The 72,089-nt window shown below is 44.4% G+C and overlaps 1 protein-coding gene and 1 long non-coding RNA gene across 2 annotated transcripts; one reads left to right on the forward strand and one right to left on the reverse strand.

Annotated features, from left to right (window-relative positions):
- The first annotated feature begins 7,252 nt into the window (after positions 1-7,252).
- Positions 7,253-10,996, forward strand: LOC310764850. Its single transcript, XR_014549275.1, has 2 exons — positions 7,253-7,838; positions 10,785-10,996. It is a non-coding gene; the product is annotated as an uncharacterized lncRNA (long non-coding RNA).
- Positions 10,997-18,816: 7,820 nt separating this feature from the next.
- LOC310764641 (thyrotropin-releasing hormone receptor-like) lies at positions 18,817-48,296 on the reverse strand. Its single transcript, XM_083618988.1, has 3 exons — positions 48,078-48,296; positions 44,482-45,382; positions 18,817-21,100 (listed from the first exon to the last, which is right to left on the reverse strand). The coding sequence occupies exons 2-3, from the start codon at positions 45,289-45,291 to the stop codon at positions 20,720-20,722; spliced, it is 1,191 nt and encodes a 396-aa protein (XP_083475114.1). The 5' UTR covers positions 45,292-45,382; positions 48,078-48,296; the 3' UTR covers positions 18,817-20,719.
- Positions 48,297-72,089: the final 23,793 nt, after the last annotated feature.

Below are 72,089 nucleotides of genomic sequence, written 5' to 3' on the forward strand. Positions count from 1 at the left end.
TGATTGGTGGTGGTAGCTAACCTGGGTGGGATCTGCTGTGCTATGGGGTTCCTGTTATGTACTGAAGTTCTCACCCTGGGCCAGCAGGGGGATACTGTAGATACCGTATTTTTCGCTCGATAACACGCACCTGACCATAACACGCACATCGTTTTTAGAGGAGGAAAACAAGGGAAAAAACATTCTGAATGAAACAGTGGATGTATCATTTTTGTGCTTCATGCTGTGGCCACAGACATGTGATCTGATGGTGAATTTGGGGTGACCCAATACAAAAATCCTGAGAATCCCTGTGGATCCATGCTTTGTAACCACGTTTTTGCACCATTGCAGCCCCAGGCAACAGTGGGTGTGTGATTTTGGGGGGGGCAGGCTGTAGCCATGGACATGCTATGTGCTCTGATGGTGAATTTGGGGTGACCCAATGCAAAGATCCTGAGGATCCATGTTTTGTAACCACGTTTTTGCACCATTGCAGCCCCAGGCAACAGTGGGTGCGTGATTTGGGGGGGGGGCAGGCTGTAGCCATGGACATGCTATGTGATCTGATGGTGAATTTGGGGTGACCCAATGCAAAGATCCTGAGGATCCATGTGGATCCATGCTTTTTAACCACATTTTAAGTGGGGAAGGAAGGAAAAATACAGAATGGACAAGGAGCACGAGAGGGGTGTGCAGAGAAGCAGCTGGCTAAGAATGCAGGAGAGGGGTATAACGGGAGGGAGGAAAGGAAGGCAAAAGTTTTCCCTCACCTACCCACCCAAGCCAGCCAGCGCTCTCTCTCTCTCTCTCTCTCTCTCTCTCTCTCTCTCTCTCTCTCTCTCCCTCCCTCTCCCTCCTGCATGTTTTCAGCAGCACCGGAGCACAGAGACTACACTCTGCTTGCCTGGAGGGGAGGGGCTTTCCCTGCTCTTTGTTCCGTTTGAGCAAACACAGCAAGGAAACAGAGGAGGGTGGGCAGTAAGACCCTGAGGCAGAATGCAGGAAAGCAGCCACTTCCTCTTTTCAGGTTTCCCTTCTCCGAGACGCGCGATTTGATTTTTGCCTGATTTTTTTTGCCATTTGGCTCCAGGGACCACACATTCGCTCAATAACACGCACAGACATTTCCCCTTCCTTTTTAGGAGAAAAAATCTGCGTGTTATAGAGGGAAAAATACGGTAGTTCAGGTCCACATATGCAAATAAGGGTTTGAAAGTGACGTTCAGTGATTTCGCTTGGTGTTTCAGCTCAGTGATTGAGCTCCGCTCAGAGGGTGGCTGCATCTGGCTGTGCTCTGTTGTCCATCCATCCCATCCTTGTCACCAGTGTTAAGTTGTGGGTGAACACATCAGACGACACAGCAATTCTTTGAACAGTTCTTGTTTATTCACAGGCCAGAACAGAACTGAACTGAAGGGTTCAGCCAGCCTGCTTATATAGAGCTCCACTAGAACGCAACAGTAACCATTTTCTGTAACTATCCAATCACTGAATGTCACTTTCGATCCCTTATTTGCATATGTGGACCTGAACTATCTACAGTATCCCCCTGCTGGCCCAAGGTGAGAACTTCAGTACATAACACCTCCTGATTAGAAATGCCCTTAGCACAGCCAGTCCCTGCCCCTGATCAGCAAGGACAGCAGGCCATGATGGGACTTGTGCCTTCAGCAAGCTTGTTCCACAGCTGCCAAAACAACCCTAGAAAGAAGCAACACTTTTTATGGTTTAGCAGAATCACATATTGCACATAAACAGAAGCATTTTAACAAAAAAGTAGCTTGTTCGGTATTTCCACAGAAGATGAACCCAAACCATTAGATGAATTGCTCTATCAAGAGCCATTACATTCTCATAAATGAGTTCCCAGCGCTCGAGAGTCTAAAGTCCCTGAATATAATGGCTGCTGTGACTAATCCAGAGCAGCAATCTCTCTGTATGAGAGCTTGTATTGACTGGATCTATTAAGACAAAGAACAGCAATCACTGGTAGAAACTGTTCACCAGCCTGGTCATTCAAAATCTTCAAGCAGGGAAGCATTCCTACTTGGTATCGTAGGTACTGATATTAATAGACAAGATAAAAAATTGTTTTTATATGCGACAACTGCAGCAAGAGTATTATTGGCACAGAAATGGAAGCAAGAAGAATTACTGACAAAAGAGGGATGGCAGATGAAATTAATGGACTATGCAGAATTGGACAAGATGACTGGAAGAATTCGAAACCAGCGGGGCCAGAAATTCTTGAAAGATTGGAGTAAGTATGCGAGTTATTTGAAAGACAATGGTACTCAACTTACTACGCTTGTAGGACTACAAGAAGTTGTGCAAGGAGAATGATATGAAATATTACAGTAAGACTTGTGAGAAGGGATTATAAATTATTGACTATTAAAAGTAATAGGGCAATAAATGTAAGATTAAAAGGTTTGAAAATCATTAGACGTGGTTGAGGGAAGTCTTAGGCTAAAATAGCCAGTCTGTGTGTGTGTGTGTGTGTGTGTGTGTGTGTGTGTGTGTGAGAGAGAGAGAGAGAGAGAGAGAGAGAGAGAGAGAATGAAGGAAGGGACACAGGGAAGCAGCAATAACCAAATCTATAGTTGTAATAACAACAACAACAGCAAAATTACAATAAAAACATAATGGAGGGGCAATTTAAAATACAGGTTAAAATACAACTATGTCCCATTGGCTACTTACCTCCTTTGGATCAACTCTGTCCAAGCTGCAGCTGTAAAACTGGCTCCCATTTTCTGATCAACAGGCAGCTTCAATATCTATTAATCTACACATGAGTCCAGAGTCAAGCTGATACAGGGAAGGAGCGCAGCTTTGTGGTGGAGAGCATCCTATGCACACAGAAGGTCCCAGAATCAGCCCCTGGAATCACCAGGTAGGCCGGAGAAAGATTCCTTCCCCAAGCCCAGGAGAGCGCCTGTTTGTCAGTGCACACTGGAACATAGGAAACTTCCTTTTACTTAGTCATTTCATTGGTGTATCGAGTTCAGCATTGCCTAAAATGACTGGCAGTATCTGGGATATCAATTGGGATCTCTTGCAGCCCTACCTGGAGACGCTGGGCACTGAATCTGGGATCTTCTACATGAAAAGAAGGTGCTTCGCCATTGAGCCACATCTCTTCCCAAGTGTAGACAATACTGAGGTTGAGGAGCCAACTGGATTTTGTATATGGCAGCGGCTGCATTTGGAACTGCCTGCTCTAGATAAGGCTTCACAATACTGTCACTGTCCTTTCATAAGTAGATAGAAAGAGTCAGGCCCCATCTGCACTCTACATTTAAAGAAGCACACTTTCCTCAAGGCATAGCTGTCTACGTTTCCCTTTTTTAAAGGGAAATTCCCTTATTCCGAAAAGGATTCCTCGCAAGAAAAGGGAAAAGTTGACAGCTATGCCTCAAGGAATCCTGGGAACTATCGTTTGTTAAGTGTCACATTAAGAGTTGACCAACTATAGTTTGTTAACTGTTGTTAGGAGAACCTTATTTCCCTTCAAAGAGCTACAATTACTATGGTTTTCTGTAAGAGGGATTGAATGTTAAACTACTCCGTAAATTGTAGCTCTATGAGGGGAAACAGCACTTAGCATTCTTAACAAACTACAGTTCCCAGGATGCTTTGGAAGAAACCAGATGTTATGCAGCCCAGTCAGGCCCCAGGAGGGAGTTAATCAGCCTATTAGGCCAGTAGGATCCTAGAATGCAACAACTGATTGGCCAGCAGGTGCAGCCCAATCGGACTCCAGGAGGGAAGCAGAATCAGCCAATCAGATGGGACCCATTGTGTAAATAATGTATATAAAGCCAGAGGTTTTGGGGAAAATTCATTCACTGTTTCACAAGCTGCAATAAAGAGCATGAAATCACCACGCGATTCTATTTCACTATGACTGTGTAAAGTGTCATGGTGCTGCTTTAAATATATCTCACAGGTGGGGTCGTAGTCTGAGAGCAGCAGGTCTGAGTACAGATGGTAGTTTTTAAGGGCTTTTGTCTATACCACAGTTGTATTAACTCCTTTAATAATTATGTCCTCTTCGTTAAATGTTCGGAAGAAGTCAGAAGCCCAAGGCAGTATAAGTTCCTCAACTACGTTTATTCAACATTGTCAATGACAATGGCTCACTCATAGGAAAACAAAACCTGAACTCACAGGACTACTCAATAAAAGCCCCAACATGAACTGACCGTTGACAGTTGACAGTTGGAAGTGCATGCGCTTACTTACCACTAGAACGTTCGTCTACCAACGCTTATACGATTGGTTAAAACACGCCTTGTAACATAAAAAGTGTTAAACCCAATACATAATACTAGGCAATCCTGGAAACTAGTTCTAGAAGTGTGGGTCTCTAACTGATCTTTTTGTGGGGAGGTTAGACAATGAATTTGCTGGTATATGATTGAATCCTACCTGAAAATATAAACATCTTAATCTGAGTCAGTTTGTTCAGTGTTAAATCCTGACAGGTAATCTTTGAAAAGTGTTTCATTCTCTTCAGAGGAACTGGGATTCCAGATGCTGTGTGCATCCTGTATTTAATTGAAGCATAAAGTTTTAAACTTGTGCAGAACCATCAGCTCCTCCTGGTGAGAATGGTCTGCAGTTCAGCAGGGCACTGAAGATCCCTGAGAAGAGATTAATGAAAATATACAGAGATCCTGATTACACAACACAATTATGCAAAGCCAGCATTAATTAATGAAGTGCTTGGGGAAGTGTCAAACTTTTGTTTGTCATTTCTGGAAGGAAACTTTGAACAGCCTTTTTCTTCAGTATTGATCCCATTCATTAACTCATTATTACTAGGAATCCAGAAAATGTTGAACCCAGTTTGTTGCATTCAGGGCCTGTCTAGGATGTTTCACTACCCGAGATGGAAGTCAATATATCCTGCCCCCATTTCACGTGCTTTTATACAACTGTTTGACTGGTTTCATGTTGAATTTTTGTTTTAATGATATTAGGCTGTTTATAAATTATTTTTATTAATATGCATTGACTGATCATAGACACCTTACTAGACCCAACAGAAATATTTCAACTAAACCAGAACTTTTCAAACCCTAGGGAGCCTATGAAGTTTATTTTGGATGGGGGTTGGGGATTCTCAGTGACAAAATCCCGTTTCTTTAATTGAACATGGAACCAGTCAAACAGTGGTATAAAAGCACGTTAAACTAATAACTGGCTTCCCCCTCAACTGCCATGTCTTTTGTGACATCAGAGGCATTCTGTTGCTAATGGCAACAACTGGGGAGGCATCAGCAGAACCTCCCTAGGCCTCACAACTGTGGAGGCACCTCAACAGTAATTTGTTTATTATTAAAAATATTTACAGCTCCCTCTTCATATATACTCATGCAGTGTGTGTGTGTGTAAGAGAGAGAGAGAGAGAGAGACCATAAATTCAAATATTTCCGCTGTCTTTGAAGAAAAAGAATCACAACTACAGGTAGATGCATTTAGAAAAACATGCATTTCCACTAATTTCAGCTTGGCAACTTGAGTTTCATCTATTCATGAATGTCCACCAGTTCCCTATCACATACCACATTTACACATACCATTTGCCTTACCTGCATTTGAAGCCTCCCTTTCATACACGCAAGCATATGCCAACCAATATGCGTGAGGAATGCCGATGGACATATTCACTCATCTTTCACTCTCCGTTCATTTACATCAGTGCCCCAGATTTAACCCACAAATATCCACCAGTTTCTGTCCACCAGCTTCCAGATGCGAATGTCAACCAGCTTACATCCACAAACACCAACCTGCTTCAGGCTCAGGGCATCCACTGGTTCCCAATGTGATCTCCACCAGCTTCCACCCGCCAACACCTGCCAGCTTTTGCTAGGTCCATCACTAGACATCAGCCAGCTTGCAACTGTGAATCGCAGCTGCCTTCAAGCTGTGATCCCGCTCAGGAAGTAGACTTGCTTTATGGTTACCCCATAGCACCCCACAGCCAGGTGACTGCCTGCATCCACCTGCCACTTCTCCTCCAAGTGGAAGAAGACTGGGCAGTGCTGAATGTCAGAGCTATTGCCCACTGTGTTCTGTTGGGGGAGAGGAACAGGCCCACTTTTATATCCACTCAGCTGCCATTTACTTTTGTGACATCACAGGTAGTCCGTAGCCAACGGCAACAGCTAGGCATCATCATCATCTCCTTGGGCCTCACAATTGTGGGAGCATCTCAGCAGTAATTGATATGTGTGCTTGTTTATTTATTTAAAACATTTAAAGACCTACATGGACTGATACCAGGGAGGGCACACCATAAAAATGTTATAGGGGACCTTTTTCAGCCAAAGGTTTGCATTCCCCTTCAGAGAAACACCCCCTCCCCCCCAAGATTGCATGCCAGTAGTGGTGGGATCACAGGTGGAAGGGACCAGCCAATGTGTCTCTTATCTTGTGCAGTAGGCTCCATTTCAACTATGCGGAAGTCAAAGGTTTCTACGCATCCCCCCCAGCTCATCTTTCAACCCCCTTAAACAAGAAGCATTATGAAAGTTCAAGGAAACATTCCAAACCAGCAAAAGCACTTGAGGGTGTGGAGTACAGCTGGTGAGGGGTTTGGCTTGGAGAGAGGGCTGCACTTGACTCATGGGCTGGAAGTTACTTACCCCATCACAAAACCCAGGGCTTATATCCAACATTAGTTCTATTCAAAGCATTCTTCTTTCTTCTTTGGTGATCACTCATAGCCGAGTAAGATTGTCTTCCATAAACACAGTTTTAACAGTGAGTGCGTAAGTGACTGTGGAGGCCAATTCTGAATCCACATGTCCTTCCACAGTGGGGGCATAGGTTTCCGTGTGGGAGTTGATCACGGTGAGGGTTTGCCAAGCATGCCTTCCTCTTAGCACGTTTCTCCCTTTTACCTTTTCTATTCAAAGTAGGCCTATTAAATCAATAGTCCTTGTACTTGAATCCATATATTTTGATGGGTCTGCTCAGAGTATTTGGACATCATTCTAATTATTACAAACACCAGCATACAAAGACAAGAAGAAAACTAAACAGAGGAGGAGGCTAAAATGCTAGTTTCACATTAAAAACAAACTAAAAAGCCTGAGGGCACTTCTGAATAGGATTGTCAAGTCAGGAGCATCCCAGACTCTGAGGATTTAGGCCACAAACCTCAGTGATGTAATGGGGCAGGTCCCTGTGATGTCACAGGGACAGGCTCTGATGATGTCATTAAGCATGACACATTAAGCATTAACCACAGCATAGCACCTGAAAATGAAGAGCAGACTTTTTCAACCTCTGCCTGTTGTGAATTGTTGTTGTGAGGGAAACATGAGATACTTCAGGTCTCATCTAATGGATCTCAAATGATCCCAGGGAGGGGGACCTCCAGTAATTAACCAGAAGGTCTGTGTGGATTTGGAATTTCTGGATCCATGAAGGGTTGTTGAACTTTACTTAGGCACCCTGAGCTTTCGGGCAGGCAAACCTGGGTATCAGCAGATGCACCTGGCATTGTGGGTGCAAAGCAAAGCAGGACTGGCATCAAATCACACAAGTGACTGGGCATGAAAACACATTCGATTCCTGCAAATGGAGCAAATTGGGAGCATTTACTTACAGAACGGAGGGCAGGGGGGGGAAACACAGCGGGCATTGCTTCAAAACTGCTTTGGCAGGGAAGACTGGGTCAAGGAGACAGATGACACCATGGATTTTCTTAATGTAGGGTAATTACTCACCAAGGAAGGCATAGGATGACAGCTACTTTACCCTTGAGATGCCAACCATCCAACCATCATAGCATGCTAATCACTGGTCTTCTGGGGGACAGTACCAGGCGTCTGCAAGTAAGCCTATAACTATGCTTGCTTTGCAGTAAATCCAGTTTAAATCAATTGTGTTTACTCAGGAGTAAACATGGTTAGGTCGGAGCTGAAAGTGCACAGTGTAAATATGTATAACTGTTTCTTAAAGCAGATGTATTATATGTGGGTGGTTCCTAAGAACAATAAGTGAAAAATTGAAGGTGGAATTTACTTGCAATTCCTTAAGTACCATTTCAAGTGATTGCCAGGAATTCTAGCTGTTTGCCTCTTTAAAAAGTGGTTTTGTGTAATACGTGAAGTGGAGATGTTCAGATCTCGCATGTAGTGAGATGCATGAGCAACATGTGCCTCCAGAACTCATCTGTTTCACTACAAGAGTGCAAGGAAGAAGTCTGTGCCTCTCAGAGTTCCCCTTTTGCTTGTAAGACATGAGAGAGAGAGCAGAGGTTTATTCGGTTTCATTCATGAACTTTCCAAGTGGCTCAGCACAAGTCCCTCTCTCCCTCTCTCAAGTCCCCATCCTTTAAGCAAGATTAAGTGTGGTGACCTTTCTCACAGAGCAGTTTGGAGAATGGATGGAAGGGAATGGCCACAGTGTTGGTAACTGACTAAAATTAATAAGTGGCCTTTGTACCCTCTGGAGGGCAAAAAGCAACACGAGGAAGCTGAACTTTCATGAGGTGGCGATGGGGTGAAGGAGTATATATGTAGATAATATGCAACACAGACTGCTTGGGCATCTCTTGTGAGTCCAAGTGTGGCGATCCCGGACGTTTGACGGTCTATTGACCCTGTGCCACCACTGTAATTGCTTTCTTCGCTGCCACCAACCTGTTTCTCACGGGTACACCTAACAGTTCCTCTCACTCTCTTACCACACAACTCGACCAGTGGCGTAGCGTGGGGGGTGCAGGGGGGGCCGGCCGCACCGGGCGCAACATCTGGGGGGGCGCGCGCTCGCACTCGCAGCTCTCTGCCCCTACCTGGCTCACTCACTCTCTCTCACTGCAGGGGGCACAAATTACTTGCCTTGCCCCGGGTGCTGACAACCCACGCTACGCCACTGAACTCGACCAACCCACAGATTTATCCTCCCTCTTCCTTCTCCAACTCCCCACTCTCAACTGACTTCCACACAACTCCAACTCTCACTCTAACTCCTCCCCTCTGTTTCCACGGGCCAATCACTTCACACTCATTTAACCCTTTCCTTATGACCCACCTAGAAGCAAACACCACACCAAGCATCTGCTTTCTCATGTTAGCTGTGCAAAGTTTGAAGAGCAGGCATGTTGGAGAGTTCCCACAGTTGGAGCAGACTTTGGCTCTCCACATCTCTGTATCTTGCCAGCATTCTAGTGCATATTTTATTCCTAATACACACTTTTTAATGCAATTTTACCTAATATAAATATTTTTGCAAGTATTTCCCCCCTAATATAATGCATTTTATCTGTTATCTCCACTAATACATTTATTTATGAGCACTTTCCCATAGAATATACCTTTCTTTTTTGTACACATTACTTGGAGAACTTCACTGCAAAATTTGGAGAAGTGAATATTTTGAAAGATGGCCATGCTTCAAGTTTGCACACGGTCTTAAGAAGCATTAGGTAGGCAAATTCGCCTTTAAATGTGAATTGAATCAAACTTGTCCCCCGCCCTTACTTTGTGTGTGTGAGAGAGAGTGCTTGAGACATAAAGTACAGCCCCTCACAAACTTCTTGAGCTGACAAATCAATTCTTATAAAAGGGCCATGTCCTTGCGGCCAGCTGGAATGTAGAAGGAGGCATTTGGAACGGGGAGTGCAATTCTGGGAGCAGCTGTCCTAATAATCTGATCTATTTCTGAGGCTGAGAAGTGTAGCAAATCCCCCGTGCTGTCTACTTGAGATAAACATTTCTTTTAAATAACTGATGGTATCAGTTTCCTCACTGCCTAGCCCATATCCTCAGTCCCATTGAACCTGGGAGTTCGCTCCAGCTGGGATCTCATCCAGTTCCCGCCTGTTGACCGGCCAGTTTATCTTTGTGGTCAAGTGCACAGGACCATGGCTATATTAATGGCCGTTTTGTGGCAGGCACTCCACCCCCAGATCGAAAGCCCAAATCTAGAAAATTCAAATGTCATGCGTGAGTGATCCTGGCCCCAATATTTGAAATTTTGAAATGCAGTTTTAAAAACAAATAAATTCTGGCAGGGAGCAAGATGTTGGCAGGTGGAGAACTATGACTATGAGATAGGTGATAGAACTACATACCACCACTTACCAAATGTGGCTAGAAACAATAAGGCAGGAATTGGTAGCCATATAGGGCATCAAAGGTCCAACCCTTTCCCATTGAAATCCATGTAGAAATGGGAGGAGACAGACTTAGTCCCGTCTCCAGGTAGAACTGGGATGGAAACGATCATAATGGGCCCGTCCATCTCTGTTAATGCATGAATAGAGATTAAGTTGCTTCTGGAAGCAAATCCCACTGAATAGGTAAAAGGTAAAGGTAAAGGACCCCTGGACGGTTAAGTCCAGTCAAAGGCGACTATGGGGTTGCAGCACTCATCTCGCTTTCAGGCCGAGGGAGCCAGCGCTTGTCCGCAGACAGCTTTCTGGGTCATGTGGCCAGCATGACTAAACCGCTTCTGGTGCAACAGAACACCGTGATGGAAACCAGAGCGCACAGAAACGTCGTTTACCTTCCCGCCACAGCGGTACCTATTTATCTACTTGCACTGGTGTGCTTTCGAACTGCTAGGTTGGCAGGAGCTGGGACAGAGCAACGGGAGCTCACTCCGTTGCGGGGATTTGAACCGCTGACCTTCCAATAGGCAAGTTCAAGAGGCTCAGTGGTTTAGACTACAGCACCCCCCTTGTCCCTACTGAATATTCTCTCTGTGATAAAAGTATTTTTTTTTTGTCCTGAATCTCCCATCATTTAGCTTCATTGGACAACTCCAGATTCTAGTAGTATATGAGAGAAAGAGGCAGAGAGAGACAGACAGACAAATCACTTCTCTGCATCCACTTCCTGCTCACTGGTTTTGCGAAGATGAGGAGCTGCTTCTAAGCACGCTCTGAACAGAAAACTTAGGATGCCCTCAAGTATGTGCTGATTGAGGAGCTCCAGGGGTTCTTTCGAAACATGAATTGCAAAATAAACAAACAACTTTTGACAAATTGCATTAATATGATGATGGGAGGTGGGCAAGAGCTCAACACTGCAGGATTCCACCTCTTCATACTTGCTGGATCTCCCTGACTCTGTAGCAATTTACCTTGCCCGCTAATTGCCATTCTGCACTAATTAGTGGGGAGAGTCCTGAGATTCAGGGTTGGAGAGCAAAACAGATTGAACTGGAGAAGGAACTGGTTTATATCAATCCCATCTACAGCCACTCAGCAACTCTCAACTTACTGTGACTTTTACAGTGCAATCTTCTCAGAAGGAAGTACATGAGGATAGGATTGTGGCCTTTATATATTTTATGCAAAAACCCCCCAAAAAGCATAATAGAGTCATATCTTTCTTTTTGATAATGTCTTGCTTCCTTTTCAGGAAGTCTTTAAAAATGAGATTCATGTTTCATTTATATTCTCTCTCTGTCTTTCTGAATAGTAGCCATTCTGTGACATTTCAGATTGCAAAGTCTTATTAAATCTGAGGCTGTTGCCCTAGGGTAGGAATGAAAAACACCTTATTGCAAGGGGAGGAGGTGCACTGCTTTGTCACAAACTCAATCACCTCCTCTGTCATTAAGGGAATTTTGGAAGCCCGAGCTGATCTATATCCTGGGTATCAAGCATTTTTAATAGTTAACATTCCACATTTGCTGAAATGATTTGGTGAGATGTGAGAACTAGTTTTAGAAGGGTTTTGAGAATTACATTTTAAATGTGAGTTTTAAAACAGCCCATTTTGTATTCAGATATAGAATATGTTGACCAAATTTAAAATTTGTGAAGAAATATTTTATATGTAACATTTAACCTCAAGCATTTTAGGAACTCTTGATTGGTGGTGTTTACAATTCACAGGATAGAAACTGTCTTGGCTAAAATGGGGTGGCAATTCTCAATTATCTAACTTTTCGCTCTGAAATTTCTTCAAGTTTCTAGGGTGGAATCTGCACACATGTTAAAAACGCTTTTTTTATAATCGTTTTGAAAAATGCATTGAATTTGCTATAGGTCACAGTTGCCATCTAGTGTCGCAATTGTATATTGCACATTACAACACATTCAAAACGCTTCATTTGCAGCTGTATAGCTGAGTCCTAGATCTCATTGTTGGTGAGAAAAACTTGACAAGGTGTGGCCAGCATTTTGCTCGCGTATCTCTCCATTCTGTGTTATGGAAGTGCCCACTTTCCCTTGCCGAAACCAAAAGCACAACCCTGATGCCTCCAGGCTTCATGCATTGCATCCCCTACCAACCCAATCCTTACCAAACGACTTGCAACAAATGTCGCCTTGTATCTTCGCTTCCTTAGCAGAGAGCTCTTGTTCAGCAACGTTCCATAGCTACTGATCATACTGTTCGAATTGCATTGGTTTTTGAAACACCTTTACCCTCTTCAAAGGGTTCTTTAAAATATTTCTTTTGTACTTCTGCAAACTCCAGAATTCCCTCAGCATGCTGACACCTTCCTCTTGATTCCCAGGGTTTCTGTTTGGGATCCATTCTTTTGGCACTGACCGCTTGAATTCCCTATTATTTGAAAAAAGATACCTTGCAAGTTGCTTTTATAAAACTGGGTGCCTCTTTTCTTCCCATAACTTACCCTTTTTGCAGGTCTGACGTTTGCCGGTTGCTCAGTCTGAGGATGTCTATTATAGAGCACAGGATACAAACTACATAAAGTTGAATTAGCAAATTTAGTTGCCACCCCCCAACCTGCAGTGCTGGAAATAACCCAAGGCACCTGTTTCAGCTAAGCTAAAATCTTTCCATTAACTTCAACGTAGGCTATGATGAGCCCTCATTTTGTATATTTCAGATACCCAATTGACTTGCATGGAAGCTTGATTACAGCAAAGATGGGTAAAGCTCTGGCATGAATTAAACATAACTAAGAACTGAAAATACATGTAATATTCCCACGTTAGTGTGATTAGCAAAACAGAGTATCTTTCATTTATGTTGTCAGTTGCTCCGATAAAAATGCCAAAGCTATCAGCAAGCCTTCTGTTTATAGCATTTTGCTGATCTCCATACCATATCTATGCAAACCGTAAGTGGGAGCTATACTTGAGCCGTGTATCAGCAATCCTGGATCTCCGCCTTGCAATTCCAAATGATGCCTCACCTGCGTGTATCTCATGGAGACAGCTGCCTTCAAAAGCACCAGGATGGGTAGAACATATTACATCAAACAGAACATTACCTGCAGGTCCTGAAATATTATCTACATGTCATGGAATGCAAAAAAATAATAATAATGGGATGCCAGACACGGTAGGTAGGTAAAACTGCAGCTAACCTACACACGTTAAAAAACACAAATCGGGAGTTTTGGGTTAAATAAAGTAAAAAGTGAAGCAAACAATTTAATACTGAGAACTATGGGCTGGCTGACTTATCAGTACAGTGGTACCTCGGGTTACAGACGCTTCAGGTTACAGACTCCGCTAACCCAGAGATAGTACCTCGGGTTAAGAACTTTGCTTCAGGATGAGAACAGAAATCGCACGGGGGGCCACTAGGGGGCGCATCGGAAGATGGCTGACAATAACAACTCTCCGACCCACACGAGGTAATTTGGAGGCTATGATGGGAGTAATTAGCCTCCCTACCCCCCCCCAGGATGGTGGGGGGGACTGCCCTTGCCTGCTGTGCCCTATACCACCCCCGAATTTGTGGGGATGGGGGCACTAGGCACAAAGCCCTCCTGTGGGATTCCGGCGCTCCTGGACGCCGTCCCTGATCCACGCCACTAGCTGCAAGAACTTCAAAAGAAATAATTTGGATGAAGGAATGCACATATTTCAAGGAAGGAGGGGGAGTAAAGACTGCTAACAGAAGAGATCTCTGATAAAACAAGACAAGAATAAAACATGAGAAGATACGCCAAGACATGGTATGGCAAATGACTGATCGGGGAGGGGGAAAAACTTTCCTTTCTTTCCTTATGTGATTAAACAAGAATCCCCTCCTCTCACGAGTCAGAAATGTCGTTTTAAGGACTTAAGCTGTGGATTTAAGGCTGTGTGGAGATAAACTTCCGAACCAAAGCATGTTTTAAGAAGAGCGTGGAATGTATAAGAGCTTTGGAATGATGCAGTTAAAAATCCTGTCGCCATATTGGGAAGTTCTGTCGGAGGTCTTGAGTCTGGGAGGAGAAAGAGAGAAATAGAGCTGTTTATATATTGTGGGTGAAACTCCTCAGAGGGACTTAAGAGCGACAGTTTTGCGAGATTAATGATGGAAAGAGCGATGTTATCTATGAAGATGATGATATATGGAAACCATCTCGATTTGAGGATTGGAAGAACGGAAAAATTCACACAGGATTATTATTGGTGTTTATCGGCTTAAGGAGACTATCAGAAGAGATCATAAAGAAAAAAGAGAAAATATATGAACAAGATGTGATGTGGAAACAGCAAGATAAGACTGGATAGAATTATGAACTCTGTTTGGACTGATTTGGATTGATTTGGACATTAACGCAGTAGCAAGAAGATGATCAGAATCCCCCTTCGGATCTTGAAATATGGGTCCCCCTAACAAAATTTAAAATTCGGCTTTGTAATTCGGAATTTATGTGATGTGATTTAATTTGATTTGATTGGCCGGTTAATAAAAATTATTTTTTTAAAAAAAGAGAACAGAAATCGCACGGCGGCAGCGGGAGGCCCCATTAGCTAAAGTGGTGCTTCAGGTTAAGAACAGTTTCAGGTTAAGAACAGACCTCCAGAACGAATTAAGTTCTTAACCCGAGGTACCACTGTAGTTGCTACAGAGATGCCAGCAGACCCAACAATGTTAACAAACAGAGAACTTCTGAATGTACTCACTGCCTCAACCAACATCACTTGGCTTCAGCAAATAAAGGCTCCATAACTGCCACCTTGGAAACAACAGAATCACATTTTTATTGGAGCAACTGATGATGCTGGAAGCCGAAATGTTTTGCAGCATGGGGAAAAAAATAGTCTGTTTTGTTCATCACTGAAATGTATGTGCTGTTTTAATGATTAATTGAATAAGGCGGCAGAACAATTGCTTGGATGTTGAAATAGAGAGAAGAAAGTCATTGCTGCCGGAGAGGGAGGGGGGATGTAAGGAAAGTGTTAATCTGATATATGAACAGGAAGAAATTGGACATTGTGGTTCTTAGAGAGAAATGATGGGGATCTAGGCAGTTATTCAGTACTGATCTGCCCTGTGATAATAAATGTACTGCGATAGGGAACGTGTATTATTCACAGTTTATCTTTTAAGGAAAATAAAAAAAAACCTTATTCTTGACCCCGTGTCAGTCTAAGCAATCACCTTTCCCACAAGGTCCCACCAGTGTACTAAGTCCTTCTGCTCAGTCCCTCAGCACTTGCGCTACAGAGTTCCATGGGAGTCCCACCATGTCCCCTATTTTTATAGGTGCCTCACTGACTGCCTACTCATTTCACAGCCTAGTTCTAAGTGTTGGCACTTACCTTTAAAATCGCTGCTGGCTTGGGATCCAAATACCTAATGGAGCGCCCATCTGCGTACTGTCCTGCCCACATTCTGAGGGCCACTGTTGATGCCCTTCTCAGAGCGTCTCTTCCATCAGAAGTGAGATTCATGCCAACTAGAGTGGCAGTGAGGTATAATAATAATAATAATAATAATAATAATAATAATAATAATAATTTATTATTTCTACCCCACCCATTTGGCTGGGTTTCCCAGCCTCTCTGGGCGGCTTTCAACAGAACCTTAAAATAAAACTTCAAACATTAAAAACTTCCCTAAAGAGGGCTGCCTTCAGATGTCTTCTAAAAGTCAGACAGTTGTCTATTTCCTTGACATCTGGTGGGAGGGCGTTCCACAGGGCGGGCGCCACTACCGAGAAGGCCCTCTGCCTGGTTCCCTGTAACCTCACTTCTCACAGTGAGTGAACCACCAGAAGGCCCTTGGAGCTGGATCTCAGTGTCCAGGCAGAACGATGCGGGTGGAGATGCTCCTTCAGGTATATTGGGCCGAGGCAGTACTGGGCAGCCTTTTGAAGGTCCCAAGCCAGTAGCGGACAGAGCAGAGACAGAAGTGAGATGAACAATGAGTGGAACATGTTGCCTTTGTATAGGATGTTAATAGCCAACAAACATCCATCAGTACTATGTATCCAGGCAAGAGTTATTATCAGAGTTCAAGGGCACATTCTATCCCGACAATAACAGTCAAGGAGGATGTGAAGCAAGGCCAGTGAGGGGTGTGTCCTGGGGGAAGGGGTGTGTCTTAGGGGAAGGGGTGTGACCTGGGCAGAGTCCCAGGGCATGAAAGAGAAGACTGCAGTTCTGCATTTGGCCTTGGGTTTAAGGTTCCCCACCCTGAAACAGAGAGAGGGCTTTTTCAGCTCCAGCTGTGGAACATCTTCCCAAGAAGGCTTACCTGGCACCAATACACCAGGCTAAATCTGTCTTGCTGCAGAAGGCATTTTACATATTTTTGCTTTTCTTTGTTGTCGTTTTTGTTTTGCTGCTCATCAGCCATGGTTTTGTGCACTGTATTGTCACCTGGCTGTTGTGTGTAATTATTGCACGCCACCCTGGAATCTATTCTGATAGTTTCTTCTATATTCTGAATAGTTTAAAAAAGCAGTTGGAGGAAGAGTCACACCCCACCAGCAGTTACCTTCAATGCATTGAAGGGAACATTTGGGTGACACATCAGCTGAGGTTACAACGGCCCATTAAGGCAGCAGTCTTAAGGTCTTCTTTTTTGGTGATCACTTGGAGCCGAGTAAGATTGTCTTCCATAAACACGGTTTTAACAATGAGTCCGTAAGTGACTGTGGAGGCCAATTCTGGACCCACACATCCTTCCACAGTGGGGACATTGGTTCCCAGGCGAGAGTTGATCACGGTGTGGATTTGCCAAGCGTGCCTTCCTCTTAGCAAGTTTCTCCCTTGTGTTCTGAGTTCGAGTCCTATGGAAACACACTGCGTGGGAATCAAAGGGATCACTGTCAAAGTTTAATACGATGGTGATGTTAGTCACATTTCCCAAGCATTTGTGATCATTTCTAAAGATCCGAAGGTGGAGGTAAATAAAGCCTCGTCTTTAAGAAGCCAGAGCAAGCTTTTAGCACCCCTCTGACTGTTTGTTTCATAAGAAGATGCATCAGGATCTGTACTCCAACGGAGACACGAATGGGCTCATTACTTATCAGGAGTTTCAAGCATAGAAGCCATTGCAAATGGATCCTAATTTAATCCACTGTCTGTACCATCTGCATGCATATTGTACAGACTGTCACTGTTTCCACACACACTGACAATGAGGGACAGGAAGCCCAATTCAGTCCAGCTAAGACTTCAACATGAGCCTACTTAATTCTCACTTCTTGAAACAAGATGTGAACCAAAACACGGCCATCCGTCAAAATTCATGTTTCTCTTAATGTTGTGATACAGTTGTGCAAACAAATATTTTGCAAAATAAATAAATAAAGTGTAGAAAAATGCGCATATTAGGGGGGGAAATATGCATATGTGAAAGTGCACCTTGCTTGCAAAAATGTTGTTTGTTAGGCAAAATTGCAAAGACAAATGTGTGTATTAGGTGAAATTCGCACTAAGCTGATGGTGATCTTTCTGCGAGGAGCTTGTAAGAAAATCCATAATCACATCTGATGCAAAAACAGAGGACTGAAGTTAATATAGGAAAAATGAGAAACAGAGAGAAACTGTAATTGACATATTTGCTCCACCCTACTGATAACTGCCTGCTTTCAGCAGCCTAATGAGCATCTCCAAGACTAAAAATTGCACAGGGCTTTTAAAGGTGAACAGAAGCAGGGCCGCTACTGTCTTCTGCATTCTGTGTTATTAGCATTTCACAACAAAGAACTTTGACAAACAGAAATGGCATCAAGTCACCAAAGTTAGATCTGTGCAGCAGATTTTCTGCCTGTGCGGTGCACACCTGCTGTGCATTTGACCTTCAAAACAGCCTCCACAGCCCCCACCGTTCACACGCCTCAGCATAGGAGAAGAAGGCACAGACAATGGCAGTCTAAAGCTGGTCTGTGGTGCAACATCTCCCCTGCTGCAAAAGAGGCTGCTCAGCGTGCCGTCGTTCGCTTGGCTTCAGCTAGAGCCAGGAGTGCCATGGTAGCAATATGACTTACTGTAGGCAATCAGCAGTGCCACATGATGCTCACTAATTACAGTTTTGGAATGGAAAACAACTTTGGAAATATGATTTTTTTTCTCCACTTCTCCCTAAAATAATGATTATTGAAAAGTATGCCCTTTTCTAAACCTACTCACTGCCATAGTTTTCCCTGGTGTTGACACCATGTTACCTGGAGATTCCAGAGAAAAAAACCTGGGACCTTCCAACTGCCAAGAAGATGCTCTTTTGGTGAAAGAGCACCCCCATCATTCAGCCCAGACACTGAGATCCAGCTCTGAGGGCCTTCTGGCAGTTCCCTCATTATGAGGTTACAGGGAACCAAGCAGAGGGCCTTCTCAGTAGTTGCGCCCACCCTGTGGAAAGCCCTCACATCAGATGTCAAGGAAATGAAACAACTATCTTACTTTTAGAAGACATCTGAAGGCAGCCCTGTGTAGGAAAGTCTTTAATGTTCAATGTTTTACTGTGTTCAGTGTTTTAATTTGTTGGAAGCTGCCCAGAGTAGCTGGGGAAATCCAGTCATATGGGTGGCATATAAATAATAATTTATTATTACTATTATTAAGTGGGTCTTCTATGTAATCCAACACTTCATTCCTAGTCCAACCATGGGGCCACACTGGCTTTTGACAAATGAGGCCTCAGTGGCCACAGATTTCCTTTTAAAAAGTTGGGAGATACTCATGTCTGAAAAGAGCCACTGTCACGCAGTGCGGATATTACTGAGATGTATGGGCCAATGCTCTGATTTGGTATAAGGGAGTTTCCTACATTTCATGAAGCTCAGTACAGTAGTTGACTTGGACCGCTATGTCACAACCTAACCTACCTCACAGGGCAATGGTGAGGGGAAAAATGGAGGTGAGGAGAGAATGGTATATATCAGTCAGTGTAGACAATATTGAATTAATTGGACTACTGGAGGAAAGGCAGGATAGAAACGTCATGAACCATAGGTAAGCAATGGGGTGTCCTCCAGATATTTTGGACTACAATACCTCTCATCACTGGCCATTGACTATGCTGGCTACAGCTGTATTCCACAAACATCTGGCAAGCACTACGTTGGCTACAAATGCAATAAACCAATAAACAGTAGCAACTGTGAAACGTGCTTCATTTTACACCTGGAACGCAGATCGGTCAATTTACATTTCACGGCGATAGAGTCAATAAATGGTACAAATTGGAGTACTTTCCCCCAAAGCACATCAAGCCACCACAGTTGCAAATATTTACAATTTACAGGTGTGCACCAGGGAGACCTTTTATCCAATGCTGGTATAACTGCCTGCGTAGAAAAAAATAAGAACGGACAGCAACTCACCCATACAGCGACACAGCACGACACACCCAGCAGTGCAGGACCAAAATATATGCTTATTCCGAAGGAAATATACTGCAGGGAAACTAAAACAGCTGACAAATCAGCTGCAACAATGAGGATAGCAGCCAGGTGAAATCTTAAGGGAATGTCTTTACTACTGCTGAGTGATTTAAGCCTTTTTTAAAAAAAGAAGTCTTGTGATAAAGGAGCTACCCTGGTGCTGCCATATGGGTCATTAACCTTGTAGCTTGAGATTTATTATAAATGACACATGCTACGGTGGTCGTGCATCAAGGTCACGTGGCCCAAATTGATTGCACCCTGACAGACCTTTCTCCCTGATCACACCAAAGCCATGCAGGGAAGGACCACAATAAAGTAATAAGAGAGAGCGGGGTTTTTTTAATGCAGAAGGCTTTACCACTGACATCCCCAATTGAAATGGCTTCTCTGGTATAGAAGGACAGGAAAGACGTCTCTGCCAAAAACAATGGAGAGCCACTGCCGGTCAGAATAGACGGCACTGAGCAAAATAGACACAATTTGCTTAATGTAAGAAACATTCTTGGGATAAAGTGAGTTACAGTAACTTGGATATTCTACTAGCTCTTTCTGAAGTCTTCATGGTAACCATTGTGGGGCCTAAATGCTCAGTGAAAGCTGCTGCTGCTGCAGGTAACAACCAAGCGTCACACACTGCAAGTATTAGCTTTATTTTGGCATTCGCTCCCATGTGATTACACTCGTGTGAAGGGGAGAGTGGGGCCATATATGTTGGCCACATTCTCTCAATCACATCCCTATTGGTCTGGCCCTCCCCTGCAAGGGGAGGTTGGAAGAGGAGGACCTGCTTCCCCCTTCAGACCATTCCCTCCAACGTGTGGACAGCAGTGGGGCCAGGCCAACGGGGAGGGTTGGGGTACACAAACACTGCCCTCAGTCTCCCCTGACACAATTGTAATTGCACGTTGGGCGCAATTATGAGACGCATACGTCACAGGAAATTCCATTGCACCACAACAATCTTTACGGAACGCCTAATGATCCAAAATGCTGACTAAGGTTGACCAGAAGTTAACATTAAAGCACAAAACAAACTGGTTGGCCTTGTATAAATATTACGTACAAATGGCAAGAGGGAAGCATCAGGCCTGTGGCATGCTGTTCACACATTCTTGGAACTACTTGAGTAGGTGGCTGCCATTACCAAAGCTGGTATTGTGTGATGCGTTTATTTGGAAGGTTTACTCCTCCTTGCTGATGATGGGTAGCCATTGAGATCTTCTTGTTCTGTGATGTTGTGCTCAGAACTGTCATGGGAATAGTCTTTCATGGTGCTGTAGAAGACAGGAGCGTTGTACTGAGTGGCAATCTCTGTCCTCTTCCCCCCACATTTGCATAGCTTCTTGAAGGCAGCTCTAAACTTCTGAGACATCACATTGTAAATGATGGGGTTGATGGCGCTGTTCAGGTAGATGCAGAGCCTACAGAAGAGGACGAACCAGATGTTCAGGTAAGGAGGGTCCATGAAGGAGTTGACCACCACCAAGGTGCGGTACGGCATCCAAAGGAGGGCAAAGAGGATCACCACCACCGCTAGCATCTTCGTCACCTTGGAGGTTGCAAGCAGAAAAACAAAGTGAGTGAGTTTACATCTTTGTCAATAAGATTTGCTTAATAATCTGTGGTGGAAGGAAGAGGAGAGAATTCACTGCCAAGTCATCTAATAGAAAGTTCAGAATATGGCACAGATTACATTTTAGTTTAGGATGCCTAAACTAACCCTGAACACTCTTAAATGGATGGAAAGTTCTAGACTTCTCCAGCCAATCACCGTAACTGGTGTATTTTCCAAGTGGTGCTAGTTTTTAATGAAATCTTACCAGCTCTGTCTCTTTAGATAGTCCTATAATGAGTCCCTTAAAAAGCAGAGACATCACCTTGCCAACAAAGGTCCGTATAGTAAAAGCCATGGTTTTCCCAGTAGTGATGTATGGAAGTGAGAGCTGGACCATAAAGAAGGCTGATCGCCGAAGAATTGATGCTTGTGAATTATGGTGCTGGAGGAGACTATTGAGAGTCCCATGGACTGCAAGAAGATCAAACCTATCCATTCTTAAGGAAATCAGCCCTGAGTGCTCACTGGAAGGACAGATCGTGAAGCTGAGGCTCCAATACTTTGGCCACCTCATGAGAAGAGAAGACTCCCTGGAAAAGACCCTGATGTTGGGAAAGATGGAGGGCACAAGGAGAAGGGGAACGACAGAGGACAAGATGGTTGGATAGTGTTCTCGAAGCTACGAACATGAGTCTGACCAAACTGTGTGAGGCAGTGGAAGACAGGAGTGCCTGGTGTGCTCTGGTCCATGGGGTCACGAAGAGTCGGACATGACTAAACAACAACAACAACAACAACAACAATGAGTCCCAGTTAATTTTGGGTATTGCCTTCTACCTTGTCATTTGCTGTCACTCTGTTCATTTTCTATTAGTGTTACAAAGTTTATTTCTTTTCTGAGATTTCTTCTTTGACAATTGGAATAAGCAACATAAAATCTTTCTTCAGTCACTACAATGGAGGTTTCCAGAGCACTGAGCATTCATGCTGATTTGTCTACGGGGAGATCAGGCAACGATGGCTCTTAAAACCAAACTTCATCCTGATTTGTTTGCTGGGAGGCCGGATGCTGCTGCATCAAGCAACTGTCACCCCACCCTTTCCACTGCACTTCCCTTATCACAAAAAGTTCAATTTGGAGGGAAGTGGGCTTGCTATGCAACAGCTCTAAATCAAATTTATTTGTGCGCCCTTAATTTGCTAGTATGTGATTTGATCCTACCTGAGAATAGCAACAATCTGGAAGTGCCCCATAAGATAACTTACCATCAACTGATCAAAGACAGGTAAAGTCCATCAGCCCAAACCTATGTAGAGTTAGGGGCATTTAAGCCCACTCATTTTAATGGGCTCAGGTATGGTTGACTATGTAGCATTGAGCTACATATGCACAATGCCAAGAGCTTACCTTGAGACAAGAATCATTAGCATTCAGCACCAGTAAATAGTAAATCAGGATTAAATGAGAATATAACATGGGGTGGCATTTTGCCCAGGATGATGTTGTGTGAACACTGCTCAAAATTTGCATGCAGCAACAGCACCAAGGCAATGATGAACTGCCACATGGAAGCGTCCACTGTTTCCACAGATGATGGAAGGGAATTTGAACCACCATCCGTCTTGTAAAACACAAGCAGAGCATTTTCCTGAGCACATTTTTCCCTTTAGAGAAGGTTGGGAACTGGGGATGAAGGCCAGCAGAAGTCAACATTCATTTTGGGCAAATGCAATTTTGAAAACTCTTATCTCCCTCCTCTCTGCCCAATAGAAATAGAAAGGGCTCTGGTGGTAGCAGTGTAAACAAGGATGCTTGTTTGCCTTAACTTTGAAGGTGCCGTAATTTCTCTCCTCCAGTTTTTCTCTATAGTTTTTGAATGTTTTTCCATTCTGTGGAAGCCTTGTAGAATCAAATAGATCTACCGGTGGTTAGTATTAAGCATTCCCAGACACAAGCATGAATTCTAGATCTGGCCTGACAAAAGAACCTCTCCACCCTTCTTCTTTCTTCAATATACAGTGTGGCTAATGAATGCACATATCAAGACTGTAACAGTAGCCTGAGAACAATGAAGTGCTGTGAGTTAAGATGTACACTACTGTTCATCTCAGCTGCGCATTCGACTCCCCCTTTCTTCTTAATGCATTCCCCTAGTATTGAAAGTTGATAATCATTGTAATCTTTACAAAGAGCTGTTCAGGGGATGGTTGATTATCCTCCCCCTCAGCATGTAATTCATTGAATTCAAAGGGGTGCACTCCCCCTTTTAGGAAGAAAAAAATGCTATATGCGTGCTGAAAGGACATACACTCTTAAACATAAAAGGGGAGTTAATACATTTGCCAGAAAACCAACTTTTGTGCTGTAACTTGAAACACAATTACTAGGGATTAAGCTCCATTGAACTCAGTGAGAGTCACTTCAATGAAAACATGAAAAAGAAGACTAGGCTGCTTGTCTTATTTCAAGCTCATATTCCCTTTCTGTCATGCTTGCTCTGCGGTTTAAGGCTGGAGGCAAGGAGCTGCTTAGTGCCCTTCAGGAGACATATGGTAGCTCAAAGATGGTAAGCTTAATAAAGATGTCGCACTTGAGAGCCTGGAGCAAGAAAATGACTTTCTAACAGACCTCTATGGCCAGCTATTATGTAGACAAGAGAATGAAGGGACAAGGACATTTTTTTTCCACTGTGGAGGACTGCACTGTGAGTCGTAGTTATATTACAGCTAAGTACAAAGCAGACCTGCCATTTGGGAACTGCATGTCAAAACTTCAGTGATGGAGAATTAAGCATGAAAGGATAGAATATAACAGTAGATAGAGAAAGGACATCATTCGGATCCTAGCTCAGTCAGAGATCCAACCTTTGGCTGGGTATCATGTCTTAGCTTTGGTAATGTGTCAGCCTCAGATAAGGGGCAGAAAGGCCTCAGGTTTGAATCAACGACTCCTCTGAAAACAAAAATGAGAGGTGCGAGGGAGGCTGCTCTTGCCTCACCTGTCAGAAAACAGGGGAAAGAAGTTTCCTCTCAAGGCATTAGATCCCAACTGACCTAAAATATAACACTTTCTAAGAACAACAACAAATCATGTGCAATATATACAGCCCTCGTTTGCATGTCACAGTAAGACATAAACAATGGCTTTTTGTAAATGAGCAGATAGCCTCTGCCTTGCTCTTCCCCTAGCATGGTTGGAAGCAACAAGCCATGAAGTTTGGCTTGTTGTGATGTGCAAACACTGGATCATGGGTTGTTTCCCTCACATATGCCATGATCGATAAACCAACAAATGGCTTCATGTTGTTCCAGGGGAGAAACAAACCATGATCTTGCACTCACATGTGACAACAAGCTGGTTGCTCCCACTTGAGCTAGGAGATGAGCAAAGTGGGATATGGGAACACAGGAGATGCCAGGAGTTGAACTTCAGCGTACAACCCATGTGCTCTGCCACTGAGCCACAGTCCTTCTCTTGATCGTGAATAAGCAGAGTGACATGCTAATGTCCACATGCAAATGTGGCTGTAATGCAATTCACCCAAATCCACAGCATTATGTGATTGCATAACATTCAACGAATGCATTTTAAGTTAATGTAGCATAAGCTTACAGGCTAAGATATTGAATGCATGAAATGTCATCTCAGATGTTTGTGATTACCACTGTTGGAGGCTGGGAGACGTAAGATGACTTGCTGGTGAAGATGGTTTCTCAGTTACCAGAAAAGATGCAGGTGACAGTCTGGCTATTGCAACTAACAATGGCAATGATGGTGAAGCTTGGATGCCAAGGATGTTTTGATGGTGAAAGAGAAAAAAAGAGAGAAATAATGAGTGCACACAAACATAATAGAAACAATTAACTGGAGTGAAAAATTGATCACAACTGAGATGAAACCTCATTATAGAACATTAGCAGTCAGCATTTTGAAAAGAGGACAATGCTGTTGTGAACATGTAGTCGGGATGAAATCAGGCGAGATAGCATGTGCCATGAGCCAAGAAGTTCTTGGTTCAACTCTGATCTTTGCCAAGAGCTCATTCACTGGAAGATGGAAATCTACCTTGTACCAAATAAGATCTAGCTCAGTATACCCTACACAGATGAGCTGTGGCTCTCCAGGAAGATTCAGGCAAGTCTTTCCCAGAGATGCTGGAGATGCTGAAAACTGGACATGGGACTCCCTGAGTGCAAGGCAGATGCTCTGCGGCTCAGTCTTTGTTGCTGTTAAAAGTTGACCCAGCACATCAGCCATATACGGTAGCCCACCAAGGTCCCATTGCGTTGCGCAAATGTAAATTCCTTGCACTGATAGGGCACTTTAGTTGGGAACTGCCCAGGATGCTGTATGAGACTGGTCATTGGTCGGATCCAGAAGGGCTCTTTTTATGTTCTTAATCCAAATTGAACTCTGATTTTATCATGTGTGGGGTGAGCGGATTTTGTACTATTTTGAAGTAGGGCTAAATCACAAAATTAAGTGCCACCTTCAAATATCTAAAGGGCTGCCACATAGAAGGTGGAGCAAGCTTGTTTTCTCCTTCTCTGGAGGGTAGGACATGAACCAATGGCTTCATGTTACAAGAAAGGAGTTTCCGACTGAACATCAGAAAGAAATTTCTGACAGCAAGGGCTGTCAGTAAGACAGTGGAACAGTCTCCCTCAGGAGGTTGTGGACTCTCCTTCCTTGGAGGTTTTTAAACAGAGATTGGATGGCCATCTGTCATGTATGATTTTTAAAACATCTCTCTCTCTCTCTCTCTCTCTCTCTCTCTCTCTCTCTCTCTCTCTCTCTCTCATCCTGGCCACTTCCATGTTGAAATAAAACTAACCCCAAAGGCCCCTGGCCTAGAATATGGTTCTGTTCTAGTCTGAGGCCCTTCACACATTTCCTGCTAAAAATCACCCCCCACCCCGGCAATATTGACAGAAAACTAGTTCAGGGTCTACAATGTAGCCTTTAGTTTGGCTCTTCAAACACACAGGAAGACAGAGAATGAATCAAAAGTGCTACCGCATGTGAGAATTTGGGGATTCTGTTTCTCAAGCTGCATTCATCAGTGAGAAAGATTCTTTTCTGGCCTTTTCATCGTTTGAAGGAAGTAGGCACACACCCATCAGCCTTCCTTTGAAATAGCTTTGTGGAAAAATAAACACCACACCTCTGAACATCGAGAAAACTTCCTTGTAAATATCTGCAAAGTCTACAACAGTTTCCTCACTGAGCCGGAAACTATTTGCTATTTTGTCATATTGGCAAAACAGAGTTTCATTGGGTTGCTTTCTGCTGACTCGAGAGGTTTTCATTTCTATGTAAATGCCAAGAGGTTGAATTTTGAGCAAAATGGCATAGCAATACTGAATGAAATTTGCTGAAAGAGGCAGCAATCATATTGTGCCTTTAGGGCGGACCTTAAAGGCTGTTTGAATAGATTCCTCAACTTTCAATATCCTCATGGAATTCAAAATAGAACGAAATCAGCTCAACCAGCTCAAGTCAGGTAACAGCTTTTAAGAGAGCTGAAAGCAACAAATAATTGTTTTTGCTCCATTACCATCTCTAGTCAAACAGTGTTTCCTTGCCCCCCTTTCAAAAACCCTTTTAAAACTTTTAACTTCAGTTTTTGAAAAGAATGCAGAAACCTGTTTGCCAGAGGTGACAGAGAAATGAGAATAGACACTAAGAGTGCACACTTTTGAACCAACGGGGGTAGAAGACTGGTGGGGAACAGTCCAAAAGTGTTTACTGGCTTATCTACCTGAAGTAGCGCCTCCACCCCCATTGTTCAGCCCGGACACTGAGATCCAGCTCCGAGGGCCTTCTAGGAGTTCCCGCATTATGAGGTTACAGGGAACCAGGCAGAGGGCCTTCTTGGTAGTGGTGCCTGCCCTGTGGAACACCCTCCCACCAAATGTCAAGGAAATAAACAACTACAGTCATACCTCATGTTACGTTTGCTTCATGTTACGTTCTTTCAGGTTACGTCCCGCAGCGACCTGGAAGTACCGGAAAGGGTTACTTCTGGGTTTTGCCGCACGCGCATGAGCAGAAGCACAAAATGACATCATGTGCATGTGCAGAAGCGGCAAATCACAACCCACGCTTGCGCAGACGCGCTGCTGTGGGTTGCGTTCTTTTCATGTTGCAAATGGGCCTCCGGAACGGATCCCGTTCGCAACCAGAGGTACCACTGTCCCTGACTTTTAGAAGACATCTGAAGGCAGCCCTGTTTAGGGAAGTTTTTAATGTTTGATGTTTTATTGTGTTTTTAATATCCTGTTGGAAGCTGCCCAGAGTGGCTGGGGAGGTCCCGCCAGATGGGTGGGGTATAAGTAATAAATTATTATTATTATTAAATTATTATTCCCTTCCCCACCAGCTAGTGGAGGATAATGCCTGAATAACTGCCCTGAGATGGTATATAAATTCAAACAACAACAAAAACAAGCAGAGCACCTCCTGCCTGATCTTAATTGGTGGGTAAAGCAATATTGGGGAAGGCACTCCTGCAAAATGGCAGTTTACTATATTCCTGTGATATAATTAGTACCTGTCTGAGAGAGCACCAAGGGCTGGAACAGATGTGATGGAAGCACTTGCCGTGAAGTGCGCTCCATCATGTATAAAAGCATTTACTGTATGAGCAAGACCATTCCTGTATAAAGGTAGTACAAGCAATTGAGTACACTCTGTGGGCATGCTTCACCTGTTTGCTAGCTCTGCGTTGTGAATGGGTCAGCTCACAAAGGGGGGATTTTTAATATACGATGAGGCACATCTGAAATCACTATGCATTCAGGCACTTGCCCTGTGGCTGCTGCCATAACTGCTTAGGGGGAAGGGCTGTGGCTCATTGGTAGAGCATCTGCTTTGCATGCAGAAGGTCCCTTAGGGTCAGACTCTGGCATCTCCAGGTAGGGCTGGGACAGAGACCTTTCTGAAATCGTGGAGACAACGCTGAGCTAGAGGGACCAATGGTTTGACTTGGTGAAATGCATCTCCCTATGTTCTTAGGTTTTGGCCATAACGTTGCAAAGAAAGGAAAGCATATAAAACCCAAAAGTCAAACTCTGGATAAGATGAGATGTGGACTGCATAAACATCTACCCACACACACACTGTGAAAATCTACTGGTATGCACGTACCCTAAAATACAATCAGTGCATCTAATCTACATTAGCAAATGCTAATCTACATTAGCAAACACAGCATGAGATTCTTTTCTTCTGTGACCCCCCCAGCCCATCAGTGAAATAAATGCCCTGTAAGATCACGACTGAATTCCTTCTAATAAAATGATGTGAGTTTTGGAGTACAGCCCGCTGGTGACAGGGGTGCTGTTTTTTCCATTTGACTTCAGTGTCCTTTAGATTATTCAATTACATCCAGCCGTACTTCAATTAGAAAAAAACAAAGTAGACCAATATTGCCAAAGTACATATATAAGCAGTTGCTCTAATCATGGCAAAATATTAGCCTCTAAAGGCAATGTTGCTCATTGCTTGAGGGCAAACTCGGTTTTGCTATCAGATCAGATAGTTTCAGCTCCAACAACTGTATGGTATAGACTAGTGAAAACAGCCTGCGAAACATGTTATCAGCTGCATCACTTCAAATATGGATGTTGTGACTATGTGTATTTCTTGCTAGTTTAGCTGGAGAAGGTGACATTGCTGTGGATGGCTGCTCCCATACAACCCTAATGGTATAACCATTTTGTTGGGAAAAATTGAAAGAGGAATGAATATTGCAAATACACGAATACTTACCAGATAGAAGGCAAGATTGGGGGGTGGGATGGAGAGGGTATCACGATTATGTTTAGTTGTCTAGTTGTATTTGGTTATACATCTATGAAAACCAATTAAAACTGCTTTTTTTTTAAAGTCAATTTGCATGATGTCTCCATTTACAGACACAATTGTGACTTTCACACCGTGACTGGGTCCACCTGTCACATTAAACCACAGTTTAAAAACAAACTATGGCTTTGCAAGGGATCAGGAATCAGATTCCTCTTCATCAAGAGACAGAGCTGAAGATTCTAAACCAAAAGGGGAAAGACACACAAAGCCAGCGCCAGAAGCAAGGCTAACAGAGGAGCCTATGGGCCTCAGATTGTGGCACTGCCATACTCATGCGTGGACTCCATTGAAGAAGCTCCAGTGAGCCCAGAGGCTCCTCACTCCATTACAGAAGATTCCCTTTTAATTAAAGAAGCAGCTTCCAGTGTGGGCGGGGCTAAACATTAGGATGCAGCTCCTCCTCCTATGATATAGGGCTCAGTTTGAGATTATTTTTGGGTGAAGCAACACCAGAGCTCCATGTTCCTGGAGCCCTGCCCCATAACCTTCCCTTGCACCTAGCAGCGGCCTTGCCTTACCACACAGCAATTTCATGTGAGTGCAAAATACACTGCTGAATGGTTCTCACTATACTCTTCCCCCCTTCCTGTTTGAACCCAGGCATGTGGTGGTTTATTTGGATAGACAGGAATGACAAGCTCAGGTTCAAGTGCCATGACAAGTTAGACTGGCATAACAGTTGTGGGGCAGCTGGGAGCAGAGTGGATCAGAGTGGAGCAAAGACTTTTCAGCAGCACGCACCAGCATGATGCAAGCTCCATAGCTTGGTTTTAACAACAGCAGCTGAATGTGGTGTGTGAACCAGGCATTCGTGCTCTCAGTGGTATATTATAAGGAAACGCCAGCAAATACAAGGCATAAAGAAGCTTTAATTTTTAGTTAAAGATTGGTGCCATCTGTTCATGACTAAGTCAAGGAAGCAGTTGCTGAATTTGGGGTTAGGGGTCTGTTCATAGCTCTCTGTCTCGCTAGTACAGTAGAAAACCTTGGATGGGTTAGTCTGCAATTGGAGCTCATGCAATACAGCTTACTGTGGAGTAGATGTCACCTTTGAAGGCTTCGAGTTCTGTTTGATCTCTCCCTAAACTCTCTGGCCTACCAGGCAAGAAAAGATTTGACAGCCACTTTTGGTATTTCAGGATTGTGGGTAAAACAGAACCTTCAAACAGTCTTACAAACTGGTTCTTCTGGCAGATTTCCAATAAATTTCAGTAAGGCAGTCAAACATGGGAATGGAAGAGGGGCAGGCTAATGAAATAAAACTGATGCACTGGATCTGAACCATTTCAAATTCATCGGAGTCTATTAAATTAATATTTTGCCTCAAGACTTCAGTGACTGAATGAGCAAAGAACTGTGCTTTTATTCACTTCTGCCTTTCCTCCGGGAACCTCTTATGGAATCCAAAACATATACTCAACTCAGTAATAAGGAAGAGAAATTACCAATTTCAAGAGGCCCTTTCTATTACTATAGGTTTATCAGGATTATAAAACAATGATGCAGGTTTCCACTTAACACTAGTGCAGAGATGGGGAACCTGTGCCCTGCAGATGTTGTCTGGCTTCAATTCGCGTCATCTCTTCTGGCTGGGATCGCAGTAAAAGAAGAAAGTTTGCCGCATGGTCAATGAAAGATAAAGTAAATTTGCTCTGGGGAACAGCTGAGAAAAATTGTGGTTCCTTTTTGTTTTCGTGTGAATACTGGAAAACCATGTAAAACATTATTAACGTGTCTCCATTCTTCACCCAGAAGAACAATAAAAACATTCTTCTGGAGAATAGATGGGAATAGGCGAAAATGGGATTAGCCTTTTGTGCCCTTGGGGACCACCTGATTCTCTAGGTCAGGGGTCAGCAAATGTTTTCAGCAGGGGGCCGGTCCACTGTTCCTCAGACCTTGTGGGGGGCCGGACTATATATATTTTTTTGGGGTGGGGAAATGAACCAATTCCTATGTCCCACAAAAACCCAGAGATGCATTTTAAATAAAAGCACACATTCTACTCATGTAAAAACACCTGGCAGGCCCCACAAATAACCCAGAGATGCATTTTAAATAAAAGTGTACATTCTACTCATGTAAAAACACGCTGATTCCCGGACTGTCCGCGGGCTGGATTTAGAAGGTGATTGGGCTGGATCTGGCCCCCGGGCCTTAGTTTGCCTACCCCTGCTTTAGGTGGTCTGTGTTTGCAGTATAATTGGCAATAAACCAGTATCTGCACTGACAGTTGGGCTCCCTTGCGGGCCTCTCTATACCAGATGCTGGGAATCTCAAGTGGAGAAGAGGGCTGTTGCACTCAGCCACCTATAGACATCTGACTGGCCACTGTAAAAACAGGGTGTTGGATAAGATGGGCCTTTGGGTTCTTATGTTCTGCAATAAAGTTAGAACTACACAATAGTCAGGACTATGTACAGTTATGGAGCACAAGCAGACATGGCTGATGTGGTGTAGTGGTTAAGAGTGTTGGACCTGAGAAACCTGGGTTCAAATCACCACTCAGACATGACAGTATGCGGATGATACCCAGCTCTACCTCTCTTTTAAATCAGAACCAGTGAGGGCAGTGAAGGTCCTGTGTGAGTGTCTGGAAGCGGTTGGAGGATGGATGGCGGCTAACAGATTGAGGTTGAATCCTGACAAGACAGAAGTACTGTTTTTGGGGGACAGGAGGCGGGCAGGTGTGGAGGATTCCCTGGTCCTGAATGGGGTAACTGTGCCCCTGAAGGACCAGGTGCGCAGCCTGGGAGTCATTTTGGACTCACAGCTGTCCATGGAGGCACAGGTCAAATCTGTGTCCAGGGCAGCTGTTTACCAGCTCCATCTGGTACGTAGGCTGAGACCCTATCTGCCTGCGGACTGTCTCACCAGAGTGGTGCATGCTCTGGTTATCTCCCGCTTGGACTACTGCAATGCACTCTACGTGGGGCTACCTTTGAAGGTGACTCGGAAACTACAACTAATCCAGAATGCGGCAGCTAGACTGGTGACTGGGGGCGGCCGCCGAGACCATATAACACCGGTCTTGAAAGACCTACATTGGCTCCCAGTACGTTTCCGAGCACAATTCAAAGTGTTGGTGCTGACCTTTAAAGCCCTAAACGGCCTCGGTCCAGTATACCTGAAGGAGCGTCTCCACCCCCATCATTCTGCCCGGACTCTGAGGTCCAGCGCCGAGGGCCTTCTGGCGGTTCCCTCATTGCGAGAAGCAAAGCTACAGGGAACCAGGCAGAGGGCCTTCTCGGTAGTGGCGCCCGCCCTGTGGAACGCCCTTCCAGCAGATGTCAAAGCGATAAACAACTACCTGACATTCAGAAGACATCTTAAGGCAGCCCTGTTCAGGGAAGTTTTTAACGTGTGATATTTTACTGTATTTTTGGTTTTTATGGAAGCCGCCCAGAGTGGCTGGGGAGGCCCAGCCAGATGGGCGGGGTATAAATAATAAATTATTATTATTATTATGACACTCACTGGGTGACCTTGTGCCCATCTCTCAGCCTAACCTACAGGTGAAACTCGGAAAATTAGAATATCGTGGAAAAGTTCATTTATTTCAGTAATTCAACTTAAAAGGTGAAATTAATATATGAGATAGACTCATGACATGCAAGGAATATTAAATGAAATCAGCAAAACAAGGACTGCAAATAGAGCAATATTGGACCTCTGAGAAGTAGAAGCATGCATATGTACCTGGTTTGGGCCCCTTTTGCATCAATTACTGCCTCAATGCACCTCAGCATTGAGGCAGTAATTTGCTCCATTTGCCGTCCTTGTTTTGCTGATTTCATTTAATATTCTAATTTTCTGAGATTGTTAATTTGGGGTTTTCATCAGCTGTATGCCATGATCATCACAATTATAACAAATAAAGGCTTGACATATCTTGCTTTGCATGTCATGAGTCTATCTCATATATTAGTTTCACCTTATATTAGTTTCTGGTATGGTTCAGAATAAAAAAAGTTGTTTTCATATGCAAGGGGCTATAAACATTTTTAATGATTGGTTTACTGCCACTATTCTTACAGTACTTGCAGATAATATCATTTTTAATCTGGGACTGAGAGCTCATAATGTACTCAGAGCAATACTTATGAATGAGAAAAGTGTGCCTATGTTCCATTGAAAGCTAAGGGTACACTATGGAATTAAAGATTTTTTCAGTAATAGCATAATGAACTATCTAAATGGAAATAGGATTTGGGTTCTGAAAACCCAGGGAAAGTATAAATTGGCTTTGGATTAGAAGATCTACATTTTTTGAAGTACAGAATTAAATTAAAATATTTTAAAATGCCATGCAATTGATACTGGAATTTAAAATGCATGGCACAATTATATACTGTTGCAAGTTGTGGAGATGGGAACTTCTTTAAAAGGGTCCCCCACCTGCCCCATAGATGTCTTAGAACTGCCTTATTCAAAAATGCCTGGAAGACATTTGGAGAATCATTTCAATAACTGTGGATTGTAAAATACAGCTTCTTTTACCAGAAATAAATAAGGGTTTGGTTCCTAGTGAGGAAGCAGAGTTAATATCAAACCTTTTCATAGCTGCAAGGTCAATTATTGTAAAACATTTATATCCCAAAAGGCAACTTTCTATCTGGGGAATGTCTGGAATACGTCTGTTCCACATAGTCCTGTCTTGGCTGCTCCAAGCTCAAGTAACTTCCTATCATTCAACTCCTACACATTTTCCCTTTCTTTGCATTATGTTTTTGCTCAGCTCTACCTTAAGTCTCATTTAATTTCTGTTGTTTTCCTCTTTCTCCCGGGCAGGGGTGTCGCAAGGGGTGGGGGTAGGGTGCAGTCCGCCCCAGTGTCATGCTTGGGGGGGGTGACAAAATCCCCCTGGGTGGATTGGCATGGCGGTGTTTGCACCCCCGGCTGGCGGATTTTCGTGATTGGCGCGATCGTTGTTGCTGAGGCGTAGCAAGGTCAAGTGGTAAAGGTAAAGGGACCCCTGACCATTAGGTCCAGTCGTGGCCGACTCTGGAGCTCATCTCGCTTTATTAGCCAAGGGAGTACAGCTTCCGGGTCATGTGGCCAGCATGACTAAGCCGCTTCTGGCGAACCAGAGCAGTGCATGGAAAGGCCGTTTACCTTCCCGCTGGAGCGGTACCTATTTATCTACTTGCACTTTGACGTGCTTTCAAACTGCCAGGTTGGCAGGAGCAGGGACCGAGCAACGGGAGCTCACCCTGTCGCAGGGATTCGAACCGCCGACCTTCTGATCGGCAAGTCCTAGGCTCTGTGGTTTAACCCACTGTGCCATCCGTGTCCTAGGTCAGGTGGTACCCAACAGCAAAACAGCTAAAACCGTGCCAAGTGCTGCTCACCAGGGCTGTCAGCCCACCAATCGCACAAATATGACCGTTGTCACCCTCTGGCGGCCAGCGGTCATATCCCCGGCGGGTGGATTTCCGTGATTGGCACGATCATCGTCGTGAAAATCTGCCTGCTGATCGTGCAAATACACCTGGTTTCGCATTCCTGGCATCGCGGATCTAGCTTACACTGGGAGCTCACCTCGCATTATTTCTGCCATCATGGCGGAACATGGCATCAGCTTTGGAGCTGCGCAATTCCCCTCTTCTGTAATTGCTTTGTTTTTGCAGGTATTTTGGTTGACGTATCGGTAAACAAGCTCTGTCTGGTATTTTGGGAGGGAGAGATGGCTTTCCACTACCTCATCATTCATGACCACAATTACTGGCTTGCCCTTCCACAGCAAAAGACTCTCACACAGCGAAACATCAAATAACAAGAACGATAGGCCAGCTTTTGGAAAACGAATGGTTTCCTATGACATTTCCACTCGATTTTCGGCAGACCTTTGGCTGGTCTTAAGAAAGAAAGGAGCAATAGAAAGCAGGCTGCCCTTAGCTGCCTTAATGAGCCCCGTGAAATCCTCTACTGGAGAAGGGCAGACAGGGTGCACATCTTAAATATTTAATCGCACTGGAGGAGGGAGGAGTTATCAGCCTCAAAGGAAGTCAATAAATGCATTAAACCTTTTCTCGAGCCACAGAATGGAGGAGAAAGGAATGTTCTGCTCCTCATGAGTGATTTCCCAATACCTGTCCAGCTTGGAAAGGCAACATTCCGTTCAATATAGGCGACCCCCAACTTACAAGGGGGTTACGTTCCAGGCACAGCACACAAAGCCAAAATTGCATACAGTCATACCTCGGATTACAGACGCTTCGGGTTGTGTGATTTCGGGTTGCGCACTGCGTTGAACCCGGAAGTACCGGAACAGGTTACTTCCGGGTTTCGGCGCTTGCGCATGCACAGAACCGCCAAATCGTGCTTTGCACATGCGCAGAAGCACTGAATCACGACCCACGCATGCGCAGACGCGGTGCTGCGGGTTGTGAATTCTGCAGGTTGCGAACGTGCTTCCCGCACGGATCAAGTTCGCAACCCGAGCGTACACTATATAGTCAAGACACACTGGGTGCAATGGCAGGTGGGATTGCCAAAGTTTTGATTTTGATTTTTTCTAAAAGCATCTTGATGATTGCTGATAGAACAGGGACTGTCAAAAGTACACGGTTAATAAGAAAAGATGAGTCATAATTATATCATCAGCTTTTACCGCTCAACCACTCTTAAAAACCTTTGCATCAGGGTTCTTCATTATAGCTAATGATCACACAATTATCATTGTTATTATCTTAATATCACGCCGTATTTTAAGATTACAGTGTAAAAAGATGAAATACATAACATAATATCACCAACATAATAAATAACACCCCTTTTTTCTATATGTTAAGTGATATGTACCTAGAATTCTCTGATCACTGTGTTTCTTGAAGATAGTATTTTATTAGCATAGTTAACTGTTCCTTCAGGGCAGTATTTTCTTCTTCTAATGTAATCTGATGTGGTGACCAGCGCTGTGGCTGTCAATTCAAATGGACACAAATTTCCCTTTTCCTCAGTCCTGGATACTCGAGAAGCTCTTAAAACTGCAGTGCTTAATTTCAGAATTTTTGGAAGGGTTATTGATCCCACTTCTGTTCTTCGTACAAGCTGTTCTCATTTTCACAAGAACCAAATGCAAATTTGACCATTACAGTTTTGTCGGGGAAGAATAATACGAAGGCTCTGGGGATTCCTACAGCTCAGGAAAGGTCTGAACGAGAGCGTTTGAATGGCAGTTTCCTCTAGAAAATGAGTATGTCCTCAAATCTCATGACAACTCTTCTTTATGCAAGAATGTCAGTCATTAAAATAGGCACGAGGGTTTCCAGGTCTCCTACTTTACATACAACAATATTTCAAGGACTGTAGAAGACAATCCTTCATTTCAAGGGGTGTCTAGTCCAAGTCTTATTCAAGGATCAAGGATCCTAAGAAGGGAGAAAGCAGAGGGCCTTGAAGTTGCTACCAGCAGTTAGTACACAGACAAGAGACAGATGATCAGGCACAGGGGCTACCAGTTCCCAGTGTGCTGTAGTGGTTAGAGAGCTGGACCAGGGTTCAAATCCCCATTCAGCCATGAAGCTCGCTGGGCGACCATTGGCCAGTCACTGTCTCTCAACCTACCTCACAGAGTTGTTGTGGGAATAGAATGGGAAGAAGTTACGTACATCACATTGAGCTCCTTGGAGGAAAGGCAGGACATAAATGTAATTAATAAATAAGCAAATAATATGGCAAAATGTGCTGTATTTCTATCTTAATTACAATAATTATTTCTAAATTTGCAAAGACATAAATTAACAGATTGATAATGCCATGTAAATCTGTGCATAAGTGGCTGTTCTAGCAGATTGAGTATTTAATAGGTTATTGTATTTTAGTGTTTTGTTGGAAGCCGCCCAGAGTGGCTGGGGAAACCCAGCCAGATGGGCAGGGTATAAATAATATATTATTATTATTATTATTATTATTATTATTATTATTATTCACAGGCACACATAATGGTGATCTGTTCTCTTTTCTTACTAATAATAATAATAATAATAATAATAATAATAATAATTGCAAGTTGCTTTACAGTGTTTTTAACAGTATTTTAATTGCTGCAACTCCCACTGGGACCTTAGGTTGAAGGGCAGATAACTAATAATAATAATAATAATAATAATAATAATAATAATACTGAGAATTTACATTTTCATTGCCTTGGACTCAAAAGTAACATAAAGGAAAAATACAGTCTTATCATAAACACAAACAAAATTGAGGAGAGCTTACATTTGCATCTTTCCTTTTTGAGTTCATCAGTAAAGAAAGGCTTATTGAAACATGCTTTATTTATTCAGCAATGTTTTGCACCTTGTTATTTCAGTCTTATAGTTTGTGCTTTTGTTTCCATCCCCCCCAATAATGTTTTCTCTTGCAATTTAATTTGACCTGAAAATAGTAACATGATTTTCAAAAGGCAAATAATACTACTATTCTCAAGTTTTAACAGTTATCTAAAACATTGTCTATGGTTTTCAAAATTAAGCTAGAGGAAAACAAGTAAATCAGACACAGCTAATAAAAGAGTAATACCCAAGGCTGTCTGTGTGGCAATTCAGGTTACTCATGCACCCCTGAGTGGTTTGATCAAAAGTCTTGAGGTTTTTTAAATGGAAATAAAGGCATAAAGCAATATTAAGTTCCCTAATTCTGAATGTGATCAATGCATCCGTCTCTGTTTTCCTGCATGAGCTACTCTCCAATAAATGTAATGTGATATAACCAATTTGTCTTCAGAGCCAAACACCGTCTGATTTAGGTAAAACAACAACAGCAACAACCCACAAGTGTCCAGGGAATTGCCTAATGAACAAAGTATTGGAAACGCAGACTGGATATGCATTGGGTTGTATTGTGCAATTCTAAGAAACAGAACCCTTCTGTCTCCTTGAATTATATTAACTACCAGTATATGAGGTGTAGCCAATGTAGTCCCCTCCAGACGCTCGTGGACTACAAATCCCATCATCCCTGGCCCCTGGCTATGAATGTAAAGGCTGTTGGGAGTTGGAGTCTAACAACAGCTAGACTATATTATATCATGTTGAGGACCTTACTCTGTTCTCAGTGGACTTTCAGTTATCCAAATATATTGTTTTTAGGCTCTAAACTAAAGAAACTGAAATATCTTCGGGTGTCTCTGTGATGTAACTCCTTGAAAAATGTACTTTATGGAACAGTACCATTTACCTTAATATCTGGGCTGCTAAACCTCATTCTTCAGCCTTCGACAGGTTTGCCTCTCCGGGGAAGATCAATGATGGAAGGTTTCCTTCAAGTGGTCTTTGTTCAGTGCAGCCTACTTGAACAGATGGTTCTGCCTGTCTAGACCAGGGCACTGAAGCTTAACCCGAATTGAAAGGTGTTTTCCTGCTCCTTGCTTCCAGGTTGAAAGTTCTCATTTCACTTTTTCAATAAGGAGAGATTGATTTTGCCCTTGAGTTTGTGTTTTCCTTATGAACTGGATTCCCTTGGTACTAGCAATCTAAGACATTTGCTTGCATCTCGCTTACCGCAAGCCAACAATCAGGCTTGGACCCGAGGCAAAAACGACGTCTAACATCTTTTATTTTGCTAGCTAGCCAACTGAACAAAGTCTAGCTGGGGACTTTTTCTTGTCATTAAATTCGGCTCAAGCAAAATGTGCCACTGGAGTGCTTCGTAACGAATGCCTCACGCATCATGGCGATCAAACCACATGTCAGCGAGGAAATTCCCCAAATTGACATGTTGAGAGAGATGTCCAAGCTCTGTGGTATTAAGCAGCAATCCTTTTGACAGGCTGTTGATTTCATCTGTGAGGCGGAAAACTCAAAACAATGACTACTGGCGCTAAGTTTGCCAATCCCACAAGGGCAGCGAAGGATTTTATAACGGCAACTGGCTAGGCTCCACCGACTGCCAGGAGTACAGCTCACTTCTGCTTCTTGGCTTCTATCTTGTTGGCTCCAAGAAAAAACAAAAAGCTCACAGAATATGAACCCCAGGAGGCAGGCTGTCTGACATCAAACTCAACAGCCCCCAAGCAGCCATCTTAACACAATGCCTGCTCAGATTCCAAAGCAAGAGGCCTTACTCAGACCGCATACCAGCCATTTGAGAAGATCTAGGATAGCTCTCCCCAACATGGAGCCCTCCAGATATTTTGGACTCCAACAGCCGTGCTGTTTGAGGAGGTGTAGCATCTGCAGACCACCAGTTTGGGGAATCAAGCACATTTCATCCATCAAGTGAGTACACTGAAGATTTATAACAAGGAAGAGGGAACTTGTGAACACCAGATGTTGCTGGACTGCAATGGCCATCAGCCACAGCCAGCATGGCCAGTGGCCTGGGATGATGGGAATTGTAGTCCAACAACATCTGGAGGGCCACAAGTCTCCCCAGCCCTGTTTGGTTGGCATCTGTCTGTCTCGGGAGACAATGCAAGAGTACGCCTTCAGGGGGGAAGTCAAACCATTGGAGAGCACCTGCCATGGCTGTAGAGACTGATATGGGAGAGACATGTTGAAGCAGATGAAGACATCTGCTAGGGCTGGTGCAGGTGTACCATAGCATTTCTTCATTCTGCGCTCCTCCCAGCAGTCATTTCTCCTCTGGTCATACTGGACTGTCGTGCATGTTCTCATGGAAGGACACAACCATCTTCTGCACATCCTATCTTGTTGGGCAGTGTGAAGAGTCATTTTCAGCTGGCAAGGTCCAAGGCCTTCAACAGGTCTATGAAGGCAATGAACAAAGGGCATCTCTGCTCTCAGCATCTCTCCTGCAACTGATGCAGTGAGAAAACCATGTTGACTGTTGACCTCTAATCTCTAATGCTGCATTGTAACTTGGAATATACCCTGCTGGTGAGTGGCCGTAATCTGTTGAGAACTATGTGAAAAAAGGCCTTCCCCACAGTACTCAGCAGGGGAATTCCAGTCAGGACTGTCACCTTTTTTCTTGTAAAAGGTAAAGGGACCCCTGACCATTAGGTCCAGTCGTGACCGACTCTGGGGTTGCGGCGCTCATCTCGCTTTATTGGCCAAGGAAGCCGGCGTTTGTCCACAGACAGCTTCTGGGTCATGTGGCCAGCATGACTAAGCTACTTCTGGCGAACCAGAGCAGCGCACGGAAACCCCGTTTACCTTCCTGCCGGAGTGGTACCTATTTATCTACTTGCACTTTGATATGCTTTCGAACTGCTAGGTTGGCAGGAGCAGGGACCGAGCAATGGGAGCTCACCCCGTCGCGGGGATTCGAACTGCTGACCTTCTGATCGGCAAGTCCTAGACTCTGTGATTTAACCCACAGCGCCACCCGCATTTTTTCTTGTAGAGGGTCACAAAGCTGGAGTCACCCATGTCTTGTGGCACGGATCCTGTTTCTCAACACTGCAAGAGAAGGCCATGGATGTGCATCATGAGGGAGGAGTGGAGGCTGGCTTTCAGCACTTCTGTTGGGGTCCTGTCCTGTCCTGGGGCTTCAACACATGCCTGGGATTTGATGGCATTCTTCTGCTCATCAAGGGAGGCAGGGACATCCAGCTCTTCTAAAACAAGCAGAGTCTGAACACTGAGCACAGGGACCACGTTTTCCCACAATTACAGTTCTTGATAGTGTTCTGCCCATCGCTTCATCTGCTTGCTGCGGTCTGTGATGATCTCTCCAGCAAGGTTTTCAGTGGTGCAGCTTTCCTGACTGCTGGTCCAAAGGCTTTGTGCATTTTGCATGTGTTGGCGCTGTCATCAGCGAGCGGAATGCTCTCCCTGGCTCTAATGTATCATAATACTATCACCAACAGTGCCATTTCATGCAGCACGGCTGCAGTTAAAGCAAATATAAAATCCCATCATTTTAAATCTGCAACAAATGTTCTATTTGCAGCTTCCATTCAAAAAAAGGTGATTTACAGACCCCTTAAAGAAGAACCTTGCATGGGGCAATTTAAATCCATCAGGTACTGTGTTTCCAACTCAACTGTAGTAAAATGAACATTGCCTTAATTGTGGGTCTTACGGACTGTAGCCCAAAGGACAGAAAACTCAGACGTAGCTTGAGTTTATGGCATAACAAAATTACTTCTTGCCGTACAAAACACATTTTTGTTTTGCCAAGCTGCCCTTTACAACTGGTAATTTGGGGTGGGAGATAACGAGGAATATAGAACCAGGACAAAGATGCTAAGAGACAGCGGAAGGCTTCCCCCTAGTGGCTAAAAACTGCCATTATTACCATTCAGAGATTCAGTTGGGCACCTGCAAGTGAAAAGTATAGACTAGTATTACTTGTATGCCACTTTCGTTTTTAGGGGCTTTCTGCACAAATGTATCCCAACTATATTTCAGCCTCTGCAAGACTCTCCTGCAAGCTTCTTTGATATGAGAACAATGCTAAAACACTGTTTAGGTAGTAGGCCTGAACTGGCCGTTCCCAGCAAAACCACCTGCTCCATCCCAGCTTTCCATCTTTTAAAATCACTAAGAATCGGCAACCTGATTAGAAACCCACAATAATAAGGCCTTCGAAAACAATTTCCAGAATCACGGACGAATAAAATGTTAATGTCATGTCCACATCATACATATAAAGTACACAACTTCCCCTGAAGTTTGTTTGTTAAGGATTCTGGGATTCGCAGCTCTGTGAGGGGTAAACAAACATTTGCCAGGTTTCTTTTGGGGAAGCCATGGCTGTTGAAGGGCTATAAATGTGCTTTAAACGTATAGTATGGGTGTGGCAAGTTCCTGCTGTAGAGGCAGTAAAGAAAATAGCCTTGCCCCCCCCCCCATGAAAACAGACAATATGATAACAGCAGTATATTCTTGAGAAAGAGAGTTAACCAGCAGATAACCGTCTGATCATCTGGAAAGGCCCTCTGAAAATCAAGCTCTTCTGCTGTTCCTCTGGGTTAGTTATTTATTTTTTCCTGCCTTAGCAATGATCCCAAATTAGAGGAGTTAATTAAACATGATCTCAGTTTGGAGAGAGCCACTCTGGTAAGCAATGTGTAATCTAACACTCTCCTAATCAGGCGCATAATTAGCAATTACACAGCAACAATAATTGCTGTTGCTCACACACACTTTCCCCCCTTTTCTTTCTTCTTCTTTTTCTTTTAAGGAAAGCACCACTTCTCCTCTTTGATCATGAGCTGCAGAAAATCCATGTCCCTTTTGACTGAAGTGCCTGCGACGCGTTCAGCCTTAGCAGGATTCTGATTGGGGCGGGTATAGTGACTGCTGTCTTGCACAGACTGCAACATTTTGTTGCAGGGCAACACGTTTTATCCATGCAGCTCAGAATGGTGTACGTAATCTCTCTCCCGCACCCCTCATCACAATAATCCTGTAAGGCAGGGTAGGTTAACCAAAAATGACTGGCCCAAGGCCACCGAGCGAGTAATTTTAACCCAGCAGAGGCTTCCTAGCTTAGAAGAGCAGGTAATAGCAGCTGCGAACTAGGAATTCCAGAGTTTAAAAACCCACTTCTGCTCATTAGGAGGCCTAGAGAAGACTCAATTTCTTCCTCAGACTCCACAATCTGCAACATGGGATGATGATAATAATAGCAATAACCTATTTAGAGGGTATTGCAACCACGATGACTAAGATAAAACTTTACAGAGAAAGTTTAAATTTAAATTATATCCCTATTATTATTACTTCCTATCTGTTTAAGAATCCTGTCATTTTAACAGGAAGTGCTATATAAATACAATCTTTTGCTATTTTATTACTATTAAGGAGACCCCCACCAGTCAGAAAACCTTACCCCTACAAGGTTTGCACATGTTCAGAGGCTATCTTTTAGCCAGGTGAGCACTGCCAGGTCTGCCATTTTATATATATTATGGATGCGTTTTTAGGCTTTCATTTTGTTCTATTTTTATATACTAGGTCATTTATGTTTTTGTCCTTTGTGAGTCATTTTGGAAAACTTTTCATGAGGGGGAGGGGAACTAATAAACGCAATAAACAAAGAAAGGAAGAATACAGTTTTAAAACTCTAGCTTTCTAAATGCACTTTCAGAGTTGAACCCTGCCATTTCAATGGAGTCTGGGGCTCAGATCGAGTCCTTAATTATATTTAAATGACTGACAATGGAAGTGAGCAGAGGAGTGCATCTTCATAGGGTCTTCCTATAGTTGCTTACTTGGAAGGAAATCCCATTGTGCTCAGTGGGGCTTCTTTCCTAGTGAAGGGGAAGAAGTGTAGTTCAGTGGTAGAGAATTGGCTTTCTGTGCAAGAACTGCCAGGTGTAATCCTCAGCATCTTCAGGTAGCGCTGGAAGAGGCACCTGCCTGAAACCCTCAAGAGCCACTGCCAGGCAGACCAATATAAGCAGCTTCCGCAACCTCGTTCAGTTTTTTAACCAGAAAATGACCTGGTTGGCTGCGGTTAACTGGAACAGTAATGGCATCTCAATGGCCTTTTCATCCAGCTTCCCTAAGACAGGCAATATAAATCATCCTGAGATAATGACACTGCTTTGGAGTAAATGAAGGCTATAACCAGGAAAAATCATCCACGGTCTAAACGAAGCAAGACTGAACTGATCAAATCTAGACAACTGCTCATTTTTATATTTAAAAATAAACCCAGGGAATCAGTTATGGCATCCTTGTTTATCTCGGAATCCCTAGAGTCATGGGTTCGAGTCCTCGTTCACAAGAGGTCCAGAGCGTGGCAACATGAGAATGGGCCTTTTCTGCATTATATAAATTTAGGCACCAGACGAAAACATTTCCCTATAACCAAGCCTTGGCTTGATTAACATCACATAGCCCATTTACATGTGTTTGTGGAAGGGGTGAGGAGGGAGGTTCTTTGGTGTGTGTGTGTGTTTGTTGTGACCCATGACTTTTCCTTAAAGGTAAAGGTAAAGGGACCCCTGACCATTAGGTCCAGTTGTGGCCGACTCTGGGGTTGTGGCGCTCATCTCGCTTTATTGACTAAGGGAGCTGGCGTACAGCTTCCGGGTCATGTGGCCAGCATGACTAAGCCGCTTCTGGTGAACCAGAGCAGCGCACGGAAACACCGTTTACCTATTTATCTACTTGCACGTTGACGTGCTTTTGAACTGCTAGGTTGGCAGGAGCAGGGACCGAGCAACGGGAGCTCACCCCGTCACGGGTATTCAAACTGCCGACCTTCTGATCGGCAAGTCCTAGGCTATTCCTTAGGTTGTTGCTATTTTCATCAGAGAAATGTTGCAGGACATGGAGTTGGAGTTATATGTTTAATATTTTATTATGTTTTTATACATGTTGGGAGCTGTCCAGAGTGGCTGGGCAACCCAGTCAGGTGGGTGAGGTATAAATATTATTATTATTATTATTATTATTATTATTATTATTATTGAATAGGACGTCCCTATTTCCATTGGAGAGGTGTTGGAATGCTAGCACTGCACCAGATACCAACCAATGGTTCTGAGGTCCTGAGATACAGCTGCCTCCACCCCACTATCCCTGCCACACACCTCTTCCATTTGCAACCACCCCTGAATGGCATTAAGAAGAAAGACCTGTTTCCTGGAGCTGAGAGCACCCTTGTTCCCCCGGCAGGAGAGTTTCATGGAGCTGGAGGTGCTGATAGAGCCGCCATATTTGCTCGGCCGGCTAGCGTGCTGCGGGGTGGCAGGCAGCGGGTTCATGAAGAGGATGCGGGCAATGAGGCCGTAGAGGACGGTGGCCAAGCCCAGCGGGATGATGTAGAAGATGGTGAAGTCCAAGAAGTAGATGGGCATGTAGAGGTTCCTGGAGACCCGGTAGCCGCACTTGACTTGCGTGCCGTCGGCAAACAGGACTTGCGACGTGTCCACCAGGAAGAACCACATGAGGCAGTAGAGGGAGGTGAACAGCCACACGCAGGCGATGATGCGCTTGGCCCGGGCCACGGTGCAGAGCAGCTGCGCCTTGATGGAGTGGCAAATGGCGATGTAGCGCTCCACCGTGAAGGCCGTGATGGAGCAGGCCGAGATGTTGATGCCAAGATACTGCAGGTAGGTGATGCACAGGCAGCCGGCGTAGCCGTACACCCAGGAGGCCACCACTTCTGAGATGTTGGGCAGCCCCGCGGCCAGCAGCACAATCAGGTCGGCCACGGCCAAGCTCACCAGGTAGCAGTTGGTAGGGGTCACCATGTGCTTGGTGCGGAGGACCACCAGCACCACCATGACGTTGCCAGCGATGCCCACCCCGCAAATCAGCAGCACCAGCAAGATGGTCACCACTTGCACTTCCAGGGGCAACTGGGGCATCTTGTCCAGAAGAGTCTGGTTGGCGCTGGCATTGCCCACTGGAGCCCCAAAGAAGTCCCAAGACTGGTTCTCCATGGGTGGGTCCCGGTCGGGTTGTTTTCCTTGACGCTGATGGTGACTGAGCTTGATTAGGGCTCCCAAGCCAAGAGGAACTTCAGCAGGTATCCTAAGCCGGAAATGGGGGTGGGAGAAAAAGGAAGGTTAGTTGGTTAGACCAGAGTCTAATAGTTAGAAGAGGGATATTTAAATGGGAGTTCGGGTTCAGGTTACAGCTCAGCTTGGAGCTCATTGGGCAGTCTTAGGCAAGCTTATTACATCTCAGCCTCTCTCCCACGCTTCTTATATGGAAAGAACAACAGTGGCCTATCCTACAGGACTGTTGTAAAGATTATTGACTCGACAATTTCTTGCAAATCATTTTAAGACTTGGACAGGTGGCAGAGAAATACTCAGATTAGACCCACTGACTTCAACTGAATAATGAGAGATCCTTTCCAGCTTGATTTCAGTGGATCTAGAATCACAGAATTGTAGATTTGGAAGGGAACATGAGGATCATCTAGTCCAACCCCCTGCAATGCAGGAATCTTTTGCCCAACGTGGGGCTCAAACCCTTAACCCTCAGATTAAGAGTCTTCTGCTCTACCAACTGAGCTGGCAGACAATAGTAATACACTGTATAGGACTAAATCACATTGTAATCAACAGCCATGATTTCAGTGATTTCATTCTGCAATGGTTCTACTCTGGGTGTGATTTAGTCAGATAGAACAACCATTATAATTATAATTACAATTAATATTAATTTATATTTGCAAGTTCTAAAACCCAACAAGAAGACAGAACACTGATCTCTAGGGATTAATCTGACCCTGGGAAGTGTGCCTCTAAGCATGCACAGACTGCATTTACCTCAGCACAAAGTAATTACAGCTTACCACACCCACATCTAGAATAAGGGCACAGGGTTCCAGTATCAAATGTGTGATCCCCATGAACATTTCACACACACACACACAGTTTTTGACAGTGGTGACAGCATCTTCTTACTGCCACAGACTAACACAGCTTCTCTTGAAGATAGACAGAGAAGCTTCCGTTACGCCATTGTAAACTAAAATAAGAAATGATCCTGTCTCCACCAGCAGCACTGTCCAGCTCTAAAATCAATGATAGAAAGTGTGTTTATTATCACTTGTACATTCTCTGTGAATGATTTCTGTTAACAACTGTAATTGTCACTGTCTGTACCTTCTGCACTTCCTTGCCTTCTGATCTCACTTTCACAACACTCCACCCAGCTTTGTATTTATGCACCTGAAATTCAGGGAAACATTTAATGCATCTGATGGAAGTGGACTAGAGTTCTCAAAAGCTTATGCTGTAATAAATTTGTTGGTCTTTATGGTGACACAAGACAATGTTGATTTTGCTGCAGTTACTAACTCTACTTACTTGGGAATCCTAACCCCCTCTTAGCCCCAATGTATAGAACAGGGTTTACTCTGAGTAGACATGGTTAGGCTGCAGCTTCATACAGCAGCTGTCTCTGTGAAAATTGCTCCATCCTAGTTGAAGATAGTCTTTCTGAATCCTTCCCTGTCCTGCACCCTTGAAGAATTTCTTTAGCTCTATCTATAGCCAACAGGATCTCCCAGACCCTTTAAAAAGTGCGTCCAGAGTGCTGTAGCACCAGAAAATTTCTGGTGATGTTACGTTTCGTAAGGAAGACCCCGCATCCATCAGAGGCTGACACATGTTGGCAAGGATCTTCCCTGCCTGTAGGGCATGGGAAAGAGCCATTGCGCAGTGACAGAGCACAGGAGGTCCGAAGTTCAGTCCTCAGCATCTCCTCTGCAATGGTCAGGGAAGTCAGTGACAGAAAAGATCCTCTCCCTGAGACCCTTGCCAGTCAGAACAGATCCGTGAACTTCAACGGATGAGCCGGACCCGTTGCCAAACCTATAGTCTGATCTATGGTGGGTCATTATTAATTACTTACTTAAATTTATATACCGCCTGTTGTCCATAGATCTCAGGGCAGTTCACATCAAAAAATTACAATATTACAAAAACACAAAATATGTAATTAAACAACAACAACAGCAAACCAACAATTCTTCCTTATAACAGCAGCGCTACTCCGACTTTGCAAATATACGGTTTATGCGTATATATCTGTGTATATACAGAGAGGCTGGGAGAGAGAATGAAAGGAATCGTTATGTCCAGTCCTTTTTTTCTCTCTCCTAAAAAACGTTTAGGGGTACTCTCATTTTCCTACTCATATCGAAATACTGCCCCTCAATGAGGCCAAACTTAGATTCGCAAAATGTTTAGGGGTATGCGTACCACTGCGTTCCCCCAGAAAAAAGCACTTGGTATGTCTAGGTTCAAGTTGGGTCTGAAAAGGCTGGAGGCAGCTGGAACAGACAACGGACCAATGGCTCAAATCAACAGAAGGCAAAAGCTCACGATCTGCCCCATAGCTCTCACGTCACTCGACTTGTGTCAGCCTCGAGGGTGCCACAGAGCTCTTCTTGGGCTGCAGGAGATCGCGTCGGGGGTCTGGCGGAGCGCGAGCTGGTTTTGGGACTGGCGCGCACATGGGCGCACGACGGAGGGGAGGACGCGCGCACCGCTGGGAGAGACCTCGCCGCGCGACGCGCCTCGCTCGCCGCAGCCCGGAACCAAACTTGGGAGTCCCAGATGCGCACAGAGGAATGCAAGCAAGTAAATCCAAGCGAGGAGAGGGAGAGAAGTGGGGATCGGGGAGAGAGAGAAAGGAATGAGATGTGGGAGGGGATAGAGAGAAAGAAAAGGGACCAGACAGAAGGAATCCAGGAAAAGTGAAACTTTACCATTGGAAGGCAGCGGCTCCGGCGCGGGCATCCGAGGGCGCGGCTGCGTCTTGGAGCGACTTCCTACCTCTCCAAGTCTCGTCCTTCTGCCTGTCCGCCCGCCTTTCCCTGGCTTCGGGTATTTACAGCGACCCGGAGCTGCCGCAGTCTGCTCAGCATCTGCCTGCCAGCCATGAGTGGGCACCCAGGCACCTTTGCCAGCAGCGGGGTCCTAGCGCCCCCTCGATGCGTTTGGGGGAGGCAGCGAAGGATGATGATCCGGGGCGAGGGGAAGATCCTCCAGTGGAGATCTTGTTGGTTTTCCCTCCGTGGCTGAACCCACCTACCCACCCGCGCCTACTCCTCCTATCCCATGGCGCAAGACCAGCCCGTCTGGCCATCCAACGCCGCCCCACCCCATCGCAACCTTATCTGGCAGGGGGTCGTGCGCCTTTAAGAGCCGCAGTGCAGGCAGATGTGCAACAGGGAAAGCTTCCCTCTGTCCCTCCAAACGAGGAAGAAACTTCACCTGTTGATTTTCGGCCTATTTTTCAGCTGATAAAGGCACAAGTGGGTAGGGGAAGAGAGGTAACCTCACACTTGTGGCAATGTGGCATTTTGGCTAGGCTTAAGTAGGTCTGGGGGACGCGGATGGCACTGTGGGTTAAACCACTGAGCCTAGGACTTGCCAATCAGAAGGTCAGTGGTTCGAATCCCTGCAACAGGGTGAGCTCCCGTTGCTCGGTCCCTGCTCCTGCCAACCTAGCAGTTCGAAAGCACATCAAAGTGCAAGTAGATAAATAGGTACTGCTCTGGCGGGAAGGTAAATGGCGTTTCCGTGCACTGCTCTGGTTCGCCAGAAGTGGCTTAGTCATGCTGGCCACATGACCCGGAAGCTGTACGCCGGCTCCCTCGGCCAATAAAGCGAGATGAACGCTGCAACCCCAGAGTCGGCCACGACTGGACCTAATGGTCCTTTACCTTTACCTTTTAAGTAGGTCTGGAGGTGTTGCATGTGCCCTGATGGGAGACCACCTGCTAGATAGGAACCAAACTGCCTTGTACCGCATCAGGCCGTTCGTCCATCTAGCCCAGGGCTTCAGGTGGGGGGACATTCCCAGCCCAGGTTAGGGATTGAACCTGGGAACTGCAGCATGAAAAGCATACGCTGTACCCCAGACATTGCCTTCCCTTCTCCTTGAAAACATGGACATACTCCCTTGAGTTCCTCAGAAGAAAGGTAGGAGCCAAACGTAAGAAAGCTGGGGATCTCCCAACAGCAGTTAGCTGATTTATCATAGACCCTTAATCCATCTAGCTCAGGGCTGACTACTCAGACAGGCAGTGGGTTTCAAGCAGGAGTTTTTCCGGCCCCAAGCAGTTGAACCTGGAACCTCCAGTCTGCAAGGGAGATGCTTTGCCACTGAGCCGCAGTCCTTTTCCTTTGTTAGGTGAACTGATGGTTAAATCCAGGGTGGTTTTTATCAATGGGAGCTTATGGTTTTAACAGGGGTTGGCAACCTGTTCCCTTGAGGCTACACACAGCCTGGGACCTGGTTATTTGGCGAGAACTCCAACATATTGACAGTGGCGTAGCGTGGGTTGTCAGCACCCGGGGCAAGGCAAGTAATTTGCGCCCCCTAACCCGTGGATTTGCACCCCCTAACCCGTGGATTTGCGCCCCCTAACCCTAACCCCCAGATGTTGCGCCCGGTGCGACTGGCCCCCCCTGCACCCCCCACGCTACGCCACTGCATATTGAGGAGGCAGAACTTGTTTTGTAGAAGCCATGCTCATTCATTCTCCGCAAAGCTTGTTCTTCTTATATGCTTAACAGGTCAAGCTTCAATACAGTAATGTTTTTCATCAAAGGACTGAGTGCAGAATTTATTAGGCGCGTGGGTCTGAGCTGAACATGAGAAATGGCTTTTTCAGAAAGGTTTGCTTTGTGGTGACATCTCAAAATCCAAGCTCCTGGGCACAGCTATGTTTGACAAAGTGCATGGGCAGCTGTCCTTCTCCTCGCCCAACATGTTTATTGAATGCAGGAAGGAAGGAGTGGGAGAACTTCTGCTAATCTTGCTGGCATCAGCAGACCTGCTGGTTGCCTTCCCCACCACCATGTAAAGGTGCTAGACACATGGAAGCATGCATGGTCTCCAATCTGTCAGAAACTCTGCAAAATTGGGACTCTTGGTGGCATGAAGGAGCCTCCCTGTGTTGAATAGTTTTATGTTAGCACTGAGCACATAGAGCTTGGGGTGGACCCAGTAGGTGCACCAGTGCTAACGGTTGTGCCGCTGCAAAGAAGGTGGGTGTTGCGGGGGGGGGGCAATTATCCAGAACTGAGATTTTGTTTTTTGGGTTTTGTTTGGTTTTTTAAGTTTTTATTTATACTTTTCATGTTTATACATTTCATTAATTTTACAACCATTTTCACGTTTCAAAGTTTGACTTCCTCCCCCCCCCCCCTTTCTGCAGAGGCAGACCAGGCAGAGGGCCTTCTTGGTAGTGGCGCCCGCCCTGTGGAACGCCCTCCCATCAGATGTCAAGGAGATAAACAACTATCTGACTTTTAGAAGACATCTGAAGGCAGCCCTCTTTAGGGAAGTTTTTAATGATTGATGTTTTAATGTACTTTTAATCTTTTGTTGGAAGCTGCCCAGAGTGGCTGGGGGAACCCAGCCAGATGGGTGGGGTATAAATAAATTATTATTATTGTTGTTGTTGTTGTTGTTGTTATTATTCCTTAAATTATTTTTTAAATATCTTCTGCATACCCAAATTCATGTAATTTACTCATTTAATTATCTACTTTAAATATAAACTCTTATGAAACTGCAGGTTATTACAATAATCCTGCCAACGTTTTTATCTGTCTGCAATTTATCTGTGAACCGGGTTCGATTCCCCGTTCCTCCACATGCAGCTGCTGGGTGACCTTGGGCCAGTCACACTTCTCTGAAGTCTCTCAGCCCCACTCACCTCACAGAGTGTTTGCTTTGGGGGAGGAAGGGAAAGGAGAATGTTAGCCGCTTTGAGACTCCTTCAGGTAGTGATAAAGCGGGATATCAAATCCAAACACTTCTGTAAATATTCAATAAACAATTTCCATTCTTTTATGAAAAGTTTGTTATCTTGATTTCTTATTCTTCCGGTAAGTTTTGCCATGTCTGCATATTCCATAAGTTTTTGTACCCATTCTTTCTTTGCTGGGACTTCTGCTTCTTTCCATTTTGGGGAGAGTAGCATTCTTGCTGCTGTAAGTAAAGTAAAGTAAAGTGACCCCTGACCATGAGGTCCAGTCGTGGCCGACTCTGGGGTTGCGGCGCTCATCTCGCTTTATTGGCCGAGGAAGCCGGCATACAGCTTCCGGGTCATGTGGCCAGCATGACTAAGACGCTTCTGGCGAACCAGAGCAGCGCATGGAAATGCTGTTTACCTTCCCGCTGGAGCGGTACCTATTTATCTACTTGCACTTTGAAGTGCTTTCGAACTGCTAGGTTGGCAGGAGCAGGGACCGAGCAATGGGAGCTCACCCCATCACGGGGATTTGAACCGCCGACCTTCTGATCGGCAAGTCCTAGGCTCTGTGGTTTAAGCCACAGCGCCCCCATAGCACACATAAATAAATTTCTATACAATTTAGGCAGTTCTGTCCCTATAATTCCCAAAAGAAAAACTTCTGGGTTTGTTTGTTTTTTACAAAGGTTATTTTGAACATCCTTTTCAATTCATTATATATCACTTCCCAGTAAGCTTTAACCTTACTACAAGACCATCACATATGATAAAAAGAACCTTCTTTCTCTTCACATTTCCAACACTTGTTTGATTTAGATTTATACATTTGGCAAAAACGGCAGAACTGAGATTTTGATCACCTAAAGCAGGAGTGTGGAGCCCTTCATATCTTGATGGCCACATCAAGGCGGTGGCCACATGCCAATAGTAGATAGAAGTGGAAGCGTTGATTCAAGCAGAACTGTTCCGCAGGCTGAGTTTTGTCCATTCTGCATACCTCATTTTTGTCAAAAAAAATCTGCATAGTGATTCTTTATCCTTTAGGAAGCTGTCAGCTAGCAGTTTTGGTCCTATCCGAAAGGAATCAATTTTTCATTAAACAATAACTATGTTTGCCTCTCTTCCCCCCCCAAGCACAGCTTTAGATAACAAACAGGATTTGTCTAAAATTAGTTTAAGCAAGGTTTTTGGTTTTTTGTCTAAACAAAAGGTATACATGACAATTTAATTTGGAGTGTAGTTTCCCTCCCACCACACACATAGAAAATTACACAGTTGCATTAAGAACCGCCTACTAAATCATCAGAGGTAATTGAAATTGCAAATGCCACAGACTCAGTCTTTGTGGCAACCTTCTCAAGTATAAAACATGAAGCACTCTTTGAAGAGTCTTGTCCTTTCTTTGACTTAAACAATTTATGAAATATAATTAGGTTGGTTTTCATTACTGAAATTGGAAGTGTTTGCTTCTTTTAACTGTAACTCGTACCCATAGAATCTGGTGATGAAACCCTTTTTTTTAATATCTGTTGTTAAGTTGTGGGTGAACATATCAGACGACACAGCAATTCTTCAAACAGCTCTTGTTTATTCACAGGCCAGGATAGAACTGAACTGAAGAGTTCAGTCAGCCTGCTTATATAGAGCTCCAGTACAACGTAACTGTAACAATTTTCTAAAACTATCCAATCACTGAACGTCACTTTCGATCCCTTATTTGCATAACTATCTACAGTATCCCCCTGCTGGCCCAGGATGAGAACTTCAGTACATAACATCTGTGATGAGTTCAACCTTCCTAGTCTTCTTGGTTTTCATTCCTGCTGCCCAAAGAGAAATCTGCTGTACTTAGTAGGTGAGGAGATCATCATGATAATCCTGGCATGTTCAAAACAATGAACAAGGAAAAACAAAACTCAGGCATCATCTGTACATGAAATGCCACCTATTTCAATAAGGTGCAATCTGAAAGCATGTCGCTGATCCATGAAGTAATCTCCCACCATTTTATTCTTTCTTAAAAGGTGGTACACAAAGTCACAAAACTCTTTTGTGATAAAAAAAAATACCCCTGCCTATCTCACGTTGATAAAATTGCTAGACTTATTATGAAGTATTCATTCTAACAGGCACAAAAATACTGTTAAGTACACTGGTTTTGAGGGGAGGTCAATATAATTTGAATATAGATTAAAACATGGGCCTTTAAGACTCTGCCACATTCCATATGGGTCTTTCATTTCCGTAACTTTGAGTACCTTTTGGTCCTGGAAACATGCCATTATTCTTCCCCTCACATAAGTTTATTGCCTTTCAGACAATAGTAGGATCCCAAAGCAAGGAAGGCAATTATCTCTTGCTTTTTTCTGTTGTTGCACACCCTCCAGTACTTTCCATTTACCCAAGTCAATATCAGTTTTGGAGATGTGGTGCTGCGCAAATGGGTACATATTTGAAATAAGGCTGGGCACCATATAGTGCAGAGACTGGGAACCCGATGCAAAAAAAGGAATAGGTATCAAAAAATGAACACGTATCTCATACCCACCAAGTGTCCTGGAGGAAAAAGGGACGTCCCATTTTTTTCGCGTGAGAGTGCTGTAGCAATTTTGGGCGCTGCACTCTCGGGGTGCAACCTCGCCCCGAAAAAAACACATGGGTTACATGATTCGCCTGGGAGCACGTCCTGGAAGACATCCTGGTATTTGATCTGAAAAAGTTGGACGCTATGATATCTACATCTTGTGGCAACCAGGAAGAGAGCCTTTTCTGTTGTGGCTCCACCAGAATACCCCACCCACCTGTCCCCCCCAAAAGAGATATCATAGAATCATTGAATTGTAGAGTTAGGCAGCTCCACAACGGTTGTCTAATCCAACCCCCTGCAATGCAGGGATCTTTCGCTCAGTGGCGTAGCGTGGGGGGTGCAGGGGGGGCGGGCCGCACCGGGCGCAACATCTGGGGTTAGGGCAAATCCATGGGTTAGGGGGCGCAAATCCACGGGTTAGGGGGCGCAAATCCACGGGTTTGGGGGCGCAAATTACTTGCCTTGCCCCGGGTGCTGACAACCCACGCTACGCCACTGCTTTCGCCCAATGTGGGGCTCGAACCCACGACCTTGAGATTAAGAGACTCATGCTCTACCAGCTGAACTAGAACAGCAGCACGTATGACAAATGCCATTGCATGATGTCTTTCACCATCTTATTCCTTTGGCCAAGGCTGATTTGAATACCTAGCTCTTGTGGGTATGTCTTATAATTACAGTATTTTTTGCTCTATAAGACTCACTTTTTCCCTCCTAAAAAGTAAGGGGAAATGTGTGTGCGTCTTACGGAGTGAATGCAGGCTGCGCAGCTATCCCAGAAGCCAGAACAGCAAGAGGGATTGCTGCTTTCACTGCGCAGCGATCCCTCTTGCTGTTCTGGCTTCTGAGATTCAGAATATTCTTTTTCTTGTTTTCCTCCTCCAAAAACTAGGTGCGTCTTGTGGTCTGGTGCATCTTATAGAGCAAAAAAATACGGTATGTACTGCGGTTTGTTGTATTGACAATTCTGAGTTGTCCTTTGGTATATAGGCAGGCCAATTCAATGTACTGGCTTTGATGCAGATGAAAAACCATTTCATTTAGTCAAACTTACCCAGATGTGTACTTTTATTATCTGCAGAGTTTTGTTTTGTTTTTTAATCCATTGATTTTGGGTTGCATATCCAGGACTGTGCTTGTACTTACACAAGAAACCTCTATTTCTGCAACACAACTTCCTCCTCCTCTGCTTTCCCCAGCCACCCATTGCACACCATCAGAATCTGTTCCAGAGCGTTGAGATGAGGATCTGCACAGGAGTGCACAGGGGGAGGAAGTCCTGTTGTGCAAGCAGAAAACAACTCATGCAACTTTGGATCCACCCCATTATCTAGATTTTTTTGATTTTTTTGTGTCCACTGCTTAAAAATCAGTTTTTATTGCTATTTTTAATTTCTCACCACTTTCTGTAAACCAGTTAGAATTATTTGATTAAGCGGTATATATCTCTTACTGACATAGGAGCCAACTCGAGGGCTGTGGCTGCCTGGGCACCCACAATAATATAATTGTGGAGATCTGGCACATGTGTGGGTGTGACTTCAGCCAAAGCGTGGCTCAAATCTAGGGGAGAAGAAAGAATTGACTCACAGAATGAGAAAAGCCAGCAGGCAGCAGCAGCCCTGGCTCCGAGAGAGAAGCAGTTCAGCTCCTCCCTCCGCAGCCTGCTAGCAAGGCACCATTTCTAGGGGGCTGCCTTGGACATGGGGGCAGGGTCGTTCTGCCTCTGAGTCCGAGCTCCTCCCCACAGAAAAGGGTGCCTCGCTGGCTGTGGAAAGGAGGAGGAAGAGCAGCTGTCGTTGGCTGCCACAATGCAGACGTACGACTTCACATGCAGACGTCTGCATTGTGGTGGCGGGCACCCACAATCTTGAGGGCGAGGTGGCACCCCTGCTTACTGATTCCTTAATTTGAACGTGTTTTGTAAACTGTCCTGGATTTTGATAGTGGAGTGGCCGCAGGGACCACGTAACACCGGTCCTGAGAGATCTGCATTGGCTCCCAGTACGTTTCCGAGCACAATTCAAAGTGTTGGTGCTGACCTTTAAAGCCCTAAACGGCCTCGGTCCAGCATACCTGAAGGAGCGTCTCCACCCCCATCGTTCAGCCCGGACACTGAGATCCAGCGCCAAGGGCCTTCTGGCGGTTCCCTCATTGCGAGAAGTGAGGTTACAGGGAACCAGACAGAGGGCCTTCTCGGTAGTGGCGCTCGCCCTGTGGAACGCCCTCCCATCAGATGTCAAGGAAATAAGCAGCTATCTTCTCTTTAAAAGACATCTGAAGGCAGCCCTGTTTAGGGAAGTTTTTAATATTTAATGCTGTATTGTTTTAGCATTTGATTGGGAGCCGCCCAGAGTGGCTGGGGAAACTCAGCCAGATGGGCGAGGTATAAATAATAAATTGTTGTTGTTGTTACATTTAAAAATAAGATAATTAAACAGGGAGAGCTGGAAACTGACACTGGGAACTTTTTAACACTCAGGAAACAGAAAAGCCAGAGTCAATTCTTTCTTCTCCCCTAAATTTGTGTGTCTCTGACCAAACTTGAGCCATGCTTTGGCTGAAGCCACACCCACACCATGCATTTAAAACCCATGGCTCCCCACAAAGAATCTTGGGATCTATAGTTTGTTAAGGGGGCCGAGAATTGTAGTTCTGCAAGGGGTAAACTACAGTTCCCAGGACTTTGGGGGGGGAGCCATGTGCTTTAAATATGTGTTAGATGTGTGGTGTGGATGTACCTGGTACGAGAGCAGCATGCAGCTGTTCCATTTAGTTCAATCATAATTCGAAGGCATATCTTACCGCTTGCTGTTCAGGCTCTCGGTCCTGGGTGTGTTAAGCAGTTCTATGTATCTGGGAGTAAAGAGGGCAGGCACATTCAAAGAAGCTTTCTCCCATTTTGCAGAGCAATTTCCTTGGGCACATAAATGTGTTTACAAATAGGAATTGCTATCAGTGAATTGCTAACATTGAGTGGGAGTGAAAAGGGCAAAGGGGGAAAGCAGATTTGTTTCACTGAGACATTTCAACATGCTTTTTAAAAATGCTTTGTTAAATGGAAAGGCTATCTAGCAACTCAAATGCAACATGCATCCATAGATTCAGTATGTTTTGAAGCATGCGCCTTATTAGCGCTGCAAGATTGTTCAACAAACACATTAAGGGAAGAAGATTTGCTAATTTAGGAGTTACTGTGTTATTGTGTACTTATAATTCTACGCATACAGATACTTGGGACTTATTTTTCTGTAAAGATTTTGAAGACTGGCTGACTGTATGCATGCTTTCTCTCAGAAAGGCCTTTACTGTACAGTAATTGTTTTGGTTTTTTAAATTAAGCTCCACCTGTGTGAATGACGCAGTTAACAACGTCCAAGATCACAGGGCCCTGCCCCAATGAACTTACAACCCACAATCTGAAACAGGGAAGATGGCAGTGGAAGGACAGGGTAAAGGGGACAGGTATAAATGGCAAGATCATGCATTTGGAATTGAAAACTGTACAGTGACGGCTCCTACCTAATGTCAATAGGCAGGGAGTTCCAAAGCTTAAGCAACCCCACACTGAAAGAGCAATTCCTAGGAAATGCAGAACAAATATTATGTGGCTCTTGTAAAATGCCATTTCTGCAGATCAAAGTGGTCAAATAGGTCCTTGTGGGACAAGCCAATCCTTCAGGTAGACTGCTCCCAAGCTGTCAAGGTATTTATATACTGATAGTAAAACCTTCAGCATCTTAAAAAGCAGAGACATCACCTTGTCAACAAAGGTCCGTATAGTTAAAGCTATGGTTTTCCCAGTAGTGATGTATGGAAGTGAGAGCTGGACCATAAAGAAGGCTGATCGCTGAAGAATTGATGCTTTTGAATTATGGTGCTGGAGGAGACTCCCATGGACTGCAAGAAGATCAAACTTATCCATTCTTAAGGAAATCAGCCCTGAGTGCTCACTGGAAGGACAGATCGTGAAGCTGAGGCTCCAATACTTTGGCCACCTCATGAGAAGAGAAGACTCCCTGGAAAAGACCCTGATGTTGGGAAAGATTGAGGGCAGAAGGAGAAGGGGATGACAGAGGACGAGATGGTTGGATAGTGTTCTCGAAGCTACCAACATGAGTTTGACCAAACTGCGGGAGGCAGTGGAAGACAGGAGTGCCTGGCGTGCTCTGGTCCATGGGGTCACAAAGAGTCGGACACAACTAAACAACTAAACAATTAAAATCTTGAACTTGTCATCAGTGGCCTTCTCTAATAAGGGTCTCTGAGTCAAACTTCCTCTTTCTCCCCACCTTCCCATGCTCCTCATATGTCAAGGAGTCAAAAGATGCATGGAGTTTTCTGCACTTCAGATGCCTGGGATCTTGTCTTAGGAGAAGATGCTAGTTTAGAACAATCCAGAGTGTCAAAAATACTGAAGGAGGTGGAGCCCGGGGTAGGCAGGTGGAAATAAATGTCAAGTCTTGTCACACCAGAGCCTGTAACAGCACCTGAAATGGTGAATAATTAACTTTGAGAAATATCTACCAAGTTAGTCATATACCCTCTTGCTTGTTTTGAACTTATTCCTCCTTCTGACACATTGCAAAGGAAGTATACACAGAAACTGAGAAATTCCATGGTGAAGTATGACTGGCTGAGGAAGGCAGGAAAACAAGGGGGAGGGGGGGGAGGAAGAAATTACATAGGAAATGCAGAGACAGCAGTTAAATTGCAGTGTTCAGCAAGAAATTAAAATTTTAGAATAACATGTATGGAAGACTGGGACGTGAAGCAGCTGGTGGAGCCATATTTACCAAGCTGCCCATAAGGAACGTGAGAAGAGGAGGCACTAGAAAGTGTGGGCTAATGCTTGTCTTCCTTTCACTTATTTGAACTTCAAAAAAATGTCCCTGCCAACTTAGACAAATGGCTTGGACCATTAAGAAGTGCTTAAATGTAAAGGTAAAGGGACCCCTGACCATTAGGTCCAGTCGTGGCCGACTCTGGGGTTGCGGCGCTCATCTTGCTTTACTGGCCGAGGGAGCTGGCGTACAGCTTCCGGGTCATGTGGCCAGTATGACTAAGCCACTTCTGGCAAACCAGAGCAGCGCACGGAAACGCTGTTTACCTTCCCGCCGGAGCAGTACCTATTTATCTACTTGCACTTTGACGTGCTTTCAAACTGCTAGGTTGGCAGGAGCAGGGACCGAGCAATGGGAGCTCATCCCGTCGAGGGGATTTGAACCGCCGACCTTCTGATCGGCAGGTCCTAGGCTCTGTGGTTTAACCCACAGCGCCACCCACGCCATCCTTTGAAATTCATGCTTATCCAAATTTTACTATGCACTTCTCCAACCAACCAACCAACATGCACAAAAATGTGTATATTGGGGGGAAATGTGCATAAAAATGAATTTACTTGTGAAAATACCATGCAATAATAAAGAAATAAATATTCCAAGGGAAATGGCTTGGGGTAAAATGCATACATTAGTCAAACTTGCATATAAAAATGTGTTTATTTGGAGAAATTTGCACTACAATGCTGAATAATGTGGAGGGTTGGATTTAAACTGGGGGGGAAATAGGAAAGTCTCCCTTTCAGATCTACCAAGGCTGAATTCATCTTGCAGTCAGGAAGCCTGGTGACTGTGAAATCCCCGACAACAGTTTTGCTAATTTCTTTGAACTGCTTGAACACTGACTGTTTAATTTTCTGTATCAGAGCAATGAAAGTACCCGAGCAAGCATGATTCTTTCATTCCCTCTTAATTACTGCAATACAGCAGGACGAGCAATGTGAATAAAAATTAATTTTAGATTGTGTTTTTGCTGTCAAACTGTTTCTGCCTCATTACACATAATAGCCTCTCATTGGCCCTGCCTCCTGGAAACTAGTGAGTGTCACATCAACAAAGAGCAGATTGCACACATGACTATTTTGGCTGCCTGGTCTTAGTGACCGCAAGCATGAATCCAGCTAGCAGAATATAAATTTTCTTGTATCAGGAGGTGCAGCATTCCACTGCCTGCAAGAGATACAGCTGAGGCAGCCTACAAAAACAGGAGACACAGGAAAGAAGGCAAGATACATTTCAGTCAATAAGGGTCACAACCTAACCAGTGTAGCGTAGCAGTTAGAGTTTCAGACTAGCACCTGGGAGACAAAGGTTCCAATCCCCACTAGTGAAGGGAGAGAAATTCAGGTCACTTTTCATTTAAAGGTAATTTGTTTCAAAAGTGGGAATTTCGCTGCCGTTTCGTAGCTGCAGTGAAAGGTCTGGTGAACTTTGGGCAGAAGGAACAGGGAACTGGGGGTTGCTTGGCGTGCAAAACTCCTTTTGCAACCACTCAGCGGCACATACACAAGAGCCACGGGTATGGAGAAAGGCTGGATTCGACCCATATCTTGCACACCACCATGTTTAACTGGGGGAAACTGGAAGCAAAACTCTTTCAGCCTCCTAAGGGTTTGCATCACCTATATATCCTGGGTTTTGTGTATGTGTGTGACAGTGCTTTATAATACGACATTTAATAGTAGGTTTTCATGGTTGTACTTAAAAAAATTTGCAACCTGCCCTGGGGCCTCAGGGTGAAGGGCAGGTAATAAAATAAACCACCACCTCAAGTTGAGGTTCCAGCGTTGCAGGGGGTTGGACTGGATAACCCTTAGGGTCCCTTCCAACTCCACAATATTATGATTCTAACCAAAAGTTTCTAATTAGAATTAGCTTTCTCTGGGGTTCTGCCCAAGCTGCTCTTTGAAGAAGAAGAGTTTGGATTTGATACCCTGCTTTATCACTACTCTAAGGAGTCTCAAAGCAGCTAACATTCTCCTTTCCCTTCCTCCCCCACAACAAACACTCTGTGAGGTGAGCGGGGCTGAGAGACTTCAGAGAAGTGTGACTAGCCCAAGGTCACCCAGCAGCTGCATGTGGAGGAGCGGAGACACGAACTCAGTTCACCAGATTACAAGACTACCGCTCTTAACCACTACACCACACTGGCTGAGGACTCTTGGTCTTATAAGAATGCCAGCTGGGCTCCGTTCACCCTCCGCCAATATATTTAGAAACAAAACAAATAGGACAAAGTCACCATAAGTCTGCAGGGCTCTCTCACCCAAAGGAAAGGAAACCCATCAAGGCTGCCCCGGGAATATCTCACGGAAGCATGCAATGATCAAGTTGCCAGCCAGTGCGCTACACAAGCTAGTTTGAGTCACTTGAACGATAGAGCACCTCAAGCACAGAGCAGATGTGGGCACTGAGATGCATCATGCCACAGATTCTTGCAGGACAGAGAACACATTGCGCAAACCCCACATTCATTCAAGTAAGTGATGCCATGTAGAGCTGCAAGAGAGACAGGCAGCAAGGGGGAGGTTAATAGCCAGTCGAGTTGGAATGAAATTGCACCCCAGTCCCATGTCTTTTTCAATTCTGAGCATGAATATTCTCAGGCTTGGAGGGGTCTACCCTACAGATTCATACCTCACAGCTCTTTTTTATTGTAATTTTATTTTGACAAAGTAATAATCACAAATAAATAAGAATAAAAATGTGTGCCCCACCACCAAGACCATTCCAGTGTAACTATCCAACCTCCTAAAATTTCAACACCTCTTGCGATGGTTTGGCCCCTTTCCATTTTAACAGTACGAATTCTACAAACACCGTCCAAATCTCCTCCTTTCCTGCAAATTCGCCGTCTTACCTTAATGGCGCATGTTAATTTATCATTAATAGCTATATCCCACACCTCTTTATACCATTCTTCCATTTTATTCTTCCTAGCTATCATGATTTGTGCAGCTGTCAATAAATTTGTGAGCAAGTCCTTCATAGCCTGCAAACCTTCCACTCCATCGTAAATTGATAATAATGCTACCTCTGGGCTTTTGGTCACCTTTAAACCAGTGGTTTCTGTTATCTCGCCTCACAGCTCTTCTTGCCTCATAGCAATTGCTGCCTGTGGCAGCTGCCTCACTCTGCCTCATGGTAGGACCGACCCAGGACAAGAGAACAGTATGGTCCTCTTTGGCTTCCTTTGCTGTATTCTCCTAAAATGGATTAATATTTGTGTATTTGTAAAGTCCTGAGGGGTGGTGGTGGGGAACCTAGCAATTGGTACTATGCACAAAACTGCCTATAGCGCATGTGGTTCCATTGCAGAAGGTAATCCCCATCTACACCCTTGCAATGACAATTTCTGGGCCCTTGTAGGTCTCTGATTGAACTAAGTATCTTTGTTGTCTCTCCTATAATGCTACTGCTATCGCTACTGGAATTTTAACTTTTATGCATGTAGGACTGATTGCATACCCTCCAACATTTCTCTGATGAAAATAGGGATGTCCTATTCCATCATAATAATTTTACTGTTTATACCCTACTCATCTGACTGAGTTGCCCCACCTACTCTGGGCAGCTTCCAACATATATAAAAACATAATAAAACATTAAACATGAAAAAACTTCCCTATACAGGGCTGCCTTCATATGGCTCATGGGTCAGATAACTCCATACCCTCCAACAGTTCTCCAATGAAAATAGGGATGTCCTATTCCAAAGTGGGACATTCCAGGATAAAATCAGAAACTGGGATGGCTTCTGTAAATCCAGGACTGTCCCTGGAAAATAGGGACACTTGGAGGGTCTGTGATAGTGTTCTACTCTCCTAGGAAAGATGCAAAAATTCATATTCAGAGCAAATATGCAGTGCCCTTTTGTGTGGATAGATGGCATTTCACGCTGTTTCTTTATTACTTTGCTTTTATCATCATGTTCTTTTGTGATTTTCTTTCTGGCTGTTTTCCTTGGATGATTATTTCAGATCAATCCTTAGCTGCTCCCTCAAGTCTCTTCACTTTCCCAACAAACCTCCCCTCAAGCTCAGGCTCTTTGGCCTGCCTCCTTCCCACTTTGTGCTTTTTCTTAATTCTGAAAACAGCAAGCAACTGCCCCCAATTTCTTCAGTGGATAATAAGCTGCAAACATTGCCACAAATTGAAGTCAGGAGGTCGACAGGTGGGTTGTCCCTCCCACCTGTCAAAGTTGGTCCTCAGGAATGGTAGGGAGGTACGGTCCAGGCAGGATTGAACTCTGCACACATCATTTGAAATCCTGCTTTCTGCAGGGCTTGGGTGCAGTTCCCCTGGGAACTGGCTGGTTTGCCCAAACCAAGCAAGATTGAACATCACATGCTTCAGCTGATCGGCATGGGGCTCAACCTCACAGGGTTGTTGTGAAGATAAAATGGGGAGAGGGAGAATCATGTTTGTGTTAGAATATTCCGTTCCACCTTAAGAGGAACAGACATGACTGCTGTGTGTCACACGCCTGTTTACACTCCAGCACAGCTTGCTGGGAACTTCCGTTTTGTGTATAGCTATTGCTTATGCTGCTTGCTCTTGGACACGAAGGAGAGAAGACATGTTTTTCCTTTGTCCTGATGTATGCTGAAATATACTCAGAGTCGAGAGTGGATTTCATGCTCTTTATTCAGCTCATAGTGGTGACGAGGAATGAAAGTCCCCTCAAATTATCTGCTTTATATACATTATTTACACAATGGGCTGCACGTGATTGGCTAATTCCGGAATTCTCCTGTAGGCCAATCAGGTTGTGGATTCACTTCCATCTGGAGCCTGATTGGGTGGCTCCTGCAGACCAATCATACTGCTGCATTGTTCTAGGACCAATCAGACTGCTGCATTCTGAATCCTATTGTTCTAGGGCCAATCAGACTGCTGCATTTTGGATCCTATTCAACTCAGTACATAACATATGCTGAATAAACTGCCTGTAAATATGCTCTCACAACCGTCTCATGCCACTTCTGTTGTGCAGCATTATTTACTCTGCTGAGTGTTGTGTGCTCCAGCTTCTGAAGGCTTCTGAAGCTGTGGGTCACTGTTTCATGCTGAGCCAAGGACTGGAGATTGCCCGGCTTACTGGCTGGTGGGCTGGGGCCAGCTGGGGCTTGCAAATTGCCCCCTTTCCCTTGGCTGCATCCCAACAGTTTGCCACTTTACGCTCCTTGGAGAAAAAGTCAGATGGAAATGCAGCGAATATATTTAATTCCCCCACATTCATAGCAGTAGCAGCACAAAGGGCAGAAGTGCGGTGGGTGGAAGACTGCTGAAGACTGCATGGCATTCAAGGTGCTGAGAGGAGGCCCTGCTCTGGAAAGAGGCCTCTGCTGGGGCTGTACCAGATTGTGTGATGCAGCTGGCAGACCTAGAGAACAGCTGCCAGAGCCTGGCAGAGATGCAGAACAATCCCAATGGAACAATTGTCCCTTTAGTGGTTGTACTGAGGGCAGCCCACTCAACCAAGAAGCCATGAGACAACACTGACCACGCGAAAATATGAACCAGGTACAAAGAGAGTTCAGCCATTAAAAAATAAATAAAAACCCCAGCCAGCTATAATAAATAAAATTGTGGTTTTTTTTAAACGTAAACCAAAAAAGCAACACCCCCCCCCCCGAAGAAATTGCAACTGCACTCATAGCTCACGTACTGAAATATGCATTAGGAATGTGGCAGTGACTAGAATTCATCACGGTCTAATTGAAAATCCATCTTTCTTCAGATTTATCCAGGTGATCAATCGCAGCAGGTCCCAAGCACATTTTAGAAGCTACACTCACACAAATGCACCTGGGAAAGGTAGGTGAACTCATCACAAAAATGTCACCCTGAAATTATTGTGCTTTTGAAGACTTCTACAAAATGCATGTTGGGTCCAAGGTTAAGTATCTAGAATAAAAGACTACTTCCTTTTTCTCCACAAGCTGTCTCATCAGGAAAATGTTTCAAGCTATTGATGAACTGTTATTTGTTTCATTAGCTTTACAGTGGTACCTCGGGTTACAGACACTTCAGGTTACAGACGCTTCAGGTTATAGACTCCGCTAACCCAGGAATAGTACCTCAGGTTAAGAACTTTGCTTCAGGATGAGAACAGAAATTGTATGACGGCGGCGCAGCAGCAGTGGGAGTCCCCATTAGCTAAAGTGGTATCTCAGGTTAAGAACGGTTTCAGGTTAAGAACGGACCTCTGGAACAAATTAAGTTCTTAACCCGAGGTACCACTGTACTATGTTTAATTGATCTGGGAAATATACTCATTATATTGCTACAAGCTGTAAAAATCTGTGTTTTGCACATACTGTATGCTCTAACTCTTCCCAATCCGATTCCTCCAGATATTTATTATTACTAGTACTTGTACTATTTCCATCCCTTCATCCTAAGGTCCCAGGATGGGTTACAACTATTTAAAATTCAGTTTAAAATGGTTTTGAAACTTGCGATTAAAAAAAATAATACTCTGAATATTGTGAACTACAATTTCCGTTGGCCCCATACAATACAGCTACTAGTCAGGGGTGATGGGAGTTGTAGTCCAAAACATCTGAAGGGCACCAGGTTGGGTAAGGCCACTCTAGGTCTTTCTTTCTTTCTCTCTCCCCTCACATGATTTGCAAGCACAACCAGGTGTTGAGCATTTTATGGCAGAGAGCCTAGAGCTATGGATGTATGCTTCGCTTGAGGTGTTGAATCATGGATAAGGTGGGTGACTGCATATGTTTTATTGTTTGAATGGAGCATTATGTGGCAAATATAAAAAGAAACATCTTGCAGCAAGTTTATTGCTCGTATCGAGCATTCTCACCTGAATTGAGCATTGTGCTGAAGTATTCAAAGGGAACCATAGATTGTAATGAGTGTGGCGAGGAGCGGAGAGGAGGACTTCTTAAGTGCTGCCATTTCTTTGCTAACAAAAGTTAGGTAATTTAAAAAACAACACATGAAACCACAATATTAAAAAGAAAATGTGTATGCGTGGACACCTTAATATCACGTCCACAAAAATCCATTTTGTGTCTAACGTCATATACAATGAAAGGTGGACTGTACACTTACCTAGAAATGAGTTCTACTGAATTCTATGGAAATTACTTCCAAGGAACTCTGTTTGAGATCAAGCTGCATATTTGCTTTTGCCACAGTAAAATGTTCTGGGTGGTCGAAGCTAGGGTTGCAAAAGACTATGTCTGTTTTCCTAGGCTTCATGGGTCTTTGAGCATGATAACCCTTGGTGTGATAAGGCAACTTTGTCCTCCTTTTCTGGTGATGTGTAAGTACCGTATCTTGTTCCATCAGGTAAAGGATTTATTTGCCCACATCTGCTCCAGAGGGTTTGGGGAAAACCCAGGGTAGATTTTGCTGGGTGGCAGAAAAGGTGAGAGTTCCATTGCACAAGTGTAAATCCTTGTGCTGACCAAAAGTTAGTTGGATACTGCCCTTTATGTTTGGCCCTGAACAGTGGTGTGAGGTCAGTGGGCTAGAGGGACTAGGCTGGTCCTCTAAATGTTCCCAGTACATTAGAAATGTTAAAGTATTAAAGCCTGTTGCCTCCTTTCCAAATCCTGGGAATCTTCTGCCTGGCTTAGGAAGGGAGGTGTGATGCTCTGACGGGATCCAAGAGCCCTTCTGCCACCTCCCCAGTAATAATAATAATTTATTACTAATACTTCACCCATCTGGCTGAGTTTCCCCAGCTACTCTGGGCAACTCCCAACAGAATATTAAAGACATGATAAAACCTAAAACATTAAAAACTTCTCTAAACAGTGCTGCCTTCAGATGTCTTGTAAAAGTCAGATTGTTGTTTATTTCTTTGACATCTGGTGGGAGGGTGTTCTACAGAGCGGGCGCGGCTACCCAGAAGGCCCTCTGCCTGGTTCCCTGTAACCTCACTTCTCACAGTGAGGGAACTGCCAGAAGGCCCTCGGAGCTGGACCTCAGTGTCCAGGCTGAACGATGGGGGTGGAGATGCTCCTTCAGGTATACTGGGCTGAGGCCATTTAGGGCTTTAAATGTCAGCATCAAAATGTCTTGAATTGTGCTTGAAAATGTACTTTGGGAAGGGGGCAGCAGGGCTCCAGCATCCTGTCAGAAACTTGGCGCTTCCTTCCCAGAGCCCAGGAAGCTTCTGCCCAGCTTAAGAAGGCATGGTGCTCAGGCACACGATGTCAGGATGTCACAATGTCACGCGCACAATGAAAGTTCCCCTCCATATCCTCACCCTATGCACTCCCACCCCCCAGGTTTATCCCCAAGCCTCCAGAGTGGATTAGGACTTGCTGATCAGAAGGTCGGCGGTTCAAATCCCAGTGACGGGGTGAGCTCCCGTTGCTCGGTCCCTGCTCCTGCCAACCTAGCAGTTTGAAAGCACGTCAAAGTACTAGTAGATAATTAGGTACCGCTCCGGCGGGAAGGTAAACAGCGTTTCCGTGTGCTGCTCTGGTTCACCAGAAGCGGCTTAGTCATGCTGGCCACATGACCCGGAAGCTGTACGCCGGCTCCCTCGGCCAATAAAGCGAGATGAGCGCCGCAACCCCAGAGTCGGCCACGACTGGACCTAATGGTCAGGGGTCCCTTTACCTTTTAAGTGGAGAAGAAAGAGAAGTTTTGTCACATGAGTGGGAGTCGTTCCACTCACACTCAGCCCTTTTGTCTGACTACCTTAGTCCTTAGCTTTCCCTTCAGTAGATCTCTTTCAGGCAAACTACCTTTTTAGGGATTTAGTTACAAGTACAATCAAGGAGTGTACTTTGATTACCTTTCTCCCTCCTCTTTTTCTCTGGCTGAAAAGTTCCCCCAAGTGAAAAACGTGTCACCCAGGCTAAAATGTGAAAAAGGAGGTGCTAAACGGTAGTCACCCTTTCTTGAGCCTCTTGACAGATGCAGAGGACCTGACACTGTTGATGGCAGGGCAGTTAAGACTGGGAATCATTTCCTTCTCTTGCTTCAGTATTGATTTAACCATCATAGAGGGAAAGTTCATACTCTGAGCATAAATGTGCTTTGCTTCTAAGTTATAGCTCTGGCAAAAGGAAAAAGGGGCCATTTAAAGTTTGGATAATAAACATGTTTTTCATGTGCCATGGCTTAATTTCTAAATAAGTGGTATGGAATCAATCCTGTCTTAACATCATACTTGGACCCTCTTTTATAGAAGCTTTCCCTTGATATGCAGAGAATAATGGCTTTTTTTCCTGCACACAGTGTGGTGTAGTGGTTAAGAGTGGTAGACTCATAATCTGGTGAACGGGGTTCGCGTCTCTGCTCCTCCACATGCAGCTGCTGGGTGACCTTGGGGTAGTCACACTTCTCTGAAGTCTCTCAGCCCCACTCACCTCACAGAGTGTTTGTTGTGGGGGAGGAAGGGAAAGGAGAATGTTAGCCGCTTTGAGACTACTTCGGGTAGTGATAAAGCAGGATATCAAATCCAAACTCTTCTTCTTCCTTTAAAAGGTGCTGTACAAGTCCTATAGTGATGAAAACAGCATGCTTAAAAATTGCAGCCCCACCAAGTCAGAATGTTACCGGCAGCTACTAACAATATGTGTACAGTACATTGGTCAAATATCCTTAAGGAAGATGAGGTGGGATCCTGTGGCCAGGAATGTACACCACACATTTACTCCCCATCTCCAAACCAGCAATTAGGCTTGGAAAAAGATGGTTAATCCTCCCACTCCAGGTTAGGTAAGGTGGAATTATTCATTTCACTTCACATTTAAAAGTAAATCCACCTAATTCATACTTTCCTTTGAAATTTGTATTTCTCCAAATTTTGCAATATAGTTTTCCAACCAAGTGATATGTAAAAAAAATAAGAAAAATGCACATACTGGGGTAGGTAAAACGTAAGGGTAAAGGATCCCTGGATGGTTAAGTTCAGTCGAAAGCAACTATGGGGTGCGGCGCTCATCTCGCTTTCAGGCTGAGGGAGCCAGCACTTGTCCACAGACAGCTTTCCTGGTCATGTGGCCAGTATGACTAAATCACTACTGGCGCAACGGAACACCGTGATGGAAGCCAGAGCGCACGGAAACGTCATTCACCTTCCTGCCACAGTGGTACCTATTTATATACTTGCACTGGCTGCTTTCGAACTGCAAAGTTGGCAGGAGCTGGGCTAGAGCAACGGGAGCTCACTCCGTTGCGAGGATTCAAACCGCCGACCTTCCAATCAGCAAGCCCAAGAGGCTCAGTGGTTTAGACCACAGCGCCACCCGCGTCTGGGTAAGGTGTGCATAAAAACACTTTTTTACGTAGTTCAAATAAATAAACATGCACTACAGCAGAGAACTTTGCTTTGCAAAATTTTTTAGTGCATTAGGCAAAATTTAATATAACACACCTGTGTTGGAAGAAATCACACTAAACTGCTGCGGTTTTGTGTGTGTGTGTGTGTGTGTGTTGCAAACTGATGTGGAAATCTGGAGAATGGAAAGTGGGGGAAATGAGAAACAGAGAAACAAAAATTGACAGATTTGGCTAGCCTTATCAAAGCTACAAACTCCAGGAAGATCAGTCCCATGCCCTACAATAATTAAGCTTGAAAAGGACCTTCTACTGGGACCAACCTCTATTAACCCTTCCCTCTCCAGCTGTTCCCCCCTGAAAATGCTTCCTTTGGTGTGGCAACTAGGTTTGAAGAAAACCTATCAAACCTAATTGCAACTGGGTTGAGGAGGGGAGGGGACTCTGTCGGAAGTCCGGGGGGCTGGGCATATGCACACTATGCTGGCCACCATAACACAAGAGCCTACTTCTCCCAGAAGGAAAAGAGTAAAGGAAACCAGTAAATGTCTGCTTTAGAGAAAATGGTAACGGCAAAGACAACACAAGGAGGATACTTTACCTCAGTGCTCCCTGGCCTGCTACTCACCCCCAAAGTTTGTCTTGTGTTACAAATGTTTCTTGCTTAACTTTGCAAACATAACATGGTTTTTGTTGTTTGTTTCACAAAACACAAACGACACTGTAACAAACAGGCTAAGAAATTTGCATTCTCTCCCATGGGCGAGATTTTTGTTGATAGACTGGCATGCTAGATCAGATATCAGAAATGGGTCTCTGTTCATTCCAGCAGCAGAGCAGTAAAAATTATTAGATGGAGGGCTGGCACTTGTTACGTTAGAAAATAAAGCAAGCTGAACTGAACTGGGTTACTATAGGGACTTAGAACAGCAGATTCTGCATTGAGGCTTTGGAAATCTGTGCTGGCACCTAGGTGACAAACAACGCATTATGTTAAATGCATTTATGTAGGGAAGGGCTATTCTGCCAATTTTGGTTTCTCTCCGTTTCTCACAGTTCCGTTCTTAAATTCTTAAATTCCTACCAGGACAGACTTTGCTCGTGTGCTCAAGACATCGATTCCATAAAACATATTTTGCTGCATTGTGCAAAATATGAGCAAGCCAGGGCTGAACTGATACTACCCTTGCTGGTACCTTTCCCGGGAAAATCAGAGGCCCACTATGTCATGTTCCTATTGGAAGACTGGACAAATGCTAGAACATTAGCAGTGGCAAAGTTTTTATCAGTGGTTGCAAGAACAAATGATTCCTATATTCTGAACAAAATGCTTGTTTAACATGGAGGTAGGCTGTATGAATTGTGTATTGCTTTGTAATGATTTGTTGGGTGTCTGGACCGTAATAAAGACTGATGATGATAATTATTGTTGTTGTTAAGCCTGAAAATTATATGTTAATTAATGACCTTTTTTTTACATTGTTTTGTTGTTTCCTTTACAGTGGTACCTCGGGTTAAGAACTTAATTCATCCCGGAGGTCCGTTCTTAACCTGAAACTGTTCTTAACCTGAGGTACCACTTTAGCTAATGTGGCCTCCCACTGCTGCCACGCTGCCGCCACACAATTTCTGTTCTCATCCTGAAGCAAAGTTCTTAACCCGAGTACTATTTCTGGGTTAGCAGTGTCTGTAAACTGAAGTGTCTGTAACCTGAAGCGTATGTAACCCGAGGCACCACTGTACATTGAAATGAACATTACTTACATAACTTACGCTAAATAGTGAGCAGCAAGTACTGTTCTAGTGTAGTACTTGGAGGAAACCAAACTGCAGCGGAATGGAAACAGTGCCACTGGTGACAAATACAGATCAGAATTGAAACTGCTGCCTTCTTTCATCCCTAAGCACCAGGAATGCCAGCTTGGCCCCACGAGCATGGGTGTCTGGGGCTGAGGGCGCCATGCAGCATTCATGGCCCTGGCACCGAAATTTGTGGCTGCCTGGCCCCTTCATGGGGAATTTTGTGGGTGCTCGGGCACCCAGGGCCACAGGGAGCCAACACCTATGAATTAGGTCCCTTTGAATTAGGCCCAGAAATGTATAGGAAATAAAAGGTGAAGATAAGAGACACATTGTAAAGCTCTTTTCATGTACTGATGCTTACACAAATGATGGGGTAGAACAAAGACAAGGCACAGACCTCACATTTGAGCTTGGAGTATTGCATTTCATAACACTGATACTCCCAAAGTCGGCACAGGGACATGATTTGGAGCACATCAGAATACTGTGGATAGGAAGAAGTTGACTACTTAAAATAGTTCTCCGTGTGGCTGAGCGAGTACACCAAATGTTCCTGAGGAGATAATTATAGGGCTAATGGGGAGAGGAGACACGAGGATCAAATACATTATTAGGAGGGCAGAGATCCATGGCAGAAATACAGGAATGTAATTACCCCTGATTTCAATGCCTATAATATCTAAGTGTCAACTTTTTGACACTACAATAATAAACGCTTTAGCTACAAAGCCACCACATGGTGCTGATTTATTGCAGCCCTTTGGGAAGATAAAGCTACAGACATTATTCCTTCGCTTTTGCTTATATTAGAATGGACAAAAAAAACAAAACAAAAAACGTTAAGAACCTCTTTTGTGGTTTCTGCCTAATGGATGCTAGCAATCGCATCCAAATTGAAATGTCAAACACAGCTGATTCTTCACAGACCTAAGGACGGAGGGAGGGAGGGCATGGCTTTTTGCTGAGGCGCTTTTGTTGGCAACTGTTTTGCCGCAAAATTATAGGCATTTACCTCTCAGGTGGCCCATTTAGGAGGAACAAGAAGAAGGTTCATTTGATTCCTCCTGCTCTCCATGTCGTGAGCTGGAAGGGTCTGTAAATGATGAGCAGGTAGACATTTTATAAAGCTAACCTGAGGCAGTTATTCAGCTTTCGCACTTCTCCAATTGTGGCAGTACAACTCTCGGCTCAAAAATATGCCAAAATGATCTTTGTAAAGCCCAGACAGCCACTTGTCTCTTTGAGCTTTCCTTCTCAATGTGCTTCATCATGGCTATATTTTTTTTCATTAACGGCTGTAAACTTTTCAACTGATGCAAGACAGCCTATTTGCTTTTGAATAGGTCATTTCAAACCATAAAGGTGAAGACAGATGTACTTGGAAACAGGAGCATCTCCAGGGGGGGGATGGCTTTGTGTCGAGTGAGCTTTCAAGCTTATAATAATGCACATATAGCCAATGGGCTGCATCCTGTTTACCTGCTCCTGTTTGCCCAGCATCCCTTG

This window comes from Podarcis filfolensis (assembly GCF_964270895.1).
Source record: "Podarcis filfolensis genome assembly, chromosome: 6".
Lineage (NCBI taxonomy): Eukaryota > Metazoa > Chordata > Lepidosauria > Squamata > Lacertidae > Podarcis > Podarcis filfolensis.

Bases quoted from the DNA above. Each gene is read 5' to 3' on its own strand.
- LOC310764641 (XM_083618988.1), bottom strand. From the start codon at position 45,291: ATGGAGAACCAGTCTTGGGACTTCTTTGGGGCTCCAGTGGGCAATGCC. The intron at 21,101-44,481 runs GTCTTTCTTCTT...GCAACCTCCAAG, and splicing joins CTCTCAGCTCCAGGAAACAG to GTGACGAAGATGCTAGCGGT.